This window comes from Struthio camelus, chromosome 1 (genome assembly GCF_040807025.1).
Source record: "Struthio camelus isolate bStrCam1 chromosome 1, bStrCam1.hap1, whole genome shotgun sequence".
NCBI lineage: Eukaryota > Metazoa > Chordata > Aves > Struthioniformes > Struthionidae > Struthio > Struthio camelus.
Window position 1 is genome coordinate 125,134,230 of NC_090942.1, and position 58,672 is coordinate 125,192,901.

Here is a 58,672-nt window from a genome sequence, read left to right on the forward strand (position 1 = left end):
TAAAGTACAGACAAGGGACACAGCCTGATTTGATACAACTATTTTTGACTAGCAATTTTACATCTTACAAAGTTGGCTTTACACTGAGTAGATCTCTGGGGTCCTTTAGTCCTTATTTGGGGTAGGTTTTTTGATCAAGGCAGTGGCTAGAGTGAGAAAAGGATGAGAGCTCAGTCTTGCGACATAATGACAGAAGTTCCTATGTTTTTGTATCACAATAAGCAGGTAGAAACTACTCTTTTATCTAAAGAAACTCTTTTCTTTAAGAGATTTGGAGAAAATGCAGAACTACTTTTTATTATTTTTGCTAAAAGTTGTTGTTTAATACAACGGCAAAACCGCTTCATCTAAAAACCAGAATTTCTTGGCAAAGTAGTCCAAAAACAGTGTACCTGCAAATCTTAAGACACTGATTATTACAATATTATTTCCTTGAAGATAAGAAGCTTTCCCTTTCTAATGGCTCTGTGTTATTTGCTGAATACTGTTGGTCTTAGATATGATGATGAATTATTATTTCAGGCAAATTTAAGTGGTTCATAGATAACATGAATTGCTGAATAGACCAGAAAATATGAGAAACCAGCTCAATGTTGTTTTTAGTTTAAAAAGTCAGTATCTCTCATCCTACATTTCTTGTGCTTTGAGATATTAAAGAGCAAAGGAAGGACTGTAACGTGAAATACTGCAGCTATAAAGGGGAAAAGTCATTGCAGAAACGTAAGATACCCAGCATTGCACAAAATTAACTGGAATTGATATAGGAAGCTGCCATCGTGACAACATGCTGATGTGAAAACATAGTAATGCAGGTCTTACTTAAATGTACACCACCCTCGTAGGTTGCAACACAGCTGTAAAGAGAGTTAATCAAGCTATGCTCCTAAAAATCTGCACAGAGGGAATGCTGAAAAGGATGTTTTAGTCAGTACTTTTCGCATTAAATATTTAATTGTTTCATAACTGCCTTTCTCTAGCAGCCACTTCATAAAGGATTAAGAGCAATAGTGATTTTCTTACACCATACTCTCTTCTTTAAAAAAAGTCGCAGGAAATTCCACAGTGCAAACATACACTCAGTCAGTTGCAGCTAAACGCACTCGGCTCTTTCCATGCATACTAATACTAACACTAATAGTCAGCTCAAGATACGCTCACGTTTAGGATAAAATACACTGCAGCAGAGACCCTCTTTTAAATACTAGTGCAAAAAAACAGAGCTAAGGCTATTCAAGCATGTTAAATATAGGAATGTGCATCTAGCTCTCTTAAGATTACGCAATACAAACATTGAGGTTTAGAGTACACGATTACAGTGAACTGTAAGTAGCAAGCTGGAAGAATTTGCATTTCTCTAAAATCATCCAGGTCAAGGAAAGTCTAACACGGGTTGCTATCCTTTCATAAATCCTTTAAAATTTGTTTTTAACTCTATGTACGACAGTCTCTGATTAAGTTCGTCTCTACACTTAGAGTCGAGTCCCTGAACTACCGCGTTTTTGGGGACTGTGTTTCCTAAGACTTGAGCTGATTTCACACCAACATTAGGTGAAAGCAGGGGTATGACATGGCAGTGAAGGGCTGTCAGCTCCTTTACCCACCCAACTGCAGATGAAGGGGGGCTAGCTTTGAAAAATGCATTGCTACAGAGGTGCTCTCTGGCCGTCCAGCAGCATCTGGGCTGTTCCTTCCTCTTCCCGTGGGGGTAGGATTAATGGATTTTGTTCTCTTCCCTGCGTACATATCAAGTTGAAGCAGAAGGATGACAGCTAGATACAATACAAGGCAAGGGTCTCCTCACTTTGTCAGAAGGCACTTTGGGTCTCCTTATAACTTATGACATACATACAAATAGCTCTGACAGACAGAGCTGGCTCCATGCAGATTAGACCACTGAATTTTCTTTTGTAGCCCTACGGACAGCATGTAGAGGTGCTACATCCTGCTAGGAGCTGCAAATCTGATAGATCTCAGAGAAATAAATGAGTGAATATAAGCTTTTTCCTGGAGAGCTAGCTGTTAATAGAAACATGGGAGACTGCATGACTGTATTAATGTCATGTTTGCTTCTACTCGTATTTACTTCATGCTGATTCTCTAGAACGAGTATATCCACCTGGCTATCACATGCTGTTTGAATTAAGTGTTCAGTAGTACCTAACTTCCATTTCTAATGAGCATCAGTCCCACCACTAACTTTAATAAACTCTTACTAAAAGAGTCATTGAGGCTCAAGGTGGTAAATACCAACTAGAAAATGGGGTAGCCACGGTGGATGTGGACAGTGGGAACATCTTTCTCATGCATGTGCAAGTGCATCTGTTATCCCTATTGAGAGAAAGAGGAGAAGAAAAAATTGTGTAGTATTAGAAAAGGAAAAACAAATACATTGCTGGTGCTGTGACCTTTCTTAAACACGAAGCATCAGGTTAAAAACATATCCTCAATCAATGTTACTGGTTACTCACAGCTGTAGCACAGCTTCCAAGGCACCCCCAGCCAGATACAACTCAATTTGGAGATAAGCTCGGCTGGCATTTTAGCTGTCAAGCCCTGTGGGACCCAGTGGCTTACCAAGCGTCACACATTACACATGAAACTGGCACAACCACAATGCGTGGTGAGGCAGGCACTCCTGTGCGCTGGGCAGGGCTGCCAGCATTTCTGCTGGCTGTCGGTGGTGCGGCTTGGCAGGCAACTCAGCCACAGAGGAGGGTAAAGCTGCGGAGAAAAGCCCAGGGAAAAGCCCAGCCATTGTTATTTGGAGTTGCAGGATGGAGATCAGTCCCAGTGAGAGACATTTCATCTCCTCGCAGTGCTTGGTTTATCTCCTGGCTGTTCCCTCTCCCTCCAGTCACGTTACTCCCTATCTGAGAGAGGTTTTTCCACAGAATTTCTACTCTGACCTCAACTTAGCTGAGGGAAGGGGATGTGCAGCAGGTCATGGAGCAAAAATTAATGATGTGGCATATTAAACAATGATCTATTTCAGGAGTGGAAAAGCCTTTACTTATAGTTTTTTCTTCAGTTCTTGTAGGACCTTCCAGTAACACATGATAACTTGAACAAAATCATTGAAAGCCAAGGACTATTGGCCTCTAAACCCATTCAATTCTCTAATGCTTTTTCTTTCCAACCTCTGCATCTACAGCTATTTTGACAAATCATGTCCAGCCTGTTTTTTCTCATTCATGAACTATCACCCTCAGGCTGAGTCATCCTGGCCATGTTCACACCACATCAGCAGGATTGATGTCACTGGGGACAATCGGTAAGAGTTAAGCCCATAAGGCTTTTCTTTTTCAGATCAAAGCACTTCATAGAAGATCTTTTAGCAAAGAAAATTGGAGCAGAATTTGGAGCCTATCAAAATCTATGGCAACTTGTATTAGCCTGAATGTGAAGCAAGGCTATTGTACCTGGATTTTTTTTTTTTAAATAATGGAACATTTGCTTTTATAGATGTGTAGAATAAATGTGCTTTCCTAAATTTTGTTAAAAAAAATAAGCAGTATTGTAAAATGTGATATTTGGCTACATTTCATTAGGATTCCTTCCTGCAAGAACAGATAAAAGGTTACTGTTCAAAGATGTGATGCTGAAGGGGTTTCAGTAACATCTCAGCAAAAATGCAGGAAGTTTAAAATGCTGAGGAAATGAAAGTCAGTATTTCTTCAATTTTTCTCTTACCAATATTTTTAAAGACTTCTCAGTGTCAGCACGTAACACCTTCCGACTAGTTAATGGCAGTCACTTCTGGTAATGAAAATCAGTTTTCAAATGAAGCATCGTCCTAACAGTATCTAGGAAACAGTGAAAGAATGATTGTGGAGCTTTGTACCACACCTAAACACTAGATAAAATACCAAAAGAGATTGCAGGAGCGAAGGAGACACCACATAACAAGCATAAGGTAGACCAAACGTCATGGCCCTGCTACAATTTGCTTACATTTGGGTGGGAATTGGCTAGAGGTCAGCTCTAAAAAGGGGGGGAGGGGGCTATGAAAAGGGGAAGAGAGGACTCTGCTGTGAGAAAAGGTGACAGAGCAGCAGTGCGAGGAAGGGGAGTGGGCTACTAGAGGCAAGTGCCCATCTGAAACCTGAGGAGCAGCTCTCCAGGAACAGCTCTACGGGGAGTCGCAGGTTTGCAGCTGCCGCGCCACCTGCAGTCTCTGGCTCCCCCCAGAGTTTCTTCCCTCCGGGCCCCAGGTTACAGCAGAAGCAGGCTCAGGACAACCCAGGAGCCCCAAGCAGGGCTGGCTCCTGCTCCCCAAGGTGGGCAATGCTCAGCCAGAGCTCCTGGCTTGGTGCACAGCCTTCCTCTGCTGCAGTGGACTTCCCCGAGGGCTGCGCCAGCAGAAAGCAGGCCTTGGCATATGTGTCGTAAGCAGATGGCTCTGAAATACCTTTCCCCGGCTCTGAAATACCTGAAACGCCTTTCCCCAGCTGGGGAGAGCCAAAGGTCTTGCAGCCATTCCCCTCGGCTTCCCAGTGTTTCCTAGCAGCTCCCCTCTGCTCAGGAAACGCCCTCGAGAGCTAGCCAGGAGCATCCAACCAGCTGAAGACTCGAGATTGGGGCTGCTTCTCAAATACACCAGAAGGAGCCTGGGGTCCATCTCTGGGGCTAGGGGCAAAGACAAAATCCTGTAGCTTGAAAGGATTTGGAGATCACCCTCCACGAGCATCAGTTCTTCCACCCACCCCTTCCCTTTCTGGCCCATCTAGAGCAGATCCCACTGGGTTCACTAAGGAATTGTGCTCTCAGCAAAAACAGGAGCCTCGTCAGGCCGTATAGGATGGAGGTCTGTATTCGAGTGCAGCACCGCAGGCATTTGACCAAAGAACCCCCGCTAATCACAATCAGTACATCAGACCTCAGAAGCAAAGGGGTAAGCTTAAATGGCCTACAAATACCCATTGCAATGGTTCGAGGGCACACGGGTCTGCTATAAAATTACACCCCAGCTGAGATACCCCTTTTATGCTGGGTACAAATACACACTTTGGTTCAAGCTCAGAAAGTGAATAAGAACAAGCAACATCAGTTTACTAGAAACAGTTCAAATACCAGGAAGCAAAGTATTGTTTCACTCTCTAGCAATCGTATTTACTCTTTTTAATACTTGGGGGTGTCTAACCATTTTCCATTTGAGGTACAGGCACACTACAGTGCATTTAAGTGTTGCATAAACACCTTCCTTCTAATCACTTCTCACAGACCCCTTGGGAGCACCCCACAGACACGTAGGGGCTCACAACTTCAGGTCAAGAACCACTGCTGTGCAGAAGAAATAGATAGATGAAACAGAATAACAAAGGGCAGGAAATTTTTGAAGGGGGGAAAAAAAAGGGGGTCATCAGGCAGATATCACTGCAGATATCACATCCCATGTCACTACCACACAATGTGACTCACATCAGAGTGCAAGCACTGGAAAAGATTCTGCGTTTCCTGCAGGACAGCTGTCAGGATGAGGATAACAAGGGTACCTCACAGCAAGTGAAAAAAATTGCTGAGTTTTATCCTGTGCTAAAAGAAAAGGGGGGGGGGGATCCCACAGGCATAGGAATTGCCAAATGAGTCTCTTATCCTTTAGAAGTGTAAGAGCTTTAATGTTCATGCTGAAGCCCTATCTAAAATCTGTAACCCACGAACTGTAAGCCGTTCCCTGTGTCCTCCTTAGAAGATTTTCCTTCTGTATTAGTAAATGTTTTGTTTATCCACGTGAACTTGTAACATAACATCAAAGCTGCTAAGGAGAAATTAGGGTTGTGCAGAAAGCCCTAGTAGCGAGCAGGATGTGGCAGTTCACCAGCTTTCTCTGACTTATCAACCCCTGCTCGTATCAGCAGGGCCATCTATCATTTATCCACCAATATAGCCAGCAAAAACGCTAGCATTTTGTATCCTCTGCCCTGCCTAGTTCACAAAGAGCGTGATTAACGGTCCATTTCTGATAAGTTTGTCCTACTGAATCTGTGCGCTACCAGACCACGTCACCTGAACAAATACGAAGCTACAGCCTCGGGCTTAGATCCGGCAGTCCTCTCCTCTCAGAAGTTAAACTGTAATTAGGCAACCTTCTTCAACTGGAGTATTAACTTACAACAGAGTCATCCCAGACAGTAAAACAAACCGTGGGCACATTCCAGTTTTCCCTAAGGCTGACAGGAGAAGGCCTTACTTCTTACTATGCCCTTCCTGGAAAACCTATCCCAAAAAGAGTCAGACAAATAATCTCCTGCCCCAGGATACATTTAATGCTTCTCTGGTGCTTTTGGTCAATCAGGATCCTCAGAGGGAGACTGATTCAGGTTTAAGCAACTGTCTTTCATGTTTGAGTTTCCGTAATTGCTGCCCCAACTGCTCTCCTTAGACACCCTTATACTAGATCAATACAAGAATTAGAAAAAATTTTAAGTTATCATCATTGTATAACACGTATCTCAGTCTCCAAGTCATTCCTATTATTCAAAGTAACAAGTGTTTCAGATTGTGTTTCTCACCCTTTCTCAAATACGAGAGAAAGCAGCATCAGTGTACTACTGCTGTATTTAGCGTTCCATATACAGTCAGTTGTGTCACATGCACAACTGTCCTTCAGAAGACTGGAGCTACAGACAAGGTTTCTTAATCCTAGCTTCCACTGGGAAACTGGACGGCCTGTAGTTTAGCCCCGTTACTGATTCAACATCTCCAACTGGAGAAGGGGAGGCTGCAAGTTTTCAGCAACCTGAACAGCAGAGCCTCAGGCCTGCATTTGAGCTCTAAGATTAAGCCTTTAACCGTATTCCCAATCTAAGCCAAGCATAGCATTTGCTTCATTTATATGACATCACATGTGTACACAACTACAATGACACATTGCATAATATTCATTTCATTATTGCATAACAATCATTTCTAATACACCAGTCAATGTATGATCAGGAAACTACCTGCTAACCATCAGGACACAGCAAGGACTTTTTGTAGCACAAAAGCCGCCAGGTCAGCTGTTTGCTATGCTAGCCAGAGCCATTCTACCAGAGCCAAAAGATAAAAAACAAACAAAAAAACATCATTTCAAAAATCTTTGCTCCAGATTACATAATCAGGTCTGTCAGTCTCAGCAGACTTTTTTATTAAAACGGCCATCATACCTGAGCAGGTAAAACTCCTTGTCTAGCCCAAATATACCCACCCACCACCTTCACTATTGTACGGGAGACCCCACTGAAAGTGTGATCCAGAAACATTAGATTCAGTGGTACCCAAACAAGATGCTTCACACTGCTGATACACAGATAGCTGATGGAGGTGTTTGAATTGCTACATTAGGCCGTAATGCTTGTGGGCTTGGCATTGCATTCTTGCATCGCATAACAGCATATGCAGTAGCAACATTTAACATTTTGTTTGCTTCAGGGCTTCCCCTGCCAGAATTGAGACTTTTAAGCAGAATAGATGATTCCACTCTTGACACTTCACAAGTTCTGCCCAAAGAGACCTTTGCCAAGGCAGCAGACTCCTTATACACAAGCAATCACTGAAAGTAGTCAGACCCTGGAGGGGTCGGCTCTGTATTACACACATTCCATCCTTAGGGGGGCACTTCCAAACAAGGAACACGAAAATCCATCTGAAATCCTTCAGCATGAGAGACTTGGGGTCTGCAGAACCCACAATAAGGACAAGCCTATAGTTTTGAGCAGATACAAACAGGCAGTTCTGCTTCACTTCACTGCTGATTTTCTCAAAACAAGCTACAGCTCCCCAAAGTCTTACGCAGTAACGTAACTAAAAATTTTTGAGTGCAACATCTTTAAGCATCCAGGATATTCCAGAGATGACAGCTATATAAAGAGACCTGGAGCACTATTCATGGTTCATAGGCTAATTCTTAATATTTAATGGATCATACAGAAGATTTCTACATCTGGTTTTACAGTTTTCGCTGAAGTACATTAGATTCCATGCAAACATAATGGCAGCTGGTAGATGAACACATATCCTCTGACTTGTGATGAAGCATCAGCAAGAGCCTTATGGGATCGCTTGTTAACTATTCAAAAAGATGTGTTTCTTGGCTAATTTCAAAATGAAAGAGTTCTTGTTGAAAGAGGCAGAACGCACTCCAAGTATTGCTCACGGGCCTCTCAAACCATTTTAACAGACACACTAGGATCATATCGCATTAGAAGGATCTTCCTCCAACGGCACAAAGTTGACTGACACTTTTTACTTTTACTTTCTCATGTATAAAATATATTTCTACAAGGAGTGCAAAAATAGGCTACAAGTAAGAAGCACTCAGTCAGAACCTAGGCAGAAGCCCTACTATATAAACTGAAGCATAGGGTAAAAAACAGCTACAACTTTTCGTATACAGCAAGAATTTTGCAATATTCCTTTTTCCATAACCAGTTACGTTATACCACTTACATTAGCTAAAAGACCTTTAAAAAAAAATAAAATTAAAATTTACTTCAACTTCAATCAGTGCATTTCTACCTGAAGAAGCAAGCCTGAACACAGTAGGCAAAAAGGAAATCCTGCTTCAAGGAAAATACCATCTCCAATATTCATATATCGTGCATCAGAGATTCCTAGATTGAACTGCTAACATTTTTATGCTGTTAGAAGCTCGGGCATAGAGTAAATGCAGCACCTGCTGCAAAAAGGGTATTGTCATATCAGGCTACCTAAAAACCTCAGTCTGAATACAAGTTTCAATCAAGTCTTCCTCCATAATTTACAGTTAAAAACAGTTCAGGGCAAGGTCAGTCCCTTTCAGTTTGGTGACAGTTACAAGCTAACAGGTGGTGTCATAGCAATGATTCTTCAGTTTTTATTTTTTTTGTTTGTCCATTAGAACCATGTTGCAGATCCTTTCTTTTCTTTTTCTGCTGCTGTAGCCTTTCCTCTTTCCTCTGTAGATAGGTGGCCATGTTATCAAAAGAAGCCTTGTAGAGACTGCTGTAGTGGCTCTCTGCACCAACAAAACCTGCAATTGCAGCAAAACAAGAACACAAGTGTTAATTCCCTTGGTGCTCTCATCACTTGTCTCCTGTATTGGCATTCTGTATAGTGGGATTTCCACTCTTTCACAGTGGTGCTATCCCCTTTAATAAACACCAGCTTTTATATTGTTTAAGCCTGGTTTGTGTTTGGAAGCATCTGCATTCACACAGCCTGGATTAGCCTCCATTTTCAGGCTAAAAAATTCATACAGAGGCAGGCACCTGACTTTCAAGCAAACAGGGCACACAACTTCCTTTACATGTGGGAGCACACTTGCAGAACTTCAAGGCTCCTGTTTGTAAAACTACCGCTGTAGTAACTTTTTATTAGACATCCTGTTGGTATTTTTCCCCAGTACTTAACCGCTGCAAAGCGTGTATGTTACATAACTGTATTTAGCTGACTTATTTTAAATTAATACTCTAGGAAATAAGGCCAAAATAGTACAGGACACATGGTGATGGGACACTTTCCAACAGCACACATACATTTCTAAGCACTCACCCGGATAGTTTTGCTACACTTTTGTGAATCTAGCACAGTATTAATCATAGCATCCCCAAGGCTAAGTTTAGGTGAGTTTAACAGCCAACCAATCAGATCATTTTGTGGAGAACACAGAATAAGACTAGCAGGTGAGGTCCATGTTTTTAAAATGATAGAGGAGTATCTGACAAAGCCAGTTGCTTCGAGTTCTCTTTGTATTCCCACCTTTTTCCACTGCCAAAAACTCTTAATGCAAGGAAATCCAGTATTTGCTAGGGTACGGTCCTGAAGCAAGTTTGCTGCTCCATAATAACGTACATATAGCATCCCCCTGTTTCTTGGTACACATACAAAGCAAGCTTTCCTCTCTGCACTTGGAAACATGCACATTTTTACTTTTGAAAGTTTCACATTCACAGTAGAGTAACCTGTTTATCAGCTTTGGCCCTAGGAGAAACTGCACGGTGTCAATTCACACATCCATTCTATTCCTTACTTGACCAGTCTGTACTAAATCTTGCAAAATCCTTTTCTGGGATCAGTTACAGCAGGATGTCACTGTTCAATATCTACTTCAAGATTATCTACATGTCTTAAATCCTACAGAATCAGCAATCAGGTGAAACAAGTTTATAAAGGGAAAAAATGAGGCGATGTAGGTATTAAGACTAGATTTTAGCAAGATAATGATCACCTCTTGTAAGAGAAGTAACCACCTTTTCAAGTACTAATTATGCAGTTGGAATAAGTGCTCATCAAGTGAGCGCCCCCTTCTAATTAACAATAATAGACCATGTCATTGAAGCAGTCCTCCTTTCCCAGCTGCAGATTCAGCAGGCTGTAGTAGATCATAGTAATTTGCTATATTGGCAAATTATGCTCAGAACCTGTTCCCCTGCCTGCTCTTTTTACTTCTCTGCTGTTCATTTTCACTCAAGATTTCATACTTTCAACAACCTGCTCGGCTATAACTATCAAATCCGCGCCATCTACGTGTAAACATTCTCCCTTCCAAAGGAGCACTTGACTTCCTTTTAGATTTCAAAGACCAAGCACAACTTAATAACAGCTATACCCTATACCATCCAATACTAGATATTAAGAAGACTTTAAATTAGACTGCACATTCCTGCAACTCTTCTGTCCATGAGAATCAACCACCTTTACGTATGACCTCCAAGGACAGACTGAGAGTGAGCTAGTGAATGTACCACCTTTTTAAGAAGGTTCCTAATCTTCCAGCAAAGTACAGCTAGGAGGGAGAGATTTCAATTAAGTCTCAATACATAACGAGACATCCACTAATATATGCCACATCCTTCCCCTACCCTGTAAAAAACACTGCCACTAATTTCAGCTTCTAAATAAAGTTGGGTGTTATTTTAAGTACATAACCCTGGAAACATAGGTTGCTTCCAAATGAATAAATCATTTATTATTTTTCTGCAAGGTTTGAGGCAAAAATAAAGGACAAAACCAACCCTGATACCAACTGATTTCATCTATGATGACCCAGGGTCAAACTCTCCCACCGCATCAGGCTCCATATAACCTGCCTTACCAAGATTGACTTGAAAGGCCCATCTTTACGGTGAACCTGTTCCTTCCACAGCTACTCCATTCCTACCACCTCTGTTGTCCTTCTAGTAGTTTCAAGTCCAGGGGAGAGACAAGATGACAACAACATTCGCTATCACGGCAGTAAGACAGACTTCTGCAGCACAGCTATAGGGTGTTTCTAATACATCCTTACACTAAGGTGTCTACGTAAAATAGTTCTAATGCTGTAATTCAGATCTAGACATCTACACCATTTGGTGCGAAGAGTAACCTAAACACACTTTAATTTATTATCTGCACTAACCTCCACAGAAGGACTACAAATCATGGTGACATCCCAGAGGAAGTGAAGAAGCTGGAAAGATTAAGCAAGTTCAACAGCCAGTAAAACTGACCTGAACTCTGATCTTACTCCTAAACCTTATACTTCAACTGTAAAATTGCAGTTCCAGGGCCTTTATGCCAAATTTCTCACCTTCAAACACTGCCCAGTTGTCATTAAGATATTTCGACATCTTCTGTAATCCTTTGTCATCGGTTACAGGCTGGGAAAAGAAGGAACACCGCATGGTATTTTGAGCATAACGAACAAGAAATCTGACATTTCGCAGTGCACTGAAAAAGGCAAAAGCTCTCAGATGAGCACACTGAAAGTAGAGTATGTATAAAACCCCAGGATCTCTTAAGCTCCTCCTTCTTTGTAGGACTGCTACAGAAACCTGACCTGAGTTCACCTGTTCTGCTGGGGAAGCTCAGCAGCTTGAAGGGAAAAAAAATTGATTCCTACTTACTAATTTGTGAGGAAAAGGAATTTCACAAGGAACTTCTTCAACTTAAGGGTCAAAGAACATATTTAAAAGTTTAAATTAAAATCACCTCATAACTATATCACTTTTAGTTTGGGACTTGCTAGGATAACAAGGGAGTTTCCAGTTTTTTAATAGGCTGATATGTGATAGCACAACCCTCAACTTTGACTCCTTGCTCTCAATGCTAATAACTTTCATCTTAACACTACCAAAATGCCTTGTCCTCCACAGGATCCATTGGAAGGATTTTTTTTTTTTTGTAACTCAGAAAAAAAAATCACAAGGGAATTTTGTTGTTTTGTGTTTTTAAAATCATTATGTATAGCACACACAAAGCAGAGGCAGTGGCTTAAAGCACTGAGTGCAATGGCTGACAGTCACTCCACTTGATCACACTATGCCACGTTAGCTTTTCAAGAGACGAGACTAGTAATCGTAACAAGCTCCCGGTAGCTTTGCATTATACACAGGTGACAGAAGTAGAATGAGATGTATCCAAGACTTAAGTCTCAGTCTTAAGACGTAAACAGAGAAGCGTGCCATTTAGCTTTCACAGAGCGTTGTTTATTTCCGCTTTTGCTGTGGCCTGAAGATGACGCAAACAATCCGTGATTTTAGCATAAGAAAAATACCTACCTTCCACTGTCCATCGTCTGGTCTGTACAACAGAAGAGGGGCTTCTCTGTCTTCCTGTAAAATCCATAAATCTCCTGTTTCTTCAAATGCAATGTCCCAACCTTTATGTTTCAGAGAGATTTGCTGTCTGTAAACTAGCTGCTGGGCAATGGCATCAAGCTGAAAGATGTAGACTGTGGGAATACTTTTGAGAGAAAAGACTTAATTACTGTAAGTACCAAACCCACCTACAGCCACCACTGGCACAGTAAACTGCAATCACCCACTCCAATTCCAAACAGAGTCAAAGCAAAGTCATTGACAATTGCAAAAAACACCATAGCACTCCATGTGCAGTTTGCTTGCACGATCTGAGGCACAAGCTGTAGATACCTCAGATGTGAGGTATGGCTTTTCAAATGTTATATGAAAGAAAGAGCAGTCAGGATTTTGCAAGGATAACTAGGGATTTCCATAAGAAGTGTTGTCTCATAGCACAAGTGGCCTTCAGGGCCTAACTTGAGGGAGCACCAGTAAAAGTAAAACCAGAAAGGAATTTCATGCCAGAGGAGAGGAGAAGAGGATGGGGGATAGGAGGGATAGGAAATCTTGAAGTAGCTAAAGAACAGGATTCAAGCACCACAATGGCAAGCCAGTCATCTCCATCTCTCCTGTCAGCATCCATTTCCTCTACCAGACATGGCCTCTACAGACAAAGCTTCCTAACATCCCTTGCATAGGTCTACAGTGTGCCAGGCAGGATCCCTCAGCTCCCTTCTGAATGCGCGACTATGTCTACATGACAACACTGTTTGGAAATGCTGGGCTGTGGAGCTGGAAATAAAAACGTAACACAGAGTGTGTGTGTTACCAGGCTTAACTAACACAGGTGCAGGCCTCTGCTGACACTGCTTCCATTTCCAGAGCTAGTTTGGATGCTTGTGCACAGAACTGCTCTGCCTGGCAGCACGTGTGATAGGAAGAAGCTAAGGCTCCTTACTCTGGCAAAGAGCAAGTTCATCAGGGGGACAGACCGCCCATTTCACCACACAGGCAGCTCTAGCAGGCTCTCCCTTTCCTCTTGCCAAGTTTTTTTAAGCTAAAACAGCTTTCTTGGCAGGCTTAAGGTGCTGTGGAAAGAGCAGGGAAGGGTGTTTATTCATCCCCACAAGACATTTCCTTGAGAGTTGGACAGTAAGGTTCCTCAGTTCTTGGCCCTGCTGCTCCCTGGTGCTCTTTCCTAATGAAAACACCCACGTCTGAACCCAAGAGTCACAGCCTCTCCAAGGTTTTAAACTGAAGTAACACTGTAGTTCTAAACATTTTACAGGTGCAGAACATGGCAACAGAAGTTTGCACGCTCTGGTGTCACAGCATCCTGAATAAACAGAACCCAGACTATATTGGTCCAGCACAGCAATTTCAGGAGCTATTCTGAGTACCAGTTAGGGCTCTCCTGCTAGCCTGGCTGTTTCCTACCGTAAGAAAAAGGCAGCATAAAATTCTGCAAAAGCTAACTAAGCTAGCTAATGCTATAACTCAACTCTGAATTCAGATCAAGTACAATAAGGACTCACACCTTTCCTGCAAGGCCACAGAAATGCCTATGACACTCAAAAATCCAGAGTACAAAGTAGCTCAGACTGCAGGAAAGCTAAGACATCCAACAGTGAAAGCTGTTCACTCCTTCACAGGACCTGGGAGACTTTAGCCATTATTCCATTTACTCTTACCAGTCGCATATAATGGCGGCATAACCACCTTGACAGCAGTAGGCTATTCTTGACACAGTGTACTTCTATTAGGAAAAGAAAAAAAAAAAAAAAAGAGAGGCATTATTATAATAAATTAGAGATCATCTATAGGCAGAAAATTTACATTCAATTTCATGTCTTAGCCTTTAAATTTTAGCAGATGTCTTAATTTATAGTAAGTTAAGCAACATAATTATATTTAAACTGCAGTCAAATATATTTTTTGTACCAATGATTGTAGTTTTATGAAGCTTTCCACACTCCTCCCTTCGCGGTTATCCAGAGGTCAAATGTAAAGGTTTTGCTGAACTTCACTTAATAGACAAACTAACAGATAGACGCTGAAGGAGAATACATCACCTTTAAAAATTCTCTCCTGTAATGGTTATGGCGAAAATACCAACATTAAGCCTGCTCAGCTAGAATACCACATCAATAGCTTAGAGTTTATAAGTACAAGCCATTAGCAACCGTTACGTTTTGTTAAAAAGAGAACAGCGATGCACAGCCAATAGCCTTGCTGGGTTGTACCAGATTTCGGCCTGTATCTGGGTGAAGTCTACTGCTCAACAGGAAACGTTCTCTGAAGAGCAAGGCAAGACTGTCTCAGGACATTTTCTTCATTAAAACAACCCACTTTTAATTTAGAAGAAATATAGTTTTATTTCAGGGAGAGTCAGGGAAATGTCTTTGCTGGACACATCATACTACTTGAACTACACAGCAACTGATTTGAGGCTACCTGAGCAGGAATTAAGAACTTGGGGCTTTTTTTTTTTTTTTTTAAAAACATCTCTTATATAATGTGAAAGGTGAGACTGCAAAAGCAAAAAAGCTCGCTCTAAAGTATATAAGTAGTGATAACATCATAATTTCTGCCTAATAAAACCTTCCCATGAGAGAAGCAGTGGGTCGTTCCCTTTAGGGCAGGGAAAACATGTCATCTCGTCACTCTGATGGCAGAATTAAGCCCCCTTTGCTTTTATCCCCTCCCAGCCTTCACCTCCTTCCCTGAGATGACACTTGTCACTGGGCAGAAGCCCTAGTTCATCAGCACAAGCAGCTGAATTTGGGAGTAACCAAAGGATTCTACCCTTTGAGCTAGCAGCTGATGTACAGCATTGTCAGGGGACTTATTTTGGAATTCTGCAATCAGTCTAGGAAAGCAAAACAAGCTGCATAGCTTCCAAACATTCAAGACAGCAAGTTTAATACAAAAAGCTAATGCTTTTTCCACAAGACCCGATACGACTACCAAAAGATGAACCAACTGTGGGAAAGTTAATTAACAACACAAATAAAGCCAAAAATGAGCTACACAGTGCATCTCCAGCAAGAGAAGAAAAGGAGGGGGAAGCAAGCAAGAACATCACCTAGCAGCATGTACTTCTTGCTCACGTACTTCATCATTTCTTTGCACAGAAGAACATTTTCTAAAGGCCACTATCAAAAGAAAGATACGCTTAAGAGCTCTTTGGAACAGATGGAGCTACGCTGTAGAAATACAAAGTGTAATTCCATGGTTGACAGTGGGACCCAGGCCTCCTCCACAGGCATAAAAAAATGCTTTTGGTTTCCAACACAGGACAGCATGAGGTTGAGTGGGTTGAATCAGCAAGGGTCACTACAGCTAACACATCTAACTCTAACTATTGCAGTACAGAGCCATTTACAATGTAGCTTTGGAGCAGAACGGATATCTCTTATCGTCAACCACCAGAGGGTTATTTAGACATTTAAGAAAACAAGCCAAGGTATTAAAAAAAAAAAAAAAGTGATTTTTGTTTCTAATAAGAAAGCTTCTCTCTGACCGTCTTATGGCAAACGTTCAACGTAAAGGCAGTGATAGGAAGTACCCACCTACTTAGTTCAGTGCTTTGTCAGACAGACAAAGGGTTTCTGTGAACCTGAAATATTCAGCAGCTCTCCCCCACCCTCACTGGGGGAAGGAGGAGGAGACTTTGATTTGAACCAAATGTTATTCACAGTTGGACAGAGACAGAAAAAGGCATCTTCTTTGCAGGCTCCTTCCTTTCTTTAACTTTGCACCGGGTAAGTTAATGATCACTGAAGTATATGCAAGCCCCAGAATAGTATCTTGACTATAAGCCTACGAAAATAGTGAACTTAAAGAAAAGCTACTAGAGAAGCCTGTGATGAACAAAAGTTCACTTGATACTCTCTTTACAGATTCAATATTTATGTGCCAGTGTTATCAGCCTGCCAACACTTTTAAACTAACTTTGATGTCATCTGTGAGAAGTAACAACCCTATGAGAAATTAATATATTGAAGCACTGGAGTGGAGTTATGCGGTTCATGCTCTGGACTTTAAACAAGCTTCTGCTGTCAAGAAGATCAGATGAGGTGAAAGCTCTGAAGGGGGAAAAATACTTACACAGCACCACAGAATTAGAGAATTACTCCTATTCTAGGGGGAAAATGAATGGGGGATCCGCAATCCTTCTGCTAAAACAAAAAAAAACCCACTACATTGCTCAAGAACACTCCTCATTTCCCAATACAGACATATTCTGCTTGGCAGATGATGAAAACAAACCCACATTTACATGCTCATATGTCCTGTCATTACTGATGAAACACGATAATAATGGAACCAAGCTGTTCAGTTCAAGCCTCAGTGCATTCATAGTGTGTACCAACGGTAAAAATAAAATTCAACTTGAAGTAAAAGAAAAACTTATATCCTAATGTGATCTCTAGTTGCCAGAGTCATTAGAACCCAGCATGCAAATTATAACCTATAAAGTGCTAACTGAAGAGACTGTTCCCTTACACCCAGAATATAGATGCCGGACTAGGTCATGAAGTCGATCTTTGCCCTTTGATACAGTTGAATGCACAGGATTGCTAACTATCACCACTGGACGCAGCCAGCACGAAAAATGCCAGAGAAGACAATGCCATAAAAACACAGGCTTCTTTTGGTCCTGCCAGCCATCAGAGGAGAAACAATCCCTCAAAATTACTATTTGGATAATCCTGCCTGGAACCAGGATGCAGATTATTAAGTATGTCATATGATACTTTAATTAATGGTCATACAACGATTTAAAACAGTGCAGAGCTAGTAAGACAGAAATACATATTGACAACTGTGTAGCAATACCGCACACAGCTGGCACTCCACAGCATTAAGGTTTAAATCTGTCTGTAATCACTGTGACTCTGCCTCATGATCGCTGCTAACATGTATGAATTCTGGAAGCCAACTGAGTCTTCTGCACCCCACAAGCATGATGCAAATCTAGTGTTACTGGAGACGAACTTTAAAAGGCCTGTAAGAATTCGTAAGAACTAGAATTTTGCAGATTCAAGGAACAGGTCAGCCTGAGGTTTCCAAAAAGACCGTTAGGAGACACAGTACATGCCAATGGCTAGAGGAACTGCAAAATATTGCAGGAATATAGTTGATTAACTGATGCTCACTTGGTGTGCTTTCCCTTTTCGTAATTGTTTACTCACAGTGAGAGTAAAGAAAGAAGCTAACTAGAGATGAGAGCCACATCTAATTTCTACTGAGAGACTCCATCAGCATACAAAGAGTACCGATAGAAGGGACGTTATCAGGTGTGTCAGGAGATGGCAAGTATTCTGAAAATATGTTCTAAAAACTTCAAAAGCATTCTAAGACAGTTGAAGCTTTTCCTTTTGATCAGTTGCTGTTTGTTTTCTAATATTTGTTAGTTTACCCAATGCTACCTTCAAGATTCATTATACAGTTCAGTATTATTTTGAACAAACTTGTCTTCCAGCAATGGAGTTCAGATTCAGCGTGAGATCAAGCACCACTAATTTCGGTGCAAGCTATCTCACTAAATGCTAAGCCAGTCTAAGCAGCAATTAACATTTTTAAAAGTAATAATGTGACTTTCCTCTTCCTTTTACGTTCACAGTAAAGTTACTTATTAGTCCTCAATGGTCCTATAAAGCTAGAAAGAGAAGTATTTTAACATAAGATCATCCCTTCCCCCCCGCCCCGCAAAGGAAATACCTTGCAACATTACTGAAGATACAGATTCAACGGATATCAAATTACACTGTTTGCAAGCAAGCACTCATTAGCTACATTCAAACACAAAGACTAAAAATTTTGGCTTGGAAACTCCCTGATCCACTTGTTTCTAGAAGGCTATACTTGCAAAGTAATTTTGTAGGTTTGCCCCAGTTTTAATTCTTCCCCCAGTCTTAACCCCCACAATCCTGCTGGACCCAGATTGATACCAGCTAGGTGGACACGACTTCTACATTTTCCTTTTGGACACGGCCAAGTTTCAGAACAACTCAAAATAACAAGCCTAGGAATTACATGGGGTAATACTTTTTCAGGGAACTGGTTACAAACATTACAAAGTCGCCTTTTGCTCAGATATAATTTCGAGTGTTAAAGCTACTATCTTAATATTTGTACATGAATTAATTTTTAGATCTTTCCAATTTTAGAAAATATTTTCTGACTAAGACACTGAGTCATTTTTGTTATCCAGTTTGTAGAATTTATATTTCGGAAGAATCATGAAGAGCTTATTTTAGTCACTGCTTGGCATTTTTAGAAATGCACGTGAGACACGAATGAATTTCAGAGACTTTCTTCCTTTTTCCAAATCTCAGCTATTCTAACAGTTTCTAGGCCTTACAGAACCACTCTGTGAAGGAAGGCACTCCTAATATAAAACGCAACAAACATGATCGGGAGTCATAAGGTTCAGGAGGACGGCAAAAGCAATAACACACAGCTTATCATGTAGCCATACCTGGTCAGTTTTGGTTGCCTCAGGCTCACTGACACTGCTTAGATGACAGCAGTACACTTCTTTCCCGCTTCTGTACTCCCAAAGTCTCACGGTACAATCCTGGACAGATTTAAGTGGACACAGGCTGATTACTAACGGTGCCTTAGGCAAAAAGAGGCCGCTTGTGGCCTTCAGCTAAGCCCCATTTCCCTCAGCAGCTTCCCACAGAAGTCACTAAATAGCCATTTAGTTAATTAAAATGCTTTATCTGCAGTTTGAGATCTTAACGTAACTTTTCCCTTCAATTTTAAATTATTCAATCATGCTAACTTTAATTTTCCCTTTGAAGTGGAAATTGGGTAGCTGGAGGAGGGAATTTCAAGTCTCTTCCAAACAGTACAATAATAATACACGTGCTCAGTATTTTAATGGCAATTCCTTCAGGTTGCCCTTCTCCTCCCCTACCCTTATTACCAACCAAACTCTCATTTGATTTAGTAACCCTCCTGGAGAGGAACTGAACACCTTTCTAGAAAAACAGAGTCATAAAAGATAACTTCCTAAGAATGAAACACAGCCCTAACAAAGCACACAACACTAACACTAGAGATGCTTAGAGAGAAATTACAGAAGAACAAGAGACATCAGCCTCAGGGAAGCAACAGCAGCAGTTGAAACCAAATGCTAAGAATTAACACAGCCTTCAGAGAAAACATGTTTTCTTCCTATGCAGCTCTGGTAGTCTGAGATATAAAGAACAGTGCTTCTCTGTTAGGTCAACTCCATCTTTACAGTTCTGGCCTGACAGCAGGAGCCCACCAATTAAGAAAATAATAATAATAATAATATGGGGAGAAGAGGGAGAGGAAAAACTCACTTCTTCACTTGTCATCCAAGGCATTGTGTAGCACTGCACTGCAATCTCACACAACACACACTGGACACACTATGGGGATATACACATGAGGACACAATTCAAAAGGAGTCTCATGGGGAAAGCAAGTGGGATCGTGAAGAATGAACTATTCTTTCATCTTAAGTGCTGTAAAAAAATCTAGGATTCAAAGGCCATAAATTCTCAAGACGTTCATTATCATGGCAGGCTGACGTAATACTAATTTGCTTCAAAGGTTTTTTTTATATAGTCCATTGACTACAGTTTGCCTGTGCTCTGAAGCAGGAGCTAATGATGAAGAAATATTGAGGACTTTCTCATTTCTCCATCCCAAAGATGTTAACAATAGCTGTGTTATAAACACAGTAAAATCGCTCCTATATGATCTACCAATAGAATGGCTCAACACAGAACAGAAAGCCGAGAAAGGGAGTGAGGGTGAAAAGAAAGGGAGGGAGGCAGCTGGAAACCAAAGGGAAATTATTGTCAGTGTCCCAGGGGAGCTGGAGGGAGGCACAAGCAGATAACGGTTTTAAAGTCTAAACTTTTAAGAAAAAATACTTTCTAGAAGCAATTGCAATACATACCCCAGAAGCTGACAACAGCAGATCTGGATAGTTGGGTATGACAAATATTTTGCTTACAAACCTAAAGGGAAAGTAGTCAAAAGTTGAACTCTGTTGTGTGACACCTTGGTCTTTAAACACACACAGTAAGAGAACATATCCATTTTAAAAGAGAATCTTATAATAACTAAACAAAGTGATTCTCCCCATCAAGCTAGTTAAGAGGAAGATAAAGTATATCCACCATACCTAGTATAGTATATATACACTATACTTACTAGCGACCCAGTTAACAGAAAAAATATTTTCCTACCTGTACTCTCGGGATTCTACCAACCCCCTCCTGACTGCGGAGGGCTTTGCCACTTAAACCAAAATTATCAATGGAGATACATTTATTTGGGTAGTTTGTTCCCCTTCCTGAATTTGTGATGCGCATTAAAAACAAGAACTGTCAACAGCTGTTTTCAAAACACATCATCAGCGAGGACTCATCCTTCAGAATACGACATCTCCTCCATTACAGCTGGAAATCATTCAAAAGCAATCTTTATGAAGTTTTAAAACAAACATGTAGCAATGTACCAAGAGCGTCTATAATCAGCTAGAAACCTTGCTATTCATAGGTGTGTAATATTTCTACGTCTACGATGACTTGTTTTCGCGGAGTAAGAGGACCGGAACTTCTGTAATTTCTTATTAACTTGGAGCTCAGCAACGTAAAATGTAATGCCCTGACTAGTACATAGAACATTATCTGAGTGGACAGTCTTGCTTTTGAAAATGAGCACAACTTAAAAGCCATTAAACAATAAAAATTTAAAAAAGGAAGGAAAAGATTTGGTCATTGTAATATAAGCTCCCATGACAAAGCAGTAATGGTAGGTCCATAAGGTGCATACAACCATAACAGATTAAAAAAGAATCATCATGCACCCCATTTAATGAGGAAAATCCAGGAGTGTAAAACAAGACCGACAATTACAGCTGCTTTATATACTCCTTCACTTATTCTATTCCTTATTTAAATATTGAATTTTTAAATACATTTCAACCAATTCACACTAAGTGCCTTCCCATTGTGCAACCACTAATGAATTCTTTGTGTAGGCACAACAGCCCCTGTTGAAAAGTGTTTTTCTGAACATCAAGTTCTGTATTCATTAGAAAGTACAACTGTGTGTACACAATAGGCAGAAAGATCAGACATGGCTGTGTAAATATGCTACAGAATCCTATCTGATCAAAGGCTGCTTAGATCTTTAATACGTAAAGTCTGCTTCTTTTAAACTATGTCAACTCTACCCAGGTTGCACTACCAAATGATTTGATTAATCTTTGTCCTAAATACTTTATTAAAACACCTTGCTGGGTAGGTTTCGGATGGGTTGCTACCAATATCTCAAGCTCCCCGGTCACACTGTCTTACTTTAACCCTTGCCCCTGATAAAGCGTGTTCACTGCTCCATGTTGCATCATCTTGTGAAGGAACGTGCCTGAAGGGCGGTGCTATCCTCGGGGAACCCAGCAGCCAGACGAGCAGAATTATGCACGCTCTCTGCCCTATGTAGGGTCATATCTTCTCTGCTACCCTGCCACCACGGACCTCAGAACACAGCAGTGGCCACAGCAAAAAACTTGCACTATCCTCCCCTGCACAAGTCTCCCCCCCAAAAACAACTCTCCAAAAGCCCACAAAACAAACATAGATGGAAGATAAACTCAAAAGACTTTGAAAATACCACAACTGACAGTCATTTTAGCAAGCAAAATAAGGATGGAAAAATCTTTTAAAGTCTATTAGCCATTTGAGTTTTCCTTCCTCTTGGGAGGACTACTGAGAGGGAAAGGGAAAACACAATCCCTCCCATAGACCAAAAACGGTGTACCAACGTACTAGCTAGAAGACATTGTCTATTCCTGTACCAAAGCAACTACTGCTCTCCCAGCAGGTCAGAGCACATCTGAATCACATCGGCATAGCTAGCAGATTGTTTTGGTGCCTTCCCTTCCCCAGATCACTGTAATGAGAAGGAAAAAGCATTCTTCTTGTTTTAAGTACAGGGAACCCTGCATCATGCTGGACTTAATAACATACCACCGCAATATCCTCCCATAGGAATGTCTCCTATGATCCATCTTCCACATATCCTTCTATTTGTCTAACTGTTGTTGCCCAAAGCAAAAGAACCAATCTCAGGAAAAACACAGAAGTCCCTTTTTCTCAGCTACCAGAAAGACAAGGAAACTACATTAAGAAGTGTGAGTCCTAGAATCTATTTCATGGGATCACTTTCTGGCCTCTAGCTCATTACAGTTGCATGCCTATGCAGGCAGTGCTCCATCCTTCCTACTGATACAGCTGTTTTTAATTTTTATTACCACAGTACCTCCAAGCTTGAGCTTTGCATCAAGATACTGTTAGAGTTCAGTCTGCTCAAATGACAAAGACTTGCCCTTCCGAAGACTGAGGTAGGCTTTATCCTGAACTAACAACCCCCAGTCTCTGGAGTCTGTAACCCAGATGTAGCTGGTGCTTAATATGCTTTGGGGAAACAAGCACTTCATCCATCTCGGCACAATGAAGATTTGCACACAATAAACTTACTCTTTGTGTCCCAGACAGTAAGATATAATGTTATGAGGGGCCTTAGCCAAACTGACCCTGATCTTCTCATCTCTATCCGCCGTTAAGATATACCGGTCATCAGGACTCAGCGCCTGTTGATAAAGACAGAGTTTTAGAGCCCAATACCTGAACGTTTGTTTTAAATGCTTTTCTTCCTCACCAGGAAAAAGAAAGCAGTAAACTACCTGTTTCTTCCTACTCTGAATGGCAGGTGCAAGCATCAAACCACATGCTTCCACTTACAATAGAAGCAAATCTTTATGACAGCAACTTTCTTCCTCGCTAAGACAAGCGACACTGACTACTGAGTCCAATGAAAGCCACTGAACTCCAGCAGGAGTACAGCAGAAATCCCATTGCATCTTAAAAAGAAAGACACTAGTCATGCTGATGAGCTAAACTGACAGGACAGAACTGGGTGAATTCCCATGTGTGGTTTTCTCTCTCTCTCAGTCTTCCAGGACTGTAGCATGGAGAACTGTTGAACAATCATGCTCCCAGAATAGACAACCCATGCGTTTCCTTTCCAAACTCCGTGTTCACACAGACATTCAGCAGGAAAAAACACAGATCATCCACTTGGTTTATACCAAAGAAGACTAGAAATCTTTAGTGGGAGGACCCAAAGTTGGGACTGGGACAACAATGAAAAACCGAAACACAAGTACGAGAGCAAGTTTGTACAGAAGCTGCACAGAAGCATGTACTTACCACATCCAATAGCAGAGACAAGTGACCCAGTTCAAGTTTTCCTTCCGTTTGGGGTTCTGTTATTGAATAAGAATAGACATCACCAGATTTGTCGGCAACCAGAATCTTATCCTCAGCCGCTGTAATAATCACGGCAGTACATCTCCTATTCACGGATCTGAAAGAAAAATGGCACAGCTTGAACAGTTTTGTGTAGCAACTTCAGAAAGTCTGGACTCAGACCCAGTTAAATGCAAAGACCTACAAAGGCTGCCTAAGAAGCTCTCACATGCCACATCCCTGAAATGACAGCAATGAGAATAATGCTAAAGAAGAGTGGGCAGGAGAGGGAGGTGAAAACAGGATTTTTGAGTCCTGTTAAATGAATATACTGTATAACTGCAAATACCTGGAGGGTGGGAGAAAGAAGAAGATACCATTAAAACTACATGTCTATACTTTGCTTAGGTATTTTCTGAATGGAGTGTCTAACTAGGCAGCTTGCCCTTTTTCTGAAAAAGGCCTGATGAACTTCCTTGCGCTCTCCGTAATAAAACTAAAAGCTAAACGCATCAGGAAAAGAAGGCAAAGTGAGAGGTCTCCTAGTAAAAAGCCCTTTGAAACAACACATGCAAAAAGCTGTGTTGAAACCACTTCTCTAACTGCCACTTTGTTCTGTAAAAGAAAGTTCATCTTTGTGAGCCTTAAGGACTCTTCCTCCTCGTATTCCTTTACACTTTAACAGAGTCAGAGTCTCGGTGTATCTTGTCCATTAAAAACCCTGACCTCCAACTCTGCCTTCCTCACATCATCTGACAGTATCTTATAGTTACAATTAGTAGCACAGCAAGTAATGATTTTATCATGACTTTTCAGGTAAACATAAGGACCATGTGTCAGAAAACAAGTTTTAAAACAGGTTGAATCATTTACCATAGAGAAAGTTTCTGCACCGTAACAGCCATTGCTATTACCATTATACTTTAGGACTGTAGATACTGGAGTTCATAAGAACTGGACCTTTCTGTTCACCTGCTGCTGAAATTCAGTGACCTCTGCAGGTGAAAGAACACATGTACTGCTCTTCACATAGCCAGACAGAAATTCTAGTGCTTTTTAGTGACTGATAAAGGAATATCTTAACAATAGGAAAATGCATAGGACATGGATGCCCACTAAGATGTCACAGGCTCAGGAAGTACAGCTTTGAAATAAGCTACTTTCCAACAAAAAAATTCTTACTCCAGGTTTGGTTGCACTGCCTTTACTCTTACGTACAGATTCAGAAGTTCCCCTTATCTGAAATGAGCTTACTGTAAAAGCTAGCACTGCATGAAACCTTTAACACAGCTTGCCACAAAACACTGCCATAAGAAGTTACATAGCTCAACTTTGACGCTTCTTTTGTAACGCAGTGATCCTTCTGCCTGTACTCCCATTTTTCTAACAGGAGGCAGTGACATTCCATAAAATCCAACTGTAGTCCTAGCTGACCTTTTAGCAGAAAATCAAAATGTCAAACAATTATCCACTGGCATCTTCCAGACAGGAAGAACACGGCAGAGCAGCAGAAGAAAAAAAGAATGCAAGAAGAAACAAGAGGACAAATTCACATTCAGTCCAGACCAGGCACAGCAGACCCATACTGCCACAGCTCAGGATTAGCTAGTCTCTGGAGAGAAATTATTCAAAGTCCACAGAGCGTTATATCACCTGAATAAACGTACCAGTGAGAGTACCATGCATTCCAAAAAGACAAGACATAAGCAACTGGAAAGGACTCTTTCCCCAGTGAAAAAACAGTGATCAGAGAGTTGTTTTATTTTACTTTTTGTCCGAGTCATTCATACAGCAAAAAGGTGGCCACATATTTTACAGCTGAGAAGAAAATAGTACTGACACAAAACTGTCAGGGAGTCTGGTTAGAGACTAGTATTTGAAACTATCTGAAATTCTTTTTAATACAGTAGCAAGTAGAGGGCACCCTTTTTAGTTCAATGGGCTCCACAGACATCTCATCACAAAGAAAGGATTAAAAGTTAAGCGGAACAGAACTGGACAGTTCTGTTTTTTCTGTTCACTGCTTACTCACTATAACATTGGTTAACCCACCCAAGGTCCATCACGTACCCCCCCAAACACAGCCAAGATGAGAGACTGTAGGATGCGAGTCCACTACTTTGCAACCAGGGCCTCACATTTCTCAGAGACCACCAGAAGCAGGGACCTCACAGGCTGAGTTATTTTCTCAGGGAGTCCTTCATGGTCCTCTTTTATACAGACAATTGTCACGAGTGGCAATGAAAAATTTGTAAATGGAGGACCTCTGGTGGACAGCTACAGACTGTTTTCTCAGGAGGGCAGTATTACAGAAGGAAAACAGCTGGCAGCATCCCTAAAGATATGTTCTTAAGACAGACTTCACAAGCTCCCTGAAATACCCTCTTTTCCCAGTCTATCAGAGATCAATAGAACTGGGCAATGCGCTCTCTAAACTGTTCGGTATAGTTCTTGAAGACTCAACCTTAACATCAACTAAGAACACGTAAAGACTCAGTTTAAAGATGTAAACACTGATTCTTGGAAGAAGCAAAGAGATTTATTGTTTTCTTTGCCAAAGATACAAAAGCCTGCGCTCCCATTCTTGGTGCGTGACATACCATACATAACTTCTTGACAGATACCTTTGAAATCCCAGGAAACATTAGGTTTGCTTGAAGAAGTACAAGAAAAAAAAAAAAAGGAAGCACAGCAATTACAAATAGCTGCACCTTAAGAACTACTATTTTGTAACTCTAAGTTATCAGCCATAGCTGCATAACGAAGTGACATGCAACATCCTGATTCCTTACCTGACACTAACACATTCCCACAAAGGCTTAGTATGGAACAGAATCAGACGTTTGTTGTCATCTGTCAAGGCAAAATAATTTCCTGATGAGGAGAAGGCAAAAGCTAGGATGTCAACACTTCCTTTTTCTGCTGGTTGTCCATCCTGTCTAATATAGAGAAGGGGAAAAACAAGTTCACAGCTTGAGGCAGAGTTACCGAAAATCCTTAAGCAGAGACGGCTTACTCTCACACCACCACCAAGAGTGAACATGGAGAATAAAGCACAAAGCTTTAAGCTATATTTGTGTTCAAAATGTTAAATCGCTTGAACGTTAACGCAAAGGTACAGAGACCGTACTTGCTCCTTAGAGGCTAGCAGTAAGTTTTTAAAGTGATTCTGTGTTTTGGAGGCATAAAGGCCTAACTTAGAACCTATTGAAGGTAACAGGAAGACAAATCAACTCTCAGAAGCCACAGTTAAGATTTTGCAGTGAGACCCACACAGAGGCACAACTTTGCAAGAATCACAGTGTAATTTAGGTCAGAAAAGAGCTCTGATGATCATCTAATCCAACCCGTTCCTCCCATCAGGTCAAATGAGAGGAGGTTGCTCAGGTCCTGTCCGGTCAAATTTTAAATTTCTCCAAGGATTGAGATTCCACACATTTGGGTCTCTGTCACAATGTTTAAGCACCCTCATGGTGAAAAAGTTCCTTGCATCTAATTGTAATTTCCCATGTTGCAGCCTGTGACCCTTACATCTCATCCTGACCCTATGCAGGTCCAAGAAGCATCTGACAGACTGTCTCCTTTATACCCTCTACAAGGCTCTAAATACCAATAAGATTTCTCCTTAGCTTTTTTTCTCCAGGCTGAACAAAACCCTATTCTCTCAGCTTCTCCTCATACATCACATATTCCAGCCCCCTGACCACCATGGTGGACCTTTGCTGCATTAACTCCAGTTTATCAACACTTTTCTTCTACTGGCGGGTCCAACACTGGACACAGTACTCCAGATATGGTATCAAAAATGCCAAACAGAGGGGAAAAATAATTTCCCTTGACCTCCTACCTACACTGTTGCTAATACAGCGCAGCATGCCCTTGGCATCCTTTGCTGCAACGGTATGCTGCTGACTTATCCCCAGCTTATCAGAACCCACATATCCTTTTCTGCAGAATTGTTTTCTATCCAGTCAGCCCTCAGCCTGTTCCCTTTTATGCAGTCGTCCATTTCAGGTGCAGAACTTTGCCTTTGCTGAACCTAATGAGGTTCCTGACAGCCTACTTCTTCAAGTTATCAAAGTCCCTCTGCGTGGCAGCCCTCCCTCAAGCATATGAGTCGCTTCCTCAGATTTGGTACCATTCTCGAATACCAAACTACATAGGTTCTAGTGGAAGACAATTATTAGCTGACATTTTAAACAGTGTAGTCTCACTACACAGCTTTATACTGTAAACAGAAGCTGCTATAAATAAGGTGAACAGTCTTTTGAACTTAAAAGGCTAGAAGCTACATATCCAAGATCCAATTTAGAGCTGCATTCCTTTTAAGATATGCCTCCACGTTACAGTGGAGTGCAGTGCAAAGACTGTGGTAGCAGTGACTACAACGGGACCATAAGTACCATGCCAGGACTTGTCCTGCACCCAAACTAGTGAGACACAGCACTTTGCTGCACTCAAATTAAGACTGGCATCCTGCTTTCCAGACTGCTTATCTCTGCATGGTGCAGCATCCAAGCACCTCTACACCAGGTCTCATCCCACACTGCAGACTCATAAGAACAAAGAATCCAAGCAAAGGTTAAAGGTTAGGGCTAATTACAATTTTCCTAACAGCTCCAGCATTTTTGAAGTATTTAATAGTTTTATAGCCAGGGGCAAGATTTAGATTTCTTTATTCTCCTATGGTAGGGGAAAAAAAAAATCAAGAAAAAGGAAGCTGGCAGTAAGGCCTAAGCCTGCATCATTATTTGCTTCAGCAGGTACTAGGCTGTGCGGTAGCATATGTTGATACCAATTTAGTGGAAAACAGCAGGACTCACTACAAGTAAAACAATTAATAGTGGCTGAATTTAAACTAAGGAAAAGATTGTTTCAGTTTTAGAGAGCTTGCTATTTAGAACACAGACCTGAAGGCAAGCTTGTACACATGGAACCTATTCTATTCTTTTCTGAGTTAGATGATCTAACAGAGGATCTGTTGCCTGGACTGACAAGAGTCACACAGAAAAATTGATTATGTTACTACTGTTTCTTAAAAAAAAAAAAAATCAAAACACTTAGTCTCCTCACTGAGATGAAATTAAAAACAATATATGTATATATTCATCAGGGTTAGCAAAAAATCACTTGGCCATCACCTGTTCAAGCAGTCATTCTATGCCTTTCTTGTATTTTCTTCACTGCCACATAACCTCAGGAGGAGACGCACCCTCTAGGAAAGCAGCAAGTTACGTACACAAATTCTCTCACCCTTTATTTCCTACGGTCTTCTTCTCCGCCTTGATGCAATCATACACGAACAGACTACCGTCACTGCAAACAAATAAACAAAAAACAGACTAAAACAACTGCCAACTAGAACAACCATGAACTTAACCATGATAAGTGTCAACTCTTTTGTAACGCAGTTATTACACAGTCATATGCCCAACTGACCCTTACCTCTAAGAACCATCCCCTGCCAACAGCACTCCTAAAGTGCTACAGAAGCAGTAAAAGTTCAAAACCCTGTATTGTACACATGTGCAAAACAGAAATCATAATCTGTGGGCAAAGTATTCATCTTCTTTTCAGCGTAAGTTGTACAGATTTTAGTTCTGACAGGCTCCTCAATGTGTTCACTAGCATTTACACAGCTGGATTTCTAGTATTTAGTGACTTCACAAACCAACGACATCAATATGATGGTCATACTACAACACCAAAAACCGCTAAGACAAAAGAGCTGAAAAGTGATATTGCCTGTAATTGAAAACACATAAAAGAAATGCCTAGAAATGTGCACTTAACTATACACAGATCTCCCAAAACACACACGCATACAGTGTCCTACATGCTGTTAGTACCTCACTCCGGGTGCTAACTGCACAATCCCGGTGCACCTGCCCTTACACTGAAGCAGGTGCAGTAAACATGCAACAGGCCAAGAGAATCTGGCTTCGCTCCATGAGTCAGTCACCGACATGACGCTGCTATCCCGCAGCACCACCCGGTGAGAGGCGAGAGGTGCCGCTCCTCGCTACTCAAAGTCGCCGGGGAGCGGCAGCGAAGCCAGAAGGGCCAGGTGCCCCCGGGGGCGGCAGAGCAGCCCGCCCTTTCCAGCCTCCCTGGGCCCCGCGCCGCCGCCCGCTCCCCGTCACTGACCCGGGCTCCTTGTACCGGGCCGCCAGCAACCTGCCGCCGCCACTAATGGCCATCAGCGTCCCACGGAGCGCCAGTGCCGGGCCAGGGCCGCGTCCCCCGCCGCCGCCGCCGCCCTCCATGAGCCGCCGCCGCCACGTGCCTGCCACAGCCAGCGCCGAGCGCGACCGTCACCGCGCGGCGCGATGACGCACCGGGGCAGCTGCGCCTGCGCGGTGCTGTGGGTTTGGGGGGGGGGGGGGGCAGTTCGGCTCCGGGACGACCCGGTGCGAAGTGCGCACCTTACCGCTGCCCCGGCGGCACCCGGTTTGCCCTGCGGTGGCCGGGAGCGTGGCGCGAGGGGACCGCGTGTACTTCTGAGGACGGGGGTGGATTCTTACGGAGATGGGCACCACTCTAAAAGGAAAACGCTCCTCTCTCCTGGAGGTGAACGTGATGGCAGCACACGTACAGCACCGTGGGGGGGGAAACAAAACAAAACAAAACAACTATGATTATACACAGCAAAAGTCTGTTAAGGTGTATGCAAAAACGTTCAGCATAATGCTAACCTTCCTGTTTTAACTGTATATTATGATTTTGGCTAGCAGCCAAATCACCTCATCCAGTTCTTGGGTTTCAAATAAGCTATACTTTACGGTTGATGCAGCAATTCTATTGCGTCCTAATGACATATTTTGAACACGAGAACAACTTGAAATCATTCTGAATAGTTGCATTACACGTTATTACTCAGGGTATAACTGCTTGCAGATAGCAGACGGTATAAATGGTTCACCTGAAAGTAGCGGGTCTAGTTTAAAATGTTTTAAGCGTTTGAATAACTCAGAAGTGTCAGCTGGACTATTCAGAAGTCATGAACCAGCTTATTTCATTTCAATCCCTAGTCATAACTAACTACTGGAATAATTGTAAGTAAGCCTTAAAATCCTTGTAAAAAGAAGGGCAATATGGGCAGGGATGAAAAGAGAAAGGCCAGGGGGTTGTGTATTTTACGCAACGCGGTTTACGCCGTCCTCAGTGTCTGAATCCTGAGCTCCTCCTCCGGAGCCGGAGAGAAGAGAGGTTACTCACCAGCAACAACCGCCGGCACAGCCGATTCACGCGGTGTTACCGTGTCTACCGACCCACCGAGCGGCAGCAGCCTTCCCTAGGAGCAGGGCAGTGCGAAGATCGCGCCCTCCCAACGCCGCGGTGTTTTAGACAGTCACACCCAACACGGGGAAGGGAGAGGAGGGGAACACGCCCCCCACGGGCCTACCGGGGGGGGGGGGGGGATCCCGGCGGCGGCGGCCTTCCCACCCTCCCAACCGGGCAGCCCCCGCCGCGCCGGGGCCGGGAAGCAGGGCGGAGCCGGGCGCGGAGGCCCCGCCCGCCGGGAAGCCCGTGGTGCCTTGGGGCCAGCGCTAAGATGGCTGCTCCCCTGCTGCAGGGCTGCGGCCGGGCGGCGACCTGCCAGGTAACGGGCAAGGGAGGGCACCCCTTCCGCGGGGCACAGAGGGGTTTCGTAGCCGTCTCTGGCCGCTCCCGACCCCCTAACGGTGCCCGGGGGCACCGCTCTGTGGGCACCCGGCCGGTGACTGACCGACCTTCCGCCCGCGCATTGCGCAGGTGCCGGCCGCATCGCGGCCCGTCTCTAGCGGCGACGGTTGGGGAGGAGGGGGTTGGAGGGCTGGTGCGCATGCGCGGAGCACTTTGACAGCCACCCTCCCCCCCTCTTGGCAGAATTGGCTGGCGCAGGCTGCCGGGTCTGCGCATGCGCCGGTCCTGGGGGCGCAGGGGCGGGGTGTCACGATCAGAGCTGATGCCTGGGGGGGGAATCCTACCCCCCCCCCCAATAGCATACCGAAGAGATGGGCCTCGGTTTTGTCCCGCTCTGTTATTTATACGCGAATCAGTGGTTAACGATGCGTCCGAGAAAGGCCGGGGTTGTGGGAAGGGCGCTGTGTGGCCGGGCCCTGGCCGGAAGGTGAGGGTCCGCCGTTGGCTGTCTCCGCAGGCGCTGCGGCGGGAGGCCCGGCGGCTCCGAGGCGCGGCCCCGGCGGCGGCGCCGCTCTGCACCGAGCCGGGCGGCTCTCGGACACGGCCACAAACGCGTAAGCTGTTTTATTCCGTCACGGTCAAAGGTTGTGCGCCAAGGAAAACGTGTGGACGAGCGTTCGTAGGGGAACCCCCTTGTCCCCTGTTAAACTGCGAGGTAGCTAACTGCCTTCCCAGCCCAGCTTACGAGCTTTAGGAGGATTTTCTGTGCCCTGTGGATGACGTACAGAGCTGAAAAGGCTTTTGAGCCTGAAGGCTGCCAAACCTGAGGAGGTTCACCTGAAGTTCAAGTAGCTTCGGTTATAGTTAAATAAGCAAAAAGAGCCTAGAAACTTTCCAAGCCATGCTGTATGGCCATGTCTCTGAACAGCTTCTAAGCTAACTAGTAAAATGGAAGTTCATCACACCCCAAACAGTGATTTCTGTTCCAACATAACTGCACAGTAAGGCTGTGAAAACCAAAGATCTGGTAGGAAGGGTGTGCGTGGAATATCTTTATATTCGAAGGCACACTGTAAAGCTTGCCATTTTTTTCCTGTTTCCCTGCACCTTAATACACTAGCCACTTTGGTCCTTGACCAAACTTGAGGAAGGGTCATTGTTACACTTGTCCCAATAGAAAGTAGCTTCGCAAGTTGCTGAAATTTGATGGAGGCGAGTGTAGCAAATTGCCTTTTTGTAACGAGGTGCAAAACTTAGTTTCGAGCATAAGACGTTCCATCTTGCCTCTTGAAATGTTTGGATCACCTGGGTCAAAAGGCAGCCCATTTTACAGGGAGAGAGAGAGAGATTTGCAACATAGTCATATCTGCTTCAAGCAGCAGTGTCGAGAAGTGGCAGAAAAGTACTACGGCTCTGTTGGGTTAAATTTAGTTATGTGGCCCCCTAGATTTGCAAGCTGACCTGGGTTTGGATTTTAAAGTGCAAAGTTTGGGGATACTTGAACCACTTCTCTCCCTGACCAAAACCAAAATATAAATATAGCTTTTAGAGGGGGATATAATGTGCAAAATGCTATTTGTAAATAGCGGCTCGCTGATTCAAAGATTAAGATTCTTATCCCAAATTAGAGATCCAGGTGCTTAAACAGCAAAGCTTTCTGGGACCATATACAGGAGTAACCGGACATGTCGATAGCTATTGAAAAGATCTCTGAAAGAATGGTTGAACGCAAACTTTGGCTTCTAATGTTAGCTTCTTAAATACCAAGGCAAATAAAAGCTTGGGTGTTCCGTTCAGAAAGCTTTTGTTGCGTAGTGTAGTATAAGCCTAACTGAATAACAAATAGTTGTTATAGTTTATTTTATATATTATTTTTAAGTGTGGTCGAGGTAAAACATCAAGCACACTACTTAAGCACCAGTTTCTAGATTCTTTACTCAGCAGCTCTCTGCTTTCAGAAGTGTCAAAAGACCTATTAGGCTACCTCTTTAAGCCAGCTGCTCTTCCTCCTCCCTCTGCAAATGATTAAGCTTAGTTAAGCTGTATAAGATGCACCCAGATTTTTTCAAATTTGAGCAATGTGTGAAAATTTTCTTTGCTTTGGTAAAGTGATCGTATTTACTAATGACATCAATAATGGGGAACAGACCTGAAATTTCTGAATGCCACCTTTCTGAATGTGAACACATTTTAAAGGCATCTCAGTGATGATACCAATGTTACAACCCGATTCTAAGTTGCATCTGGCAATAACATTCTTGTTACTGATTTGGATGTGTTGCTCTTTTAGCAGAGTCAGTTCAGTCTTGTAATAGCCAAATACAATTCAGGTGGTACAAAGCTTGAAATACCTTAGTTAAAAAAAACTTGCTGTACAGAACGCAGCCATGCTGTTTTATTTTGTGTCCAATTAAAGTGCCTGTATCAAAAATATGAGATTTTCCACTTAAAAGCTGAAAAATGGATCCCTTTCACATATCCAAATACTATTGTTTAGACTATTTTTAGCAACATCTACTGTTAATGCTGAAATTGAATGCTATCTGCCCTCTTGGTTTCTTAGGATGTCTTTGCATTAGTAATTCTCCAGCTTTTGCTCAGGTTTCCCTTGTCTTCCCTCTCTTTGAGCATTCTCGCATGAGTTTGGCCTTTCTGTGCACTTTTTTGAAGAACTCTTCAGTCTTGAGTGATGTTTCCTCAAATATAGTTTCTACAGGCTGCTGTGTTTGGCTGTGCCAGTCTGCAGTAAGTCGGGCTTCCTTCAAAAGTGACTCTCGCCCTCCTACTCCTCAATTAATTTAGTAGCAAAAAAAAAAAAAAAAAAATCGAAGGTGCTGTTTCTCAAAAATGCAAGTTGCTACTCGTTTGCAGTATGTTACTTCTGTTCAAGTCGGGAGTTCCCAGCATCTGCTAAACTCCTTCGTTAATGGAAGGCAGGTTGTGGAAGCGGCTCCCTATTGCTCTAATGTTACTTTTAAGATTTTGCAGTTCTCAGTCTTGCTGCTGTATTTTGCTCTTATGCTATAGACTTTTTGTTCCCTGGCCCCACTATTTGCACCTACAGTCTGGTGGAGATAAGTATCTGAAATCCTTCAAAAGTATTACCTGCGTAGTAAACTGATATTCGGTTCATTCTTTTTTCTGTTATGAACTCTGCATTTCTCTCTTAAATGCCTTATTTCTGACTTTGCATCTCTGACTCTTCTGTGATATTTTCATTTGGACGTTGCTAAAGACTTGCTCCTGCCCAGAACTACTTACAGTAACTCCTTAGGCTATATAAGATATTACTATAGCATATCAGTAAGGAGAAAAACTAATTTATGGCCTTTTAAAATAGATCTGGGATTCCAAATTGTGCAGGTGTAGCTCTACCTTATAGACTGGAAATCTGCTGAATTACACTGCAAACTGAAGTGGCACAACTCCTTATGAGGGTTGGCCTTGCTGGAGCAAAATTCAGTGGTGATGCATCTTTTTAATGTGCTCCTAGTCTTTTTTGTCCTCCTGTCTTCTCTAATGATGACATTATACATTGTTGATCAGCTTCTACTATTGAGGATATCCATAGGCATGGGCATCCAAGGGGCATCTGATAGTCTGTGGAAGAGTATGAAAGTTGCTGCTTTCTCTTCACCTATGGCTCCTTGTCTGGAGAATTTATCTCAATGAAAGTATCCATGAGGGAGAAGAAATAAAAGCAGGCTAGTGTGCAGCATGAGGAAATCTTCTAAGACTTCTCAATGAGTAGGTCTCAAGGGAAAAATGCAAAGTGCAGTTGCTGAAGACTAGAGGAGATAGGGTCTTTGGGAAATTGCATTAAACTGTTAGACACAATTCAGGTGATAGACCTCATGGACATGCGAACAGGTAATACTTTCATGTATAACATCAGGTGTCTCTTGCTCTAGTACTTGGCCCTTGGGAGTCATCCCTTCCTGTCGCTTACAAGGATAACTACTGCAAGAGGCTGGCTATGGCTATTGGCTCTTTGCTAGGTCTTCTGCTTTGCTGGCTTGTTTACAGACATTAAAACGCTTCGGTAGCAGCATATGTGGAGAGGTCAGCTAACAAGCTATCTTAACGTTCACCTGAGACAGGAAGATGTTTGTAAATCAGTTCCAGTGCTGCAGAATTGAGTCACAGAGAAAAACAGCTCTCAAAAGGAGTCTGGCAAAGCAAGGAGCAAAAGCCATATCTCATGAGTTTCAGCATTGCAGCAGCCAAGGGTGCTCAATGCTAACTAGAGCTCTGGCTTTTTTAAAATATCTGTACAAAAATGTAACTTTCTGTTTCATAATGCCTCTGTTTAGTATAATAACATTTTTCAATTTGCTTTATGTACCAGACCATGTCAGAAAGTTAGAGTTGTATAACTAAGAACACTAATTAATAGGGATGTCAAATATAATGATGATAATCCTCTTTATACCATTTCCTAGATGTAGTGGCACCACAGGGAAGCACCAAGCTGCTAGCCACCAGAACAACAGTTGAATTTCCTAAAATGTTGTCTTCTAGCTCTCCCCCAGCATCCACAAGCATATCTAGTACTAACCTCAAGGAAGCTTCAGAACCTTCTGTTGAAGATCTGAGGATATTCATGTCAAGAAAAACCGTGGTTGCGTTTCCTCAGCGAGTGATTCTTTCCTCCCTTGAGGAAGAAAAGGTCACTGCAACAGGAGGAGACTTGAGGAAAGAGTTAGCTGAAGAAGAAATGTCTTCATCCAGCTCAGATTCAGATTCTAGCTCAGATTCCGAAGAAGAGAAAGATGATGATAATGATCCAGAAATTGCCATTAAAACCAGAGTAGAGTTTCCAAGACGGGATTCTTTTTTTCCTGAGAACGTAACAGTAAAGGCATCGATGCTACCAAAAGAGAATTTGCCCCCAAAACACCACAAAGAATATGTAGCTAAGAAGAAGCCGTGCAGAGTAGAAACTGATGTCTCCGCTATCAAGCAGGTCAAGTTTTCTAAGACCTCAATCAATCATAAAACATTAAAACCCAAAGCAAGAGACCCTAACGTAAAGTCAACTCCCAAAGAAACAGGTCATCAGAAGGTGATCTTGGAACCGCACGTGGATGAAAGTCAAGATCTGACAGATGTCACCCTTAAATCTAGTTATTTGGGGGAAAAGTCCAATGGAAGCCAAGCAGCAGCTACTCAGCTGAAAGCTCTGTCAGTGACTCAGGAAGACAAAAAGCAAAAACTGATGTCCAGAGGGAAAGGAAAAAAGGTAAAGGAGGTACAGGAGTCTGAAGCGGAAGAAATAGCTATTCCTAAACTACAAGAGGAGACTTCTGAAAGCACAATGCTGGAGACGCACACTACAGCAAGGGATGAGATCATTCAGGAAGCAGGAGTCCAAGCTGGAGAAAGAAGCACAATAGAGGGTACAGCTTTAAATTGTTTGAACTGTATTGACTCATCTGGGCTAAGGTTTAACTTTCGCTAAAGGGTGTCCAAAATCTTCTGTACTCATGATTCTCTGATCTTTATACTGAAGCTAACAGTGTAGCAGTGGTCTCTGGAAGAGAAATTCTTGTCTCTTGCTACTTGTTCTGAGAACTGTGTAATAATCAGTTCCCAGTTATGTTGTCAAAGGAAGCAGTCTTCATTTCATCGTATCTTATTTCATAAACCAGTAATTATTTATCAAATGAAAACAGGTTTGTTTCCATTCTGAAATAATTGGAGGTTATTGAAAATTCTTTTGAAATCTATAGAAGACATCCAGTGATCTCTGCCAAATCTTGAGATTAGTTTTATTGACTGGTGTGTTGTGAGTCATATATAGAAGTAGCAGAAAGTTGACCTCTTAACTCAGTTTTTGCAGTGAGTTAGGGAGGAGATGGTGATATTATCTTACGGGAAATCATCATGGACCAAATAATCATCTCCCTAGCTGTATTTCCCGATCTAACTTATCTGTCTTAGTTACAACCACTCCTATTAGCTTATGGTTGGGAAAAGAAATAGTCCTGTGCAAGCCCTCTCCCAGCGTTCCTACTGCTCTCATTCTGTGTATTTCAATAGTAAGTGCCTCTCTGTCCTGATCTATGGTGGCTTACCGTTCTTGACTCCTCCCTTAGGCAGGATATCGTTCTCAAGGCTACTGTTCTTGTTGCTTCCTTGAATTAAAGATTTTGCCTACTTGGATGTAAAGGCAGCATACTTGTAAAGCTGTGTGGATATCACTCTTTAAGTGTCTAACCAGGTTAAGTGGCAAACAATCACTTTTGCACATCAATTTCCAGGATACAGTGAGGAGCCAAAGAGCTGCCTTTTGTTCTAAAGGGTTAGTCAGATCATAATTTGATCTATTTTAGAGCTGGAAGCCAACCTTACCTTCCTCCCTGGCCCCGACTTAAATGGTTAAATGCAGCACTGTTTACAAGTATCATTTCCATTTACTTGCTCATCCTGATGGTCAGCAGAGGAAGCTTTTAAAATAAATTGGGAAATACTCTTTGTGATTATTTACAGATGATGCTTTTCTCCCTCTTTATCCACAGCGGTATTCTAGATGCTCAGGCATTAGGGTTTTTTCCACATTGGAGCTGATACTAAGACCAAAAGAATTAGTTCAGTTACTTTCCAGTATAAGAAAGGGAGGGAGGACTTGCTCTTAAAAATGATTCAAGGTGAAGGTTATGACACTCTGTAGGTCTGTGAAACAGCAGCTGCTATTCTGATGCTGTTAATCCAGAATAAGATTAAGTCCATATGACAATTTTTTCCAGTAGATTTATATTAATGGGGTGATAATACCGCTGTGCCCCAGACCCATCATCAGCATAATCACACATCAAAACCCTTTAGGTAAACCCAGATATGCCAAAAAGAGCTTTTTTGCTATTGAGTTGCTCTGTAGAGATGGTAAAGGTGTGACAGCAGGAAAATCTCCACTAGGTATGTGCTACACGCCTGCTAGAGAACTCTGCTGCAGTGGTTGTAGGGGAGGAGAAGGAGTTAGTACAGGCAAGTTCACACCCCTCTACTGCCAGGAAAATGTCTGGGTGTCAGAGGGTAGCGAAGAGTGAAACCTAGCTATACTCAAATGTTCAACAGCTTCACTGGTATCTTCAGGGGTATCTTGTTCTCTCTTCCTTTAGTGGCTTTTTTTGAGAACAGCTGCTGCTTTTCCATGTTTAATGTTCACCATTAATGATCTCTTCTGTATTCTGCACTTATGTTCCTGTGTTATTTAGCTTATCTGAAAACTCTGCAGCAGATGTACCAAAGACATAAAGGCAATTTTTCCCATTACAAACCTGAAAGTGAAGGCGGTGTCATCCACTTTGTAGAGCAGGCTTACTAAGCAGTCAGCAAAAATTGAATTTGTCTTTAACTGCTAAATAAGTAGTGCAATAGCAGCATGGCAACTCAGAAATATACCTCTGATTCATTTTTCAAGAACATCCTGTGAAACTCTTGCTCTTTAAGAGAGAAAGCACAGATGAAGTCTGGAGTACGGGGGGAATGAACTCAGGGATAAATCTTTCCTTTGCGAAGCCAAGTACAGTGTATTTGGGCAGTAAAAATTAGACTCCATCTGCTTTTCTTCCTGAGCATCTGCCTCTTAATTTGGAACAACCGTGTCTTGCAGGTTGAATGTTTGCTTTCTTACGCGTGCTTGTTCTTGAGGCTATTTGCAGCAAAGACCATTTCATCTGGTTGATATGTATGTAGTGGTGTCTCCGATGAGCTGTCTCAGTAGGAAACGAGCAGTAGGCATGAGGATGTTTCCTTTCATAGGTTCAACATGTCATTTTTCCAAAACCGTGGCTTATTATATTGCATTTTGTAAGTGAGCCTTGCTAGATGTTATGAATGCATGCTCTTAAACCGATAGTATTACACTGTAATTATTATGGCATTATTAAAGGGAAATTCTAGCATTCTGTTGCTTGAGTTCTTGTATTTTTATTGCAGACTGCTACATTACAAAAACTTTCATAGGATCTAGTATAAATCACCACATACAAATTCATATGACAAGCTTTTTGCTATATTATGCTTATGACTTTACTATTTTTATAACTCTGGGTACATGGGAATAAATTAATATTGGAAATAAAGCTTTGTTTCTTGCAATTTACTTGGTAGTAAAGTCAGCCCATAGTCATGTAAATGGTACTGCCTGAATTTGCGTAATATTCTAAAAGTGTAAGAATTAGTGTTGGCCTTAATGTGAAGTAAGAAGTTCTGAATAACTTTATTAGGGTTATTCTCTTAGGAAGAGTGGCTGCTATAAAGTTTAAAAGATTGTATTAGAATGAGCTTTTAAACAAGGAAGGGAAATTTACCTCAAAGGCTCTTGATATATTGCTGTTCAATATAACTACATTTGAAATTAAACTGAATATCTCAGTAATTCCATCGCTTCTCCCTATGGAAAAAATCAATTTATAAAGTATTTCTAATTGCTGTATCTTGTGGTCTGACAAGATGATACATCATTTGTACTGCTTCTTTGCCGCTCCTGGCTTGCTGAGAATGTTACCTACAGTTCCAGCCAAAGTGAAAACCAAGGCAACTATGAAAAAGCCAGGGAATGCAGGCTTACTTCTTCAAAGTATAAATGAAATGTCCTGCCCTCTCCTCCCTCAGTGTTAGCTGTAGCTTTGATTTGAAAACCCATGCTGTAGTACATGACTTGTACTGATTTCTGCTCCCTTGCTGCATACTGACGTGCTTCTTCAGGACCACACAAGATACCAGCAGAATTTAGTAAACTTGTCCTTAGGTTATAGTTGCTGACTTTTTTTTTTTTGTAAAGTGTTGATTGGATGAGGGATCTACAAGTACATGAAGGCTGACTCAGCAATTAAGAATATTGCTATCTTAGAGTCACCAGTCACTGTTTGTTTGTTTTTCAGAGACCACAACAGCTGCTCAGCCTGCTCCAGAGGAATTTGATAATTCTACGTACAAGAACCTTCAGCATCATGAATATGGTATTTATACCTTTGTGGATTCTGATGTGGTTCTCTCAAAATTCAGGCAGCCTCAGCCATCTTCTGGAAGACCGTCACCAAGACACTGAAAGAACCACATTTAAAAGAAATGCTCAGGCAGAATGACAAATTGTTCCATTTGCCAATGTTGCATTACCTGCTTTAAAAATCAATAAATGTGTGGTAACTTATGCTAATGCTTTTGAACAGTTCTTCTTTGTTCTTGGAGTCCCTCACTTCTTGATTTGTATGGATGAGTTGGAAATGAATCATCACTGAATAAAAATGTCTTTTTTTTAATTCTCAGTATATATTATTTAGCGATAGTTTAGATAGTGCAGACTGTCCTGACTTTTCAGTGTCTCCAAACTGTGGATATTGACCATTCTTTCAGTACTGTGTCAAAGAAAAGAATGGCTTTTGCGCATATATCTGCTCAATGTTGCTATGGTTTTAATAGGTATAGTTATCGCTGTGAAAGCAGTGGGCTGTACTCCTTACACACAAACATGTTCCCAGCTCTGAAGTTACATTTACTCTGTATTTGAATTTGAGACTAATTCACTGGTTAGAAACAAGAAATATTTGTCTCTTGCAGCAACAGCATACATTTTTTTGTTAATAGATGAATATAAGTTTATATAATATGACTGAAACATGTCAGTACCTCTGCTGTTGTAAAGAGGGAACGTAAAAGTTGGGTTAATCTTCTGTTGAGGGTTCTAGTATCAGGATTCTACAATAATTAAACTGTTTAAAATGTAAGAGAATTTCAGGTGGGCCATCCCTAACAAATTATACTACATTGGTTAGACTTTGAGGAATAACTTATTTCTATGGGTGAAATCAGTGAAAGTTATTTTGAAAATATGACAAAAATAGCACTACTGTAAAATCAGCTCCTTGTACTAATTGTTAGCAGAACTACATTTCAGTTCCTGCTTTTTTTCACAATGACTGCTGTCCTACAGAAAATGTGAGAAATGAGACACTTCTCAATGTATAACTCATCAGTGGTTACAGCTGGTCTCAGCAAATTTTGTATTTCCATCCTATTAGTAACAGTCTCTTGCCCACTGGGAAAACTGCCTTGATGACCGGCAGCTGTTGTGGGTTTAGTTCCACTTTGGCTTCTTGTTCATTTTGGTTTTTTTGTTGTTAATTGGTCTTTAAGCAGTTGTACTTGCAACAATCCCAGCATTTTCCATCACCTGTCTGTATTCCTTCAAGCAGTAGAATATGCAAGATCAAAGGGAAAATGAAGGCAGCTTTAGTAGTCTATCTGGATACGGGATGCAAATCCCTACGCAATTAGTAGAACAGCTATTTTATACTGTAACTTGGTAAAAACATGGTAAGAATGATCAAGAGGCCTACATCAATCTGCTGTTCAGAATTTTAAGTCAGAAACCCCTGGCAAGCATTTTTATTTGCCTGTAAAAACTAAAAAGCTTGTTACTGACTCCCATCTATGAAATTTAAAAACCGCAAACGTATAAATCCACATACCTAAGAATAAAGAGCAGAAAGTTATTGTGACACACCAGCGATACCACATATGATATACTTGGAAAGAAATTTACTGTTAATGTTGAAACAAGAATAAGAAAATGGGTCTTCACAATTAGCCTTCTGACACTTCCTTTATTAAGGGCCTACTGAAGGGCCACAGTAAAGCTGCTTTTTTGTCATTAACTGAGATTCAGTGCACTAACATGAACCCTGTAGTTTTGATCTGGGCTGCTGTTTTCCTAACTTTATTTTGTAATTACAGAAGGAGGCTGTAAATTATCAGATGGAATCTAGACAGTAAAAGTAAAAATTTTAAGTGCAGTCCACTAATACGCTTATATATTTGCTGAATCTACTCACAGTAGCTGTGATTGTTAGCTGTTTGGAGTTAGAATTGTTCGCCTAATGCACTTTTTATTTCCAAGGAGAGTTGGTGTTATAAATGCTGAGTTAATCAACTGAGTGGGTTGGCACAAACATGCTTGTTGTTTTCAGTCACTTCTTAGAGTCTCCTTTGCTGGATTTGCATCAGTATTCGAATCTGCATTAAGACCAGGCCTTCTGCTACCCTTATTTCCCAATTACAGAAAAAATAAATGGCAAATACCTCTTAAGTCTGTACAATGCTATTTCAGTGTCTTGCAGTGATTTTTTCCCCACCTTCTAAAATCAAGCTGGAATGCAAAGCCAAGTAATTTCATAATCCTTCTAGCACCTATGCTGCTTGTTTTACTTATGTGCTCTTTAGTAAGTCAGTCTGACTGCCGTGGAAGGAGAAGGGAAGATGGTGTGAAGGAGGGCACAACACAGGCTTTGTTCCACTGTTTTGTTTTCCTGGACTTTAATGGGAAAAGCGTCACTTCTCGTACCTGAGTATTTCAGATGTTATTGTATTTGAGTCATATGCTAACATTTAAATTTCAAGCAGGATACAATATGCTCGAGTTCTGTAATGTTACAGTAGTAATTGTCTTGCAGTGCAAGGCACTTGTCAGATATGGGAACCTTGTTCTGAAGAATTTATAATCCAGGATGTTAGCACAGGTCCTGAAAAAACTCAAATGTGAAAAAAAGAAATTAGGTCCCAGCTTAGACTTTGTAAAAAAAAAAAAAAAACCCAGCTCTGTAGGACCAGTACAAAATTTCAAAAGTTCAGAATTTACATTTTTCCAATGTAAACATCATGTTATTGTGGAAGTACATGAAGATCTGGAAAGTGGAATGCACTAACATCTCATTAAAGGTGAAACTTTTACTTTTTTTCTCCAAGGCAGTGGTTTTCAAACTTTAAGTGCTTTGATATTTTTCTAGTGTAGTGAACTTAAGTTTCCTGCTAATAAAATTGCTTTTCATAATTTCCTTTCACTTAGATCCTTGTAATTTATGGACCCAGAAGGTTCTGGATAGCAGTTGAAAACCCACCAATCCAAGGTGCAAAAGTAGTAGTTCAAGCAGAGAGGTTTTGCTGATCATTTTAGTTATTGCAAGGTCAAGATTTGTTTTGGTCCTAGTGGAACCCAGTCAGTGACAGGCACTCATGGTAACCAGTGCAATCTATAAGGCCATCTTCAAGATTTAGTTTAAATTTGTGAAACAAGACTAACTCGGTGTGCTTACATATGTTTCTTAGAAAGGATGTCACCGACTTGCAACAATCGAACCACAATCAGTGCCTCTCATTCTGATTTCCTATAAACTCCTAAGCCATAAAAAATCTTCCCTTAGTCTTTTCTCCTACAATAAAAGATGCTATTGTCTAAGCTACTTGCATAATTATATTGAGTCTGCTCTTGCATGTGATGAAAAAATGCCGAGAATTTGTAAGGACCTCGGAGGCAAGTTCTGCCTTTGAGCAGAAGCTCAGTGAGAGCACAAGCTAAGAGCAGTCATGAGACTGCTCAGGTTTGCTGAGATATGTAGAAGATTTGGACTGTGTGACTTCATGCTAATTGGAATCCCACCAAAGCCCTTTGGTGAGCTGCGGGATTTTGTGATCTTGCGGCATTTGGGAGGAGGAGTAGGAAGACCTTGTGAGCGCTGCTATTGGACATGCCATTTGTCTGTTCCTGGTGCTTTTAGTTCCTGGTGGGTCCAATCAATGATTCCTCTAGTCCAGTGAGGGAGGGAGGAGAAAGCATGTTTACTGAAGGCTCTTGTGTGGTATCATAATATTAGTATCATACAGACTTAGGGTTGAAGGGACCTCTTAACATTATCAACCTGCTGCTCATAGCAGGTCCAATTAGATCAGGTTGTTCTGGATGCTGTCCGGCTGAGTTTTGAATATCCGAGGATGGAGATCCTACAGTCTCTCTAATCGCTTTCCCCAGCATTTGAACACTCTTATGGGGGAAGGAACTTCTTCCTAATGTCTGTCTGGAGTTTTCAGTTTTGTAACTCTCATCCTCACTGTGCACCTCAGAAAAGTCTGCCTTTGTTTTCCCAATACCCTCCATCCTTCTGTGGTCACAGAACCAAAAATGGTCATGGTACTCCCCCTGTGGTTTCAGAAGTGGCAAATAGAGGGGAAGAATCACTTCACCTGACCTGCTTCTGCATTTCTTGCTAGTACAACCTAGAATGCAGCTGGCTGCCTTCGCAGGTAGACTCCTTAATCCTGTTCAGCTTCTTGGCCGCTAGGATTCCCAGACCTTTTCTGCAAAGCTGCTTTCTGTCTAGTCAGCCCCCAACCTATTCTCCTCTGTGGGTTTATTCTGTCCAAGATGTAGAATTTTGCATTTGTTTTTAATTGAATGTCACAAGGTTTCCATCAGCCTGTTTCTCCAGCCTGCCAAGGGCAGCGTGATTGGCAACTCTATCCTGCAGCATAGCAACTGCTTCCTTCAGTTTGATACTGTGCATGAATTTGATAAGGGTGCCTCCATCTCATTGTGAAAGTCATTAATATAGATGTTAAAATAGTACTGGCCGCAGAATCACCCCTGAGAAGCACTGATATTAACTGGCTAGTCTAGTAGTCAGACTGAACTGTTGATCACAACCTGGCAGTCCAGCTAATTTTCCAGGCACCTTATTGCCCAGAGTCCATTTCTCACTAATTTATCTATAAGGATCCTGTGGGGAAAGCCTTGCTCGAGTCAAGGCAAGCAGCATTCACTGCTCTCCCCCATCCACAGAACAAGTCATCATAGAAGGCAATCAGGTTTGTCAGGCACAGTCTACCTTGGGTAAATCTGTGCTGACTCTTCCCAGTCACCTTTTTGCCCTTCGTATGCCTAGACATAGGTTCTAGGAATTTGTTCCATAATCTTCCAAGGTACTGCGATGACAATGACCAGACTAGTTGCTCAGATCTTTCTTGCCCTTCTTTAAGAAGACGTCCAGGATCCTCCCCCAGGCACCATGACTCTTCAGAGATGAGAAGAGTGGCCTCACAAAGATATTCACCAGCTCCCTCAGCACCCTCAGGTCCATCCTGCCTTATTCTGTAGTCTGGTGTACGCCAGGTTGCTTATGTGGTCCCTGACTATCTTCCTTTGCTGTGGGTAATGCCTCAAGGCATAATGTTGCTAAAAGGGGGCTTATGTTAATCTTCCTAATTTTTAGTGTGGATCTTTCCAGAGTGAATTGGAAGGAAGGTGGGAGACTTGGGTTCCTCAAGATGCTACACAACGACGGTAGTGTAAGGCCAGGTTCAAGTCTCCACTTTGTCCTGCTGTAAAAACAAACAAACAAACAAAAACCCCTGTCTTGGAATCTTTCTTGGCCCCAGCTGTTTACTGTCTGCCTGTGATTTACAACCCTCCTATCCGATTTTGTGTTGTATGCTATTGTTTGCCTAAAGAGTTAGACAGAAGATGACACAATAAGGGTATTACAGGCACGTTAGTACAGGTACTTTGAACCTTCGAGCGATTGACTTTACAAGCATGGTGTTCTTTTAACATGGCTTTGTTTGTTTTTTTGTTGTTGTTTTAATTTTGTTCTTTAAGATAAACTCTCCTAAGCTTTGCATGATTTTGATTAAACTCTTAGGATTCTAAACAAAATATCCTACCAAGTTTCTGAACTATCCTTTTCCTTTCTTGTGCTTCTATTTCATGGAATTAGAAATACATATTTATGTTAGTGTTTACATTTTATCCTGAGTGTTCATCTCAGGGTGACACAGCTCCCTATACAATCTGCTTGTCTTTTTTTGAGCTCCCTCATTGTTGCTCTTTTGGCTACACACATTTAATAACATTTGGAAATTCATACCCACCTCTGAAAGTCTTACGCTATGTGGCAGCTTTGAGAGAGAAAAGAATGTGCTAATGCATAGTTAGGGACGTAGGTTTAAGCATGTGTGTTTAGGATAATGAAATGGCCCGAAAGTTTGGATCAATGTCAGCGGGTTAGCTCTCAAAATTTCTTTTGGGCTGCCCTGTGGTCTCAACTAACTTTTAACTGCAAAAGAGGCTAACAGAGACATGGTGCTGTAAATCATTCATTGTAGCCTCACAGAATACAGCCTTTATGCATGTTAACTTCTTAACACGCAGAACCTGTGCCATGTATGTTAGTCAATGCTTACAGTTCTTAATGCTTACAGTAGTAGCCTTTTTTTTCTCCCCAGTCTGACCTGAACCTCAGAGGGCAGTACTCCTCTCCAAATCTGAGCACCTTATAGCTGGTTCCTGAAGCAGTTTATATCCAGTAATATAAAAACTAGTTAATTAAGATTATTTGTGCTTTTCTGTGCTTGTTGGTTGGGTTTTGTAATTTCTGTCTGTCTGTCTTATCTCTCCCCACAGTTGCAAGGTGCTCTTGGTATTCCATTTTGCCGTTTGCACAGTGGAGATGTGCATAGTTTTTAGTATCCATGACAGTGTCTGTATAGCACGGGAGAGGGAATATGCAAGCCACGACACAGCTTGAAACAAGGCAAATGCTCATGTCCTATATCAAAGAGGAGGACGATAGTTACTTTTCCCTGGAGGCTTGGAAAGGGGCTTGAAAGAGTCATGCTTTCATTTCTCATTTTCATGCACTCATTTTCCTAAAAGCATCTCCTATGTCTAATTTAATTTAAAATCATGCCAGATTAGGCCATACTAAACTGTACTGATGTTTCCCAAACTCTCCTGGAGTATCCATGAAAGTGAGCTAACTCAACTGTGTGAGTATTGGGAGAAATGAGGGGAGGGGGAAAGAAACTCAGAATATAGAAAACAGAAGGGTAATGTAGGAATTGAGAGCAAGGATGGTACTGGACTGGCTCTGGATTCATTTGTGAGCTCTAACCCTGGCGTATCCTTTGGCAAGTCACGTAATTTCTTTACTTCTTCTCCTCATTTTGTAGATGACGAGTTAATGGTTCCAACTTTCCCTTTGTACATCACATCTAGCTGCAGAGCAGGTCAGGAAATAAAAAGCTAGTAAACAATGAAAAAGATTTTTCTTACATCTTCCGTGTCAGGCACACGTATCGTCTAGAAACGCTGAGCTGGCTCAGGTTCTCCCAGGAGACACAACAGTCAGTAACAGCATTACAAAAACTTCACATAGTCTGCGCAGAAATGCCAGCACTTCTGAAATCACATTCAGGCAATGGCAAGGACATTTAGCTACAAAAAAAGCTTTACAACCGTTCCAAATACTTACTAGTGGAAGACTGTTAACAGACAGGAAAAATTGGGGAGGTATCCAAAACCAGCAATCCACCCTGGTGAGAAATCCAGCTGCTGGGAAGCAGAGTGGTGCTGGAATTCGTACCAGGTTGTTGTCTCTGGACACTAGTCAATGGACTCCATCTTTTATATCACCCTCCCATCAGCCCTAAGGATTCAGGTTTTTAAAACTCTTTTTCTCTTGGCTGCAGGATAAGGGGAAGGAGCCTTTTCTCTCAAGTCCTCGCTGAAGAACCTTTTCATAGCTGCTGTGCAGGGGAGGAACATCCCTTCTCTAACCCGTTTCTGCCTCCTGAGGATTGCTGTCAGCCAGAGAAAAATCTACGTGTCCCCGCTTCCTCCTGCTGCTTAGCTCCTGGTGTCTGCTTGCTTCCTGCTGGGCCCTGAACTGCTTATTTTCATAGTCCTCCTCCCTTATGAATAACTTCAGGGTTTGCCTCTAGGATCTCTTAATACTTTCTTGGGCACAATGTTGGGAACCGAGCACGTTTCAAAATCTCTGGAAAGACCCCCCAGCCCCCCAAATTTGAGATGAGTGTAAAAAAAGAGAACTAAAGAGAAAATAATTAGGAGTTCTTCTCCTTGATGTTAGTAGTACTTTTATGATTGTGCTTTTTGAGATTTTCCACATAGCCTTAAGGAAAGGTGAAGCTTTTTTATTTTTGGGGGGGAGATGTTAAGATTTCAGGTAACAGCTACAAGATTCCAGCCGCTCGGGCCTCAGGCAGGCTTTATGATATTTACTGATTTATGTGCGCTAATGTTAAGGGATTTGGCAGCACTTCAAGCAACAAAGTGAAAACAACGTGTTTATTCTAAGCTTCACTCTTGCCCTCTGACTCGGTAGTGGCTGCGGAACTGACCTGTCTTCTCAGCTTCGCTCTGCCATAGCATGGGAAAAGTAAGAGCAACGACTGGCTGCCTGCCGACTTAGAAAGACATCATTGCGTCACTTCATGCTCGGTAAGTTATCTTTGCAATCAGAAGGGTCAGGATTTTCCCTTTTTTAACTGGAATTTTGATACCGCACAAATTGATCACATAGGCTCTTCTGTATCGTCAAGTAAAACTTCCCACTCGTCAGTGGCAAGGTCATGTTTCAGCCTTAAAAATAATTTTTAAAAAAACTTCTAAAACTTAAAAAAAAAAAAAAAGACATCCTGTGCTGAATGCCTTTACAATCCCCCTTAAGAGGAACTATTTGTAATCTTACTAGGATTTTTTACTTCATTTTTAATAAGTATATTCTCTGAATGGAAATATTAAAACCAGCACGAGCAATAAAGATGGATTTGACACTAAATTAAAAAGTTTGGCCTCTGACTGCACAGAGGAGGCAGGCTGATTCAAGAAAACATTTTCTAAAAGTCAGCTTCCTAACTGCAAGAATATTCTAATAGCCATTTCTTATTTAAAACCTGTACCACTTTGTGATTACTAATCTACACATTTACCTCAGTGTGGGAGTTAATTGATATTCTACTTCCAGAGAGATACTGATACTATGAAGGGCACTGAAGGTAATGTATGAAATACAGAGTAAAAGTGAATGGGAAGCCACAGAAATGTATTTCTGAGGCTCCAAAGAGAGTCTGCAAACAATGGATAATGAAGTAACATGAAATAGTATTTACATGCACATGGTATGCTGGTAAAATTCTGGCCCTGATGATGGAGCTAACGGAAAAATTATGATAGGCTGCTGTCATGCCAGACTTTTGCCTTGTCTCTTTAAAACTCTTATGGTGAAACTTTTGGGGAGGTATGTCTTGCCCAGTTCACATTTACTGTTGTAAAAGTATACATAGTATAGAAGACTCACTGGTAGGGAATCGCATATGGGATTCTCTCCTTGAAGTCACTAAGCTGGTGAGTGTATTTTACACATATTTATGTTGAGCGTGCTCAGCAACTTGCATTGGGATTGTAATGTCCTGAAGGGCTGACTTCATAATTTGCGGCTGTGTATATATTTCCTTCATGAAACCACCTTTGTGTTTCTTTATTATCGTTATTTTTTTAAAGGTTTCATAAGTCTTCACAACTCCTGTTTCTTTTTTCTGTAAGCCCTACTACCTTATCTTCAATATTCTGACTTTTTAGATTTCAGAACTTGGCTATGGTGTTGGGTATCAGGTTGCCAGCTGGGGACATCTGGATAGGTTTGCGATCTGTGCATATCATACTCTTAACTATATATTTTGAGCCCATGTTTTCATTGTTCCTCTGTATTTTCCATAGTTTTGTATCCTCTGTATGCGTACGAGTGTATCCAGTCTCAAGCTATTATATAAAAATGGTTTTCTCATGTATGTTATGAATTTTTACAGTTTTGTATTCTCTTTCTTTCTTTCCATCATCCAATTTTGTGCTTAAAGAAGTAGAATAAGTTAGGTAATACGTACACAGGGACTGTTCCACCACAGAACGGAGCTTTAAGTATCTCTGTTAACACATATCGTAGCCAAAGAAGTTTACAGCATGCAGAGGGAAAAGGTTATTGTTAGTGTAACCAAATAAGTATTAGGGTTAATATATAATGTATAGGTCTATGTAATGGATAGTTTTTATTCATCATAAAATGTTCAAATGACTTGCAGATGTATGACTGCTGCAGCTGTTGCAGACCTTGTAACGGCTTTAGGCTCTGACTCAGAAAGCAGCTCGTTTGCCAAAAGGTTCTGGCAACGGCTACAGTTGTGATAGTCCCATTGAAAAAACTATTGTCAGCAGTGGAGATGGTGATATAAAACTGAGCTGGAGTATGAGAAAGGGGCAAGGCTGGTGACAGGAAAACGTGGATTCTGAAAGCTGTCATTTTTTTATGCTTAACTACATCAGTAGTGTCCCTCCCACTAAATGGTCTACACGGGGAGCAGCTGTAATTTATACAGTCACTACACGTTCTGGCTACACGCAGTTTACGTAATATTAATTGGGGAGAGAATGCAAAACAGCAAACATTTGAGAAAGTAAGACTTTGTTGCTGAGTTTTAAGAAAAGGAGAGCTACAGTCCCTACAACCAGACGGAAATGAATCTCTCTGCACAAGCACAGTGTGTCGCACAAACTTTGCAGCATGCTGCATGAACTTTGCAGGCTACTTTCTGCCTTTGGAGATTGTATAATCAGGGTACATATATGCTTACCTAGCAGTGAGAAGAAAGCTATCATCCTATGGATACGTACAGTACCATGAAATAGTACTGTGAAAAAAAAACCTGGATGTTTTGTGTTTGTATTCCTACGTTTGATTCAAGTAAAGAAAATAATGAAGATTGACAGCCGAAATAGGCACACATTTTGTACATGGGATGTCGTACTGAAAGAGACCTGCTGGGTTTGGTGCAGTTTGTTGACTTCTGGGCAACTGGGAAAGCAGATGCCTGATCATTTTTAGAAGAGAATTGGAGAAGGCAGGGCAAAACAAAAGAGCAGTTTTGACAGGGTTCAGTGCTAATGCTCAGAAAGCAGGACTGAGTACAACAAACCCTGGAGACAGAGCTGAACTGTAAATCTCTGAAATGGCGAGCGAGCATAACACCACTAACCTATGAATGAAGAGTGTATTTCATTGCTGTCTTTCTTGATGTTTTAAACTACTCAGGGAGTGCATGGGTTAGTTATGAGATTGACTGCCGTGGTGAGGACTCTGCTTTCTATGGAACAGTTACAAAGCCATCAGCAATATTGTTTCTGGCACTTCTTGAAAGGTCTCTGGTGATTCCAGTGTGTTCATTCTGACACTGTTCAATGTCCTATTTAGGGAACTAAAGCTACCATAATATATAGAATATTATAAAAGGGATACATGTCTACATAAATGTCACTTACTACAGTAAAAAAAAAAAAAATCCAGCCCTTTCTGATGTGCCTTATGCCTTATGCTGTTAAAAGGAAAGGAATTGCTAATAGCTCTCTTCTCCAGGGTCCAAAATTTCATCGGTAGGTCAGAAAAAGCAAGGCAGCACAGCTGTATTGGCTAGTGCTTGAGGCTGTGAGCTGAGGGGAGACCTAGGTCTCCCCTCTCACTGGTAAGTGCGCTACTCACTAGACCAGGGCTGCTCATTCATTTCTCACTGACGTCTGCTGGAGATTTTTACCAAGGTCCCCTAAGGGGGAAGCAGTGGGTGATGGCAGTGGGCTTTTGGGACTGCCGAGAAGTGCGTGCTGCCTTGGTGGCTGTGCACCGTAGCTACGCGTTTCAGTTCCTTCCCAAGAGAAGAGTTTAAGTGTGGGACTTTTTGCTGGATGGAGGATGTGATTCAGCTTGGATGTGTGGGATCTGTGGGGTTACAGGGACCACTTCCATGGGCTACAGTTGGGAGATTTTAAATCTCTCCCTAGGAATCTGCACCCAGGAATCTCAAAAAGTAACTGGAGGCTGCAAACTGAAAAGCGTGGAGAATTCACTGTCCTGCAGCTTCCTGGTTAGATTGTCCGTGAGGGAGATGGGTCTGCGTCCTTGGGCAACACAGATCTTTGGGAGCGGGATGTGCCTCTCGGCATGTCCCGTGCGGCACAAGGCAGTTCTGTATTGCGGATCCCCAACTGAGGTCTGAACGGGCCAATATTTCTCAGAGGAAGGAGCAGACCTTGGCAGGGATACAAGCTTGGATCCCAGAAGCAGTACTGCTTTGTTAGCATAGCACTCGGTCTCAAGCCAATTTGACTTGCCTCTCAAGGCACCAACTAACCCGTGCACAGCACGAGGTTGACGTAACTTCCACTGCTTCCACGTCCAAAGCTATTTCATGCAGAGCCAATGTAGGGATCTCTGTACCTTGTTGCACTGCAAGCTGTTGACATATTCTCTCTTTCTCGTAGTGTTTTTTCACTAATAAGTCTCAGAGAGAAAAAAAAAAATCCAGAGTCTCCTGTATCTCCTCTCTCTTGTAAGGGCTGACTTAGGAGTCTAAGTCCAGGAGAGACTTACTGGCTGGCCAGAGGACATTATGGAATTCCAGTTTGTAAATAGTTTCCAAAAAGGGAATGGAGGGATTAATGGAGAAGTCTGTTAGTGACCATTGAATATGGTGGTCTGAATGCAACTTCTGAATCAGAAAGGCACCAAACTGTTGATCCCCAGAAGCTTTTAAGATATACTAGAAGAAGGCAGACCCAATTCTTTCCATGTTTCTTATACTCATTCACTAAGCATTTGCTATTGGCCACTGTTGGACTCAAGATCATCTGACCCATGCAGTTGTTATGAAGCAAATGTGAAAGGAAGCATTGCCGTGCAACTAAGAATTAACTACCCACTAGGTCCATCCAGGCTGTCATGCATGCACATATTAGCCTTGCACTCAGGAAAAGCCTGAAAGCATTGCTGGGAATGGTGCCCCAAACATCAACAGTTGGCCCCCAAGCAGGAATAGCTTATGCCACAGACGTAGAGCCTGGCCCAAATGCATGACTGCCCAAAAGAGGAAGGACTTCACCTAGATGCGGTAGAAGGCAGTCACATCTGGGATGACAATGTGGACGTGGGCCTGAAGGATATGGTATAAGTACTGCAGTGTGGACCATCAGGGACAGGCTTGTCTGCTTTGAGCTCGTGTTTGTGTGTGTGTGTGTGTGTGTGTGTGTGTGAGCATATGCATGGTAGTTTCCCCAAATCCAGACTTGGCTGGGAAGAGAACGGGAATGCTTGTGGAATGCCTCTGCCCTTAGCAATTCCTATTTGCTTTTTGCTCAGCGCCATCGTTTGTGTGGAGCTCAGCTTTTCTTTTGCTTTATGCTAGGAGCTCAGGTGGCTGGCTAGAAAGTTGCATTAGGCAGCAAGGTGCATAAATCCTCGCTGAAGGCCACCTAATCCTCTCTGCCTAACTGACTTCTACTCCTGCAGATATTCCCTTCTCTATTTTTCCTTTATTTGCTAAGTGATCGATTTCTTTCTTCTTCCAATTGCAGAGCAGTAGCAGGAGCAGGCTGGCTGGCCAGCCGTTCTCATTCCTTGCTACTAAAGAGTCCCAGTTCTTCTAGGCTTCAAAATGCAGAAACCCACAAAGCAGCTGGAAGTAAACGAGTAACGGAGAGGAAAGTCAGGTCTCTATGGACTAAAGAAAGTGCTCTGTAGACCACTGTTCGAGAACCTCTTATTAATACTTCCTGGTAATCTTTTCTGTATTTCACTTTGCCCAATCCAAATCTTGCTCAAGGCAATGGGAATAGTTCTACTGACTTCTGTGAGAGTTGGATCTATCCTCTGGACTGGAAGGTAAAACTAGTCTCGTTGGTTTTCTTTTATTTCTGTTGGTTCGTTCTCTGCTTCTCAGCTCCTAGAATAATGTGATTTCATTCACTGTCCTCCATGGTGGACTCATATAAAATGTTCTCTTTTTACCTTTTTTTTTTTTTTTAAAAAGTCAAGACGTGTACTGGTAATTCCTCCTCTGTTCTTCTGACCCTGATTTTCTACCTCTCTCTCCTTTTTTTTGCCCCCCCTCCTCCCTTTCCACAATGAAGTAAATGAAAATGTCATCGTCTTTTCAAGTGTAACAGATTTTGGAAGAAACTTTGCAGCCAAATGAAAAGCTACGCTCAACTTTTGGCATCATTAAAACCAGACAATTTGCCCTCAAAAGGTAATCTATTCATAGTACCTCAAGTGGAAAAAAGTTATGTTGAGTTATGAAAGATGTTTGCGCCATTACTATGGAATTCCTAGTGCAATTCCCAGTACAAAGCATTACCTGTAGGAAAGTGATAGTATATTTTTGCATCACAGTTCAATCTTCAGGTTTTAAGTGTATGCTGTACTTTTACGATAGGCTCTTTTTTTTTTTTTTAATAGCAGTGTGTTCAAATTGCCATCTCTGATAGCAGAAAGTGGGGGATGTAGAGAATGCTACTAGAGAATATATAGCTGGGAATATTATCTTATAGAGGTTTGGGGTTTTATCCTCCAGATAGCCTAAAATTCTTTCCAAGTAACGTGTTAGATATTGGTAATGCAGTGACTCAACCATAGAAACAGATGGAGTGTGTATTATGCTGCCGGTGATTCAGCTAACATACAGCTCTGGAAATTCAAATTTGATTTAACAAGAGCAGAAATGTTAAATAAGACATAGGAGTTACCCATTTTTCTTTTTTTTTTGGAGGGGCCTTAAGCACTTTGTTTTTTCTCCTGAAGAGAGGTGAGGAAAAAAGTGTAGTCCAATAATAGCTTATCAAAGGAACGGCATCTTGATCACCACACAGAATCCCCTTGGAACAGTACTGCACTGCAGTGCCAGCTCTTGGTCCGAGCCCAAGCCCTGCTGTGGGACATGAGCTCCTAATTTCTCCAGAGGGAGTGTTCCCAGCTGAGTTACACAGATCTGCATGATCTAGTTCAAGCAATGCTTGACATTTATTCAGACTGAGTTAACGCATTAATTTCAGCTTCAAAATCTTAAGTGCCTTATCCATTATAAAATAACTCTCACGTTTTTCCCAGGCTCCTCCTACACCACGTAAAGTTGTGGCTGCAGATGTGAATGTGCTGTGCATGCAAACAGAGCATACAAAGGTTGCTTTTTGGAATGGTCTCCAAACAGCCAGAGGACATCTAAGTAGCTGACATGTCTTATTACGTACTTTTTTCCTTAGGAGCGATGAAAGAAGAAACAGGTTTGCTGTAGAGGCCTTGCATTGTTAAGAGAGCAGTGCTTAAAAACTCACCTGATTTTTATGGAAACGTGAGAAAAGCTTGCTCTGTTTAGATTACTTCAATCCTAACGCTGCAACTACAATCTTTATTCAGTAAGAGGGTGGATTACTAACATCTGCATAGCAGCCAGTCCCTTCACCTCTGTGCAAATATTTCCTTTGAATGCTTAATTATGAAAGAGCTGCAAAGTACACTATCAAGAGTAATGCCAAGTATCTAAAATGAGAAATCTCCTTTTTTTGCAGTAGATTAAATGCAGGTGAATGTTACATTATGCATATAGTTTTAAAATTTAGAACTTGGAGATTGCTAAAGGATGTCATAGAAACTCTAACTCATCTAGCAATTGTATGTATGAACTAGTTTTGCCCTCTAAGACATTCATGCAATCCTTCTATCAGTAAATTGCAACTGAATGTGTATTTCAGAGAACAGATTTGGAAGAGTGGCTTTTCTCATTTGGTGAGACAGGACTTTAATAGCTTAGTGTTTGCAAATACTTGATCCAACTGTGAGGTATTCTATTATGTATTTGGGACTGTTGTAGTAGCCAAGTAAGGCCCTGACCCTGCAAACATATCTGTGCATGCTTTATATAATGAGCTGTACTTAATGAGGATATTTCATATGTTCAATGTGAATAATGTAACAGGAATTTGAGAATCTGAGTATTTTATTATTTGCAGTTGCAAACCTAAATATTACTGAACCTCATTTTTGAAGTACTTGCAATTCACAATTGTAAAGTATTAAGCAGGCATTTCATTCACCTTTCCGTGCAGTTTTGGGGAGCTTTTTTTAGAAAAAAAGCAGCTATCTCATCACTGCCTCTTAAGTGAGTACACCTATATCAACGGAAACTGATAGTGTAAAACTGTATCAGTTGTGTAATAATCTTTACAAAATGTGTAATGTGGAGAATTCCCTCCTGTTAGCTGTCTTCAGTCCTCTGTTGTAAGGATCTGTTGTACTGGACACTGATCCTTTCGCAGAACTGATGCGGGGCAACACAATGTGTTCGGACAGTTGGAAACAGAAGGGTGTACCTATCTTTTCCTCTGATCATTTTTGTTTGCCTATTTTCCTTTGTACGATTTTTCTCATTTACTTCTTCATTCTTTTTTCCTGCTCCTCTCCGCCCAGTTCTTTCTATTTTCTGAGCGCTGCAAGCTTCTCACAAAAGCCTTGTAACTTTTGGTGCTTTTCTTAAATCTTTATCTCCTGGAGTCATTTCAGCCATCATATTTTTTAAAAGCAAGCTTCTTAGCTTTCAAGCCTGCAGAGGATGTATCAGGGAGAGCTGAAAATAAAATGAGAAACAAGGAACTCTTGACAGTGGTTATGTACACTGCATTCAGTGAATTTAGAGATGGGCAGCTGGAAGGCACAAGTTGGATCAAGGGTGATTTTTACGTTGCTTTTCTAAGGGAACAAGGCGTATGTGGTCATGTCATGTAGGGTATACCATGGGATTTAATCACATTTGAACCTAGTGACTTACTTCAGTACCATAGGAGAGAGGATTAAAATTTTCAAAAATAATTTAGTTCCTATAACTTTCATGAAACCTAGTCAGGTAGGGAAGAGGCATCATGCACTCCCTGAATGATGGAACACGCATGAGCTTTTAGGCAACAGAGAGTTCACTGACTGAACAGACCCCTTATGGATACCAAAACTTCAGAAGAAGTTTCAGTCAAAGCTTGCACCTCCTTAGACCCCCAAGTTAATCAACCATGAGCCACAACTCAGTAGGAAGCTAGGATTTCTTAATCCCAGTGCTTGGGAATCACATGCTTTAAGACTGAGGAAGCTAGAACATATTTATATTACGAAGAGAGTAAAAGACGGAGGAGAAAAAGGATGGAAATTAGCTTAATTTCAAAGCAGACCAAGAAGCGGGATTACTCGGGCAAGGGGAAGGCAGCAGAGGAGAAATTTCTGCCCCTGTTGGAAGGGAAGGAGTTGAGGAAGAGAAAGTGACAGGAAACAAAGAAGGAAAATCAAAACTAAGCAAAGGAGAAAGAAAAATTCAAGTTGGGAAAGGCATCCAGAAAGGCTGTGAGGATAACTGGGAGAAGGGATTGAACAGGAACTAAATTAGTTTGAATTTAAGCTGTTCTTTTTCAGAGAAAATCACTGAACTCCTGTCCAAAGAAGTGCAGGCAAGGCAGAAGGAGAACAAAGGGTTTGCGAGGTGAATCAAATCTGAGGAAGAGGCAGGTCTGGGCATGGGAACCAGTTAATTTGAAGAACTGTTTAGTGAATGTGTCATTAACGAATGTGTCAGAGATAATGAGAGAAGAAAGTGGTGGTAGAAGAAGTCTGCTTGACCACAGGAATTCTATTAGAGATGTTATATAGTGCGAGAGCAGAAACAGAATCTTGTGAGCAAGACAAACTAAGAGTTGTATTATTTTTTTAAATCTTGGGTTTATTCTTTTAAGTTATGCACAGGAACTTGCAGATCTGATTCACACATTTGAACACTTTGGACTGGCACAGTTCATTCTCTTTCCTAGTCTCCCTGCAAGATGTGCAAGTTTTCTTCATGTTCACAAGCCTTGTATCCATGTGGTTCTGACTGTATGGGGAAAAATGGCTAGAAAATGAACTCCTGTAAAGGATCCAGGTGGTGCAGTGAGAGGATGAAAGGACTGTTTGTGACTGGAGAAATGGTGGCAGTGTGCACAGAGCAACTAGATTCCTGAAAACCCAGAGCCAGCTAAGCAGGGTCTTGACATAATGGTTACGCTCAGAGGACTGAAGACAGAGCTGGCTTGCAGGAACATTTATTTAGCTGGTTATATTAATTGCCTATTAGCCAGACCTTCTTTATTAATTGCCTATTAGCCAAATCTTCTTTAAGTGGCCTGGTGCTGCAAAGTGTTGTATAAAACAAAATGGAGGGCTTCCTACTGTTAAACCAACAGAAAAACATGGATGGATCTTCAAAAACGCAGGGCATATTCCAGTTTGTAGAGGTACAGGATAATCAGGTAGATTTCCAGCTACTATGCTGCAGAGGGGCTACAAAACCTGGAACAAACCCCATTTTTGTTTTGAGCTGCGTTTCCTAAGGAGATGAGACTTTCTGTGTATCAGTTCCTGCATGCCCAGGATAGCTTTGGCCCTCAAAGCCTGCTTGGCAGAGAGGGCGAGACTACTAAGATGTGAAGGTTCCTTCCAGTGTCATGAGAACGAGGAGCAAAGAGATCATCTCAGTGAACCCACTGAAAGATGTAAATGCAAGCCCTTTTACACACTACAGAATCTACAAGCAGGGAAGCTCTCTAAATGTCCCAGTGACAAAATCATACAGCCATGAGGCAAGTAACAAGTCACAAATCACACTCGCCTAATTCTCCTGTTCATCGTACTGCTTACTTAATAACAGTTTAGGTGAACACACTCAGTGGGGGTGAAAGGGGAAGGAAAGGCTACGGCAGAG

The 58,672-nt window shown here is 41.8% G+C and overlaps 2 protein-coding genes across 6 annotated transcripts; one reads left to right on the top strand and one right to left on the bottom strand.

Moving 5' to 3' along the window:
• Positions 1-6,872: 6,872 nt before the first annotated feature.
• Positions 6,873-31,329, bottom strand: WDR4 (WD repeat domain 4). 3 transcript variants are annotated; one of them, XM_068915025.1, is made up of 13 exons: positions 31,043-31,329; positions 30,250-30,388; positions 29,972-30,110; positions 29,078-29,140; positions 26,617-26,763; positions 23,786-23,942; positions 23,054-23,166; positions 20,467-20,527; positions 19,006-19,104; positions 14,210-14,274; positions 12,498-12,681; positions 11,528-11,597; positions 6,873-8,989 (listed from the first exon to the last, which is right to left on the bottom strand). In XM_068915025.1, the coding sequence occupies exons 3-13, from the start codon at positions 30,088-30,090 to the stop codon at positions 8,811-8,813; spliced, it is 1,257 nt and encodes a 418-aa protein (XP_068771126.1). In that variant the 5' UTR covers positions 30,091-30,110; positions 30,250-30,388; positions 31,043-31,329; the 3' UTR covers positions 6,873-8,810. The 3 variants fall into 3 exon arrangements, with proteins under 3 accessions (XP_068771126.1, XP_068771116.1, XP_068771136.1); XM_068915015.1 differs by lacking the exons at positions 30,250-30,388; positions 31,043-31,329 and having other exon boundaries at positions 29,972-30,158; XM_068915035.1 differs by lacking the exons at positions 26,617-26,763; positions 30,250-30,388; positions 31,043-31,329 and having other exon boundaries at positions 29,972-30,144.
• On the top strand, positions 31,314-40,613 carry NDUFV3 (NADH:ubiquinone oxidoreductase subunit V3). 3 transcript variants are annotated; one of them, XM_068915004.1, is made up of 4 exons: positions 31,314-31,427; positions 31,968-32,064; positions 35,893-36,849; positions 40,339-40,613. In XM_068915004.1, the coding sequence occupies exons 1-4, from the start codon at positions 31,380-31,382 to the stop codon at positions 40,503-40,505; spliced, it is 1,269 nt and encodes a 422-aa protein (XP_068771105.1). In that variant the 5' UTR covers positions 31,314-31,379; the 3' UTR covers positions 40,506-40,613. The 3 variants fall into 3 exon arrangements, with proteins under 3 accessions (XP_068771105.1, XP_068771095.1, XP_009677811.2); XM_068914994.1 differs by lacking the exon at positions 31,968-32,064 and having other exon boundaries at positions 31,336-31,427; XM_009679516.2 differs by lacking the exon at positions 31,314-31,427 and having other exon boundaries at positions 31,697-32,064.
• The last annotated feature ends 18,059 nt before the right edge of the window (positions 40,614-58,672 follow it).

Coding starts and splice junctions, on each gene's coding strand:
- WDR4 (XM_068915025.1), bottom strand. CDS start 30,090: ATGGAGGGCGGCGGCGGCGGCGGGGGACGCGGCCCTGGCCCGGCACTG. Junction 23,167..23,785: donor TGTCTCTGCTATTGGATGTG/GTAAGTACATGC, acceptor CTTTATCAACAG/GCGCTGAGTCCTGATGACCG. Junction 19,105..20,466: donor TGCTGTTGTCAGCTTCTGGG/GTATGTATTGCA, acceptor AAATCTGTCCAG/GATTGTACCGTGAGACTTTG.
- NDUFV3 (XM_009679516.2), top strand. CDS start 31,725: ATGCGCCGGTCCTGGGGGCGCAGGGGCGGGGTGTCACGATCAGAGCTG. Junction 32,065..35,892: donor TCGGACACGGCCACAAACGC/GTAAGCTGTTTT, acceptor ACCATTTCCTAG/ATGTAGTGGCACCACAGGGA. Junction 36,850..40,338: donor AGAAAGAAGCACAATAGAGG/GTACAGCTTTAA, acceptor TTTGTTTTTCAG/AGACCACAACAGCTGCTCAG.